At 35.5% G+C, this 72,089-nt stretch overlaps 2 pseudogenes; one reads left to right on the top strand and one right to left on the bottom strand.

Annotated features, from left to right (window-relative positions):
• Window positions 1-3,725: 3,725 nt before the first annotated feature.
• LOC143410659 (zinc finger CCHC domain-containing protein 2 pseudogene) lies at window positions 3,726-33,744 on the bottom strand (annotated as a pseudogene).
• Window positions 33,745-65,062: 31,318 nt separating this feature from the next.
• Window positions 65,063-66,293, top strand: LOC143410265 (mRNA decay activator protein ZFP36L1 pseudogene; annotated as a pseudogene).
• Window positions 66,294-72,089: the final 5,796 nt, after the last annotated feature.

Raw genomic sequence — 72,089 nt, forward strand, 5'->3', positions numbered from 1 at the left:
TGTGGTTGAACCTACCTGCATGTGATCACTTCTCCACAATTTAAAGTTGCAAACAAAAATAGTTTCTGATAAAGCTATTTATTTGCTTGATCAGTGGAGTCTACTGAGTTAAGAGTTGATAGAATGCAGCCTTCTAAAAGATTAAGAAACTAATTAGGTACTATAATATTGATCCCCTAAAATCAAACTTTTTAAAAAAATAAAAATATTAAAGAATACTTTTAAATTAAAATATTTAATTTTTGTAATGAAACAATTAAAATTATATTTGAATGCTGTTTATGTCTCTGTTTTGAAAACTTCTTGCAATTGGCTTTTTTTTCTTTTTTGTTATTTTCTGTTACTTTCTAGAGTAAAGCTAGTTTGTATCTGTTGTGGGAAATGGCTCCCAGATGACATCTCCCTGGGCCATCTCTCTGGCCAAGAACTCACCCCCACCAAGAGCAAGATCCAAAATTTATCCATTTCCACACCAAATCCCTGGAATCTGATTGCTACTTTACTATCATTATGTTTTAAAGTAAATGAAGATTTTTAAACAAGTATTAATTTTATGAATCTTTCAATTTAATTTGCTTTCAATTTAATTTTCTCACATTTTCACTTTATATAATAGAAGATGTTCATTATTTTACCATTTAAAGTTTTTGTCAAATATCAGAATCATTAATTTTGTTCATTTCAATTGTTTATTTCTTATTCTACATATTTTTCTTCTTTCCTCTCTGCATTTGATTTTCTTTCTTCCTACAGTTGTTCAGAAATCTTATTTTTAATGGAAATTAATAATCAATGCTTATGCATCATAGAATTAAAATATTTATTTTATGTAAAATTTAGCTATAAATCCCTTAAAATGAAATTAGTGTGGACATAAAGTTGGTTAAATTGCTACAGAAAACTGAAAGTTCCAGAATTACTTGTTTTAAAATACTTTTAGTTGTTCAGAAATATTAAAAATGACTCTATCTTAAATATTTTAACTTATCAATTATTAATTTAAAATTACTGATTTTTCCCTAGTTTTACTGTAGTGTTTTAATTTCAAACTTTTCATATGTTTGAAAGTATTTTAGAATGCATATGCTCTTGAATACATTTACATTTATATATCTTATGTTTATATAAATTATTCCTGCCTGCAATTTATTTTGTTCTTAGTTTTCACTTTTACATATGTTTACATTGTCAGCACCATGGATACCTCAAGAATGACTGTTGAAGTGTCTTTAGAGTCCCTCGAACTTATCCCCTAAGTGATGAGATACTAACTTTGTAATATTACAGTAATTCTCTGAAACTGAAAATCATGTACTCTTATATTTACTCTCTTACATTGGGTAAACATTTAATTTGTATGTTAAAGTAAGCAAATGAATCTACTTGCATGACAAATTTTGCAACCATTATACCCGAAAACAACCATCTTTGGCAGAAGTAATTCTGGACTCTCTTTAGCAGAAAGTAGGAAATAACCTTTATGAGACCAAGTACAACACTATATGATCAAGCTTTAAAAGTCATTTACACAGTTTCACACTTACGACTTGCCTCCAGCATTTGCAGAACACCTTATTTTACCAGCCTAATTATGCCTCATTGGTGGTACACTGGGAACCAGTGAAGCAGAAGAAATATTGAAAGAATTATTTGTGCAGAATACTTTCAAGACAGGGAGTGATGGCCTCATAGTGATGGCAATAATCAAAAGAATTATTAAATAAAAAAATGTTGTCATTGCATATCAGAGACTTTAAGGCATTAGCAAATACGATAGCACTGGAGGGAATCTTTTTTTTTTTTCATTTTTTTTATTGCTGTTAATTCAAGGAAAAAAGGTTGCATAAAATCCAATCTGTTCTAGAAATATAAGTGGCCTTTCCAGTACATAACATTTCAAATATCAAAGTATATGGTAAACATACAAATAACGAGAAGGTAACACACCTCCTATGTACAGTACAGTATTTTAAATCATAAAATACAAAAAGTACATAAAGCTCCATAAAGTACAACTGGCAAGTGATTCCCAACGTGCTCACAACACGTTGTGAGAGCATATCAACACTCTCACCTGAACAACCCAACTGCAGCTTAACAATTAATTTAATAATGTGGTCCAAAAATACCCAGATCAAATAAAATATATTTAATCAAAATAATTTCCTTTACTCGAACTTTTTTCTTTCTAAATTAAAGCTTTCATCTACCCCTTTATAACCCCTTCCCCGTAACTCCCACCCATGAAAGTTTCAAAATGTACATTGGTGCTATAAATATAAATGCTACTTATGAAGCATTAAATTAAGCTTCTTTTTTCTTCAAGTTTTTCTTTTGTCTAGCAATCTGTTAGGCTTCTGAACCAAGACCAAATATTTAAGTTCCTCTGCTGCATACCAACATTATTCCACACACAAAAATCTATCATTTCTGCTCTGTACTGAGGAATGGGAAAACAAAACCCCCCACCCTTAAACCTATGACTATACAGTGGTAGTTGTTCATTGCTGTTGAATGCAGCAGTCACCAAAAAATACACCCAATCTTCCAGATAACCTCAGTGCACTTTAGGAAATCAAAAATTACCTGGAAGCAATTTAGTACATAGATTGGCTTAAAAAAAATTTTTTTAAACAGCAGCATTAACTTAGTGACATGACACTGACATGATTAATACCATCTTAACACACTCAGAATTCAGTCTTTCACATTATAATCAAGCATAGTGGTAAACGTTTATAAAAGTGACTTTGCTACGAGAGACAGGTTAGGGAACAAATACCTGACTTTGTTTTTGTAGAAACCCATAGCTTCTGTTCGGATTGCAATAAGCCACACACATTTTAAACACAACGTAACACTGTAACAGTTGGTATAGCAAAAGAAGAAATCTTTACTCAAGTAGTGTCTTTGAGCAGGACATGGTGGTAGACGACAAGTAGAACTGGCTGTTGATTTTCATCACAAACACAAGCACACAGAGAATGATATTCACACCAGTGTGTTCACTTTGTGTCTCCCTGAAGCAACAGGCTAGAAAAGTATGATGAAAGGAGAGAGATGTTTTCTTTTTCTTTTTTTTTCTTTTTTTTTTTTTTTAAGAAAAAGCTTTCTGTCCATAGGTCATATCTTTCAGCTTCATATGGTTTGACTTCTTCCTCTTGCTCCCACTTATTTTCATGTTTATTTGGACAACAAGCACTGCATATATGTATTTGTGTGATGCTGTTTATTACATATATACATACTATCTTGGGAATTTAACTTCTCATGTAGGATTAAGGTGAGAAGTTTACCCTCCCTTTATATGCAGAGCAGTTTACAGAAATGTGGACAAGTACACTGCCAGGTACTCGTGCCGCAGGCCAGGGAAAGGGCAAGGGTGGCTGGCCAGAGCAGTGTAGTTTAGGATGAGAGTGAGAAAAGCTGGGGAAGAAGCAGTTTCTTTCTTTTTTTTTCAAAACCATATGACTGTCACCAGTGTTGTAAAAAAGGGTCAAATACACAGTTTTAAAGATTCAGTAAACATTGCACACAGCAAGTATTCAGTGTAAAAAAAAGCACGCATCAACATTTTCATATATATATATATATATATATATATATATATATATATATATATATATTTATTGGTTGTTCAAAACATTACAAAGCTCATGGCATATCATCTTCCATATATTTGATTCAAAATCCATAAATTTTCCTTTTGATAGTTTGTCTGAAGTTTAAGTTACATGTATCATACATATAAGCCTGTTGTTGAACCAGGAGACCAGAGGCTCAGAAGCATTGCATTCTTTCTTATTTTGGACATTGGTACAAGAGAAATAAAAACTCCCAACTGCATAGAAATCTAGGAAATGTATAGACAAAGAAACAAACAAGGAACCCTGATTCAGGGCTCTTAAAATGGTCTTGTCAAAAGTCACTGAAGACAATTCCTTTGGAAGCTTCAGTAGGAATTCCTGTAGTTCCTGGTGGGTTTTTGTTACTGTTGTGACTGAAAGATCAGACCAGTTTACTTTGAAAGTGTACTCCCAAAATTTGTCAGCCCTTTTTCTCTGGACTCCTTTCAACATTATCTTCTCGATGTGTACAGCTTCTCACTGAGCTCTATGAGGTGCCATGGTAAGTCCATCCTGAAGTATGGAAGTATGGGGGCTTGTTCTATCAAGCTAGTCTCATTACTTTGCAAGTAATCACCATGAGCAGTGTCATTCTGGACCCTGGAGCCGGCAAAGTTGCACGACTCCACCTCTGTTTCTTCTGGGGCCCCCGCGGAGCGCGGTGCGGAGCCTTTCCAGATGCTTCCTCAGGGTGACCCGCTGATGGAAGGAGAAAGCCGGGTGCAGCGAAGCCATAGTGAAGAGCAGCAGCAGTTCCTCCTGGGCCCTGAAGCCGAGCCCGCCTCCTGCCCCGGGCTCGGCGCCGCCGCCTTCCGGGCCGTCCTTCTCGGCATCCTGCTCGCCGTTGCCGTCCTCGCCACCCGTCTCGTCCTCCGCGGCACCCCGCGAACCCTCGCCTCGGGCCGCGTGCAGGCTCTTGAGCACCGAGTCCACCTGGGGCAGGAGGCGGTGAAGGCGGCCGGCAGCCTCCCGGTTTTCCGAGCCCAGCAACGCCAGGCAGACGATGAGGCGCGAGCGCACGGCTGGCTCTCGGAAGTCAGCCAGAGGCCCTGGGTCCAAGAGGCCGTTGGCCTTGGCCTCGGAATCGCGCATTAGTGGTAGTCCTTGCGCCCCAGGTCCTCCAGGCACAAGCCGAGGAAGCGCAGCTCCAGCGGGTTGCACAGGTCCAGCAGCCCGCACATGAACTCCAGGCACTGCGCCGAACCCAGCACCAACCCGAACCACTCCTACACTCATTCCTGCTCACGCAGCGCCGCCGCGGGTCCCCCGCCACCGCCCGGCATGCCCGACCCCGCCGCCGCCCCGTCAGCAACAGGCGGCCCGAGTCCCCGGGGCAGCGGCGGCTGCGGACGCTGGGGGCCCCTGGAGGGAATCTTTGAACATCATTATTTATTCTGAAAAATAAATGCAAGGAAGTAAATGAATACTTTGAAACAAGATATTGAGCAGATGTTACATGAGGCTGATGCTATGGCCCTGGTGTAAACAGGTTATAAATGGCATAAAGGTGTAAACGTCAAGAGTTTAATCTGAAAGTTTTATTCACATGTAATCTCCTATATATGAAAGATTACTCATAAATTTTAATTCCACAAAAATTGGTATGAGAATATGAATAAATAAATGGCTACAGCTTTGTGCAAAGATAAAGGATTAGCATGCCATATTTACTGTTATATACCAAGGTACACAAAAAACTGTCCAAAAGATACTTTTTTCCTCAAGAGTTTATCAGCTAATGGAAAAATGGATTTTGAGCACGTTTGACTATTCTTACTGTAGATTTGTTAAAGGTGAGTTATTCACTTCAAGAAATTGCTAACATACCTGACTTTTTTAGAGCACCTGAATGAACTTAATTGAAAACTGCAAAGCCCTGTCAAAAATATTACGTGCACAGAGTTTATGGATTTGAAGAAAAAAATTCTGCTTTTGAAAAAGGATTAAAATGACTCTTTGTGATACTTGGGTGGTATTATATTTTAAATCCTAAAGAAAAATAGTATTAAGACTATTAACAACACTACAAAGCCTTGAGGTAACATTTTATTTCAATGTTCTGAAACACTTATTATTGGGAAAAGTTTTGAAAATCATTTATATTTCTGTGAGGAATTTCAACATTACCTTTGTGAATGCAGGAAAAAGAAGGCATATGAGACTTATACATTTTCCTCTCATGGAACATTTTTATCCTTTGAAGAAAAAGTGATAAATATTATATTGCCCTTTGCTGACACCAACTTTTGTGAATAAAGCTTTCATTAATGGCAATCATCAAAAATCTGATGTTGCAAAAAAAAAAAAAAAAAACTTGTCACAAAAATGATATTTTATAAATGCAAGCTCAAATGTCTTATTAAAGATTTTTACAACAGTGTAGTTGGAAGTTTTATAGATAGTAAATAGTTTACATATGTCCTAAAACTCGATATTTCATTTTTCTTATCATAATTATATGTTATAAGGGAAATGTGATAATTTTTTTCATCAAGTTCCTTATAGGCATTTCCAAAGTGTCTCCAGGTTTAACCCATTTTGCATGTGTGAAAAGGATGTGGGAGGCCCTGGAATAGCAACAATTTTGGGGGGGGGGTTAGAGGGTGGGAGGATGTTTTTCAAATGGAAACATGGGAAGAGCCTAGAGTGGCAAAGGAAAATCTAAAGCAGATTTTAACATCACTTGATAGCCATTCTCCATTAGAATCAAGATGTAAAAAAGCATTAAAAATACAATGAAGACAGCTTCATCCACACTTTTCCCCTCCTGTGTTTTCAATAGATATCTAGTTCATTAATAATTATTGCTCTGTACCTATGGAAGGGGAAGTTCTGCTAACCTTGTGAATCTATTTTTATTTTCCCAATGCCTTCAAAGATAGCAATTAAGGTTAAAAAAAATATTTTAAAAAGTCAATGGCATATTTAGGGATGGAAATCCTTTACTGTATTCTAATTGTTTCTAAATATGTATGTTTTACCTGAGCAAAAATTAGAAACCATATGTGAGTATTTGCACATTTTCATTCATTTGGTTTATGTAGTGCTATTAACTGCTAATACATTTAATACATTGCTGGGAGCCATCAGCCAAGTAGGTATGACAATCTCCTTGCCAGCTTACTCCCATGCTGTCTAGTGGAAGGACTTCTGAAAGGTGACCTTGCTCAAGGACCAGGGCGGTTTAGCATAATAGGAGATTAGGGTGTTCCCCCTTTAGAATAGGGCAGTTTAGCATAATAGGAGATTAGGGTGTTCCCCCTTTAGAATAGGGCAGTTTAGCATAATAGGAGATTAGGGTGTTCCCCCTTTAGAATAGGGCGTATCCTGCTGCTGAGTTCCTCTTGAGTTCTTAGGGTCAGACAGTATATTTTGGGAGACAGAAGCCCATGCGGAGTGGATTTGGGCAGAGTAGTGGATTTGGGCAGAGAGTGGATTTGGGCAGAGAACGTGGATTCCCCCAGAACATGTTTGTAGACGGCCGGTGTGAGTTCAGGAATAAAGAATTGCTGTTTGAATCTACAAGCTGTGTGGAGACTTGTGATTTGTGCCCAGCCAGAGACTGCGGCAATACATAAGATCTATGGTTTCCTGTTAACACTTTATAAGGATATTATAGTTTTATGGTTAACATTAATTTGAGGTATTGCTTTAAGAGTAAACAGGTACTTTAAAATAATTATTTCCCTAGTGTTTAATTTAGTGTTAATCATGTTAACAAAGTTTTATGCAGGCAAGAGCACAGTAACTTCATATTATGCATGTAAACTATGTAATAGAGTAATAAAATTTTTGCTTAATATTATAGTGTCCTTAGCTAAAAACATTTAATTGTGTGTAGACTTATTTTAAATTTGATTAATTCTGTTAGCCAAGCTTGTTCTTTTAATTGTCCCCAGAAATGCATTTCCTTGGCTCCCATGTTACAAAACTCTGGAGTTTTTCCTGTGCCATATTTGCACACTTAAGCAAAATTAATGTTATAATGTAAAGAAGATTGTTCTGTCAGGGGAAAGATTTTAAGTCAAATTCATTATCTCCATACTTAGGATCTATCTACATAAGTTATTGATCAGATTGCATTGTCCAGCCAATATCAGCTTGAGGTGATTCACTGGAATCAGATTGAGACAGACTGAGCTATTGACAATTATCCATTCCTTTCACAAATCTAATAATAATAGCAAGTTGGGACTTCCTTTGCAAGGAAAGCATTGTTTTAAATAATTTCAGTTTTTAGATCACTTCATGTTTACAGAAAAACTGATGGAAAGTTATAGAATTTCATGTGTCTCCCTTCCTCCCCACAGGTTCCTTCTCATGTTATTAACATCTTGCACAATGTGGTGCAATTGTTACCACTGATAAACCAATGATACATTACTGCAAGTTCACAGTTGACAATAAGGTCCATTATGTGTTGTACAGTTCAGTGGGTTTTCTTAAAATATGATGTCATGTTTTCACCATTATTGGATCATACAGAATAGTGTCACTTCAAAGGGTGTATTTTAATTTAATTGCAGTCTAAGATAGATTTGTCAGTGCCCCCATATTTTAAAAAATGATAAAGCTTTTGTGTTTGGAAAAAAGAAAGTGGAAAATATTGTTCACGGTTTTTCATCATATCTGTAAAGAAGGTACTTTTAATAACAGAAACAAGTTGATTCCGGCAAATTATATATTTCTTTCTAGAAGAGCCAAAGATTCATGATATTTGCCTTACTTTCTTCATCTTCAAATTTCAACTTTGAATTTAATTATAATTATTAAACATGTCTCTTGCTTTAGTCAATTTTCACTTAATGTTTTTATCACAAAAATATCTTTGAAAGGCTATACACTAAATTTAATTTATCAATTATGAATATATATTACTGGTGTAAACAAGATTCTGTAATTTAGCAGTTTTCCCTCCTTATTTCCCCATTAACTTTCAAGTTTCTGTTAAAAATAAAATCCTCTTGCCAGTGGTGCACCTACCAGCTTGGGGGGCTGAGGAAGGAGGATCACAAGTAGGTGATAAGAAATTCAGTGAGACCCTGTCTCTAAATAAAATACAAAATAGAGCTCAGTGGTCGAGTGCCCCGGAGTTCAATTCCCACCCCACCCCCCGCAAAAAAAAGAAGAAAGAAAGGAAATCCTCTTGTGTATGTTTCAGAGCATGATCCTAGAGCAGAGGTAAATCTTGGAAAATTTGAGAAAATATTCCTAGCTACACCTAGATCATAGGTGAACATGACAACAGACAATAAAAGTTAACCAGTAGATAATGATGGAATTTACATTTTCCTGTTGGAATTAATAAGCATTCTAATTTGCATAGCTTGAAAATAATAATACATCACTAACAGTGATGAAGCAAGTAACTGAGTCAGGCACTGGAAATGGAATACTTCCCAACCTTTGGATGAAGTCAGGAGTAATATCTCACCTAAGGGAACTTTCTCAATTGAAAGTGGACTAATTTTAATTTTAAGTATTAATTCTTTGTACTGGCTGAATGTTCAAAGGGAAGTATATAATGCAATATACATATTCAAGCTTGACTAATACCCCCAAAACTTTGCTTATTTTAATATTAGATCAAATTAAAAATTAACATTTTTTTAGAACTCAGAAAAATTTAATAACAGATATATTAAACCAATCCATACTCGGTATAGGTTAGATAGAGATAATGTGAAACAACTAATTAACTTTAATTAACTGACCTTTATACAATTTCCTCCAAAATGCTTCTCCAGTGTCATACTCTCTAGGGTCCACCATTGCTCATTCATTGGATGTCTAGAGACCCTTTGTTTTAAAAATGTCACTTTTTTTTCCTGCTCTGCAAGTGCATTTTTCCCCAAAGCCCTCCTCTTTCCCTTACTATTATTGTGTACATCTGGAATATCTTCCCAAATTTATTATGTTGAAAGCATGATCTCCAATGTAGCAAGGATTAATCCAACAAGTGGATTAATCCATTGACAGATGAATAAATTACTGGGAGGAAGGACCTACTTGGAGTCACTTATTGTGCTTTATCTGTCCTTGACTACTTCCTCTGTCTGTGGCCTGGCTGTCAGAAGCTAAGCAGCCTTCCTTCACCATGACCTTCCACCATATACTGAATCCTCTGAAACCATAAGCTTTGGCTTATGACAAGATATATGAGTTGCTCTTCTCATATATATTGTGCATAGTGATGCAAAGAAAACTAAACACTCTCTGAAAGCACTGACACCTGAATCCAAAGAGTTAACTAGTGCTGAATCAAAAGAACAGACACCCATAGTAACCAAGAGTTAATTCTCCTCTTCTGTCTGCTCACATTCTCACTCCACCTGAAGGGGCTTCAGCTACTGCCCTCTATAGGACACTTCGGATATATTCCAATTTAATTACTTTTCATGCACTATTTACCATGGTGCTTTCTAAAGTCTAAATTTAGCATTTACCAGGCCTCTGTAATTTCTTTAATTTTTATTTTTTAGAGCCTTAGGTTTTAATACTCAAGAGTCATGATTTTACATTCTTTGGCACTTTCTTAAGGAAATGACTAGAAGTAGAAGAGCCATGGGCACAAATAGCTGCCCAAGTTTTCCTTCTCCATCTGTAGAACAAATAGTGATTTCCACTTCAGGAGGCTGTCAAGGTAAAAGTGTATATAACCTGATTTTAAGTGTGCTGCACAGTACCTAGAATTCAGCAAATACTCCTTCAATTTCTTGCACTATCAACAAATTAATACAAATTCAGATTATTTGAAGGACCTCTATTGTTTTCATCACTAAATGTTGCTATCGCACATTAAGTTTCCAATCTGTTTCTAGTTTTTTGAAAAGTTGTAAAATTTTAATGGATTATAGAAGGAGAGTTAATGTTGTCCCAATCACCATTAGGTGTCCTAGTAAACAAAAGAACCACTATCAAGAAACCAAAATGAGTCTATATTCTGCCATTCTAGTCAAGTGAAATCTTTAATAAAGAAGCATTACTGTAGTAATTATTGTGGACAAGAAGTGCAAAAAAAATAGTTAAAATGGAGAACTTATGGCACTCAAGTCAGGGAATATGCTGGCATCTTCTGAAGGACATCTTTGGGGACTCCTCCCCCGGAATGATGGCCTGGCTGTAGGACTGTGGTGTGGAAAAATGGGAAGTGTTACCCACAAGTTGATGAGTGTGGGATGTGGGTAGCAGTGAGGAAGGGAATGACTATGGAATCTCAGCAAGGTTCCAAAACAAAAAAAAAAAAACAATTTCAGTTTTTATTTGGTTTTCTTTAATAAAAGATAAGCAGTAAATGTCCTTGTTTCCTAGGAAATATCCCTTCTTTTTTAAAAAAAATTAAATCACATGGCATGGAAAAATTGAGTAATTCTATATTAATTAGGATACTTCTACTCTAAAGATAAACCTTATGGTTTAACATAATTTAGTTTGAAATATTATTTTATTTTCATTTTGAAATGACCAGGTTGAAGAAGGATGATATGTGTGGCATTATATGGAAAATAATATATTCAATAGTTAAAGTATTTTATTACTTCTATCAAGAATTTTATGTTTATGAAGGGAAATAAGCATCCATGTTATTTGGCTGTGGTTTTAGGTACATTGTAGTGAATTTATATTAATGAAAATAAAAGAGCTGATATCATTTTGTATAAGGGTAGGGGCAGTTTGTATAATTTTTTCTTAGATCATGAGAAACGTGAAAGGCATGTGGATATGGTTTGTGATATGTACCTGTTGATTGTTTTCCAAAGCATATCCTATGTAATTGGAGTCAGAATATAGCATCAGTCATTTATGGAATTGAAAAATTGCTTTTTCTTTTATGTTTTTACCTGCTAATCCCATAGAATTTTTCTTCAAAAAGAACGATTAAGGATTGTAAGGAAAATAATCTTCCTTAGAGAATATTTTTTTTATTATTTTATTTTGTCTTGAATATGTCCAATTCTTCATTCATAAAAACAGTTTAACTTTTGTTATTTGTTGAGACATCAGTGGATTGACATTCCATTTTAAAAATCAGTGATTTTCTTCAATCTTAAGTCATTACTTAAGATTGAGATAATTAAGATCCTGAAATTTTTTTGATCCTTCTATTCTTAAGGCATACTTTTTTTAAACTTTAAAATTTACTTTGAGGACATTTTTATTTTCATGTTTGGGGAAATTTTATAAAATTGCTGTTTAAGTGAACTATCACAAGTACCAGGAAGGATAGAAATTGCTAATTATTCACCTTTCAATAACCATGAAGTCTTGTACTTCTAGAGCATAAAGCACATTCAACATCAATAAAGAAAAAGAATCATAGCAGTATTATTTCTTGCTTTAAGCATTTCTTCAAAAATTATGCATTAAGATGATATGCAAGGAAATATACAGAATATCCAAGATAATTAAGGAAATTTGTCTTTATTGGCTCTATCAGTGGATATCAGGCATGGCTGTGAAACTGGTAGTAGAGCCAAGATAGCTTACATGAATTTGGAAAACATGGGGTTTGTTCTACCTTCAGTGACAATGAGATTAGGAGTGGAAGGCAACTTCCTTGAAATGCATCAAAGTGAACAGCAAGTGTAGCTGACACTGTGTACCCAGGGGACTGTGGAGAGGAGGGAAAGGCTTTGAAATGAGAGATGCCAGGCCACAAGCCGAAACTACTGTGATACAATCATCTCTTGGTATCTATAGAGGATTCATCCCAAGACTTCAGCATATAAAAAATCCAGGGATGCTCAAGTCCTAGACATAAAATAGCATAGAATCTTCATATAACCTATGCATCTCTTCCCACATATTTTAAATCGTCTAGATTTCTTATAATACCTCATACAATGTACATGTCCTGTTAGTAGTTTATCATCTTCTATAGGCAACAATGGTAAGAAGTTTGCATGAGTTCTATACATCAGATATATATATATATATATATATATATATATATATATATATATATATATATATATTTCAAATACTTTCAACCTGCATTTGAGGTTAGTTGAATAATCTGGGATGCAGAACCTACAGATGTGGAGAGTCAAACTGCATTCTATGAAAAGAAAATGTCGCAAATCATGTAAAACTAAAATTTGTGTTTCAAGGTACTGCATTTTATCATCTAACCTAAAATAGATTTAAGTATAAGTTGTCTTTGTATTTGTTGTGTAGTTAGACGTATATTTGCTATCTTTTACAGTGAAGTTTAGCAACTGCAATGGAAAAAGAAAAGTATAGTATGAAAGCAGCAAGCCTGCAGATTTCAAGGTGGATGAAGATTACATGGTCTATGCCATGAGAAGCTTTCCACTCTCTTCTGAGCATGCTAATTCCTAATATATGCCCAAGACAAAGAGACCCAAGAGAAGTGGCAAGTGGCAGTAAAACTAAGTCTCAAGCCAACCTCAATCCAGGAGTTGGCAAAGGTATAATATTGGAGCTGATATCTACAAAACAAAAATTAATACAGTTAACAAAATGTGTGTGTGTGTGTGTGTGTGTGTGTGTGTGTGTGTGGTACACACATTTTGCTTCATATCACATGAAATAGATGGCCAGTACTTGAATTTTTTTATCAACTGCAGTTAGTTTACCAGTATTTTTAATCTTCTAAAATACTTAGACATGTATATTTTAAGTGACCAGAAATTATATTTGAAAGATTTTTTTATACTTTGAAATTATAATTTAATTAAAATTAGAAGTAGTTTGTTTTGCATCTTAGAAGCTTTATAAGCTGTTAAATATAACCACAAAATAAACAATTTCTTTGCATATCATCACCAGTCAAATTTATTAGATGGGAAATACAGATTTACAGTAGTAACAGTAAAGCATGTCTGACAATGAGTGTTAGGATCTCTTTTGTCCCTTAATAATCAAATTGGGAGTGTGAATTATTTATACTACTGATATGACTTTTAGGAATTATATATACTCCCTCTGGTGGAAGCTGTTGTGAGCCCACATAAAATAAACGAAGAACATTTCCAAGAGAGTACTGTTCAATTCAGTTCAGAAACATTTATTGAGCACTTACTTTGTATAAGTCACTATATTAAGTACTTTGAACAAGATACAATAAATTCTTTAGTAAAGTTATGATAATATTATTTTCAGACTATTCTAGTTCTTTGATTAAATTAAAAACAGTTACTGAGGGAGCAAACCCATATATTCTAAAGTTCATGGTTTGATGAACTGTGACTATTACATTTTGCACATTTAATGTACTGTGAGAGACAAGAATACACACAATCAGTTCTGGTATTTAATTGTAAATGTGATATACACAGCCATAATCAAATGATAATGAATACATGTAAGAAAAATGTCATTTTTTTCTTGTGCTATTTGTTGAGATTTCATTATATTAAATTTTAATTAATCAATTAACTATTAAAGGTAATCATGTCATTTGCATAATGTAAAATAAGAACCTGGTGATTAATGGAGTAAAAAGACACTTTTATTGTTTTTGATGTTTTGTGTCCTAACAAACTAACTTGGGTATTTGCACTGAAGCAGGAAGGGCTAATGGCAAAAATGTCTACAGATATTGGGAGAAACAGAAGAAAATGTTGACATCTATCAGAGATTAATACCTAGTGTGCAAAGTGGGTCATTTGAAGCATCCATCATGGCTGACATAGATTTAGAATAATTACAGCATTAATTCTGTGGGATTTAATAGGGTCATAAATATTTGAGACATTCCTTAGCAGTATGTATTAAACTTACCTTGGAATTCAAATTATATTTTAGCACATCAAGATCTAAATTTAATGTACAGTATCACATTACCTGGTCTGTGGTTTAAACTAATGAGAAATATATAAAAAGGTAGTATTAACTTTTGCTCAGTACTAAGCTACTATCTAAGATGGTTTACAGAAACTGCAAATAGTTAACACACCTGAGCCCAATAATAAATTCAGTGAACAGTGCAATTCAGAAATTTTATGCTTTTTGTTTTTTATTATTTTAATAAGGGGATAAGGAAAGGGCCTCCAGAGTTATTTTCTGTTGATAATAAACTGTGGTTCCTACACTTTTAGGTACCCATTAATATTGATTTTCTTTCAGAAAATATTTTTCCTAGTACTCAGGAATATCTTGTTACATTTTAATGCAAATGAGTCCCATGAAATTGAAGAGATAGTATTTCCAAGACAATCCACCAAACACAGTGGATACCTACAAAGGCAAAAGAGAGACTGGGTCATTCCTCCCATCAACTTGCCAGAAAATTCCAGAGAACATTTTCCTCAAGAGCTTGTCAGGGTAAAATGGTGCAATTTTAATTATTCCCATGGCATGTGGGTTTTTTAATAAATCACTTATTTGGGTTGTATATTCTGTCCTTTGTACATTGTAATTCAGTATATCAATGATCAAAACCCCCAAACAAAGGTGCTATTTTTCTGTTAAAAAAGTTTTTGTGTTTTTTTACAAAGTAAAGTTTATGACATCTGTATGGAAAACATTTTTTTTTCTGTAGCTAGGTTTTCTATAACACTGTAGAAACCTATAATTGTTTTCCTTGGTTATCTCTTGCAATATTTGTAGGCAGTCCCCACTGTGGTCCTGGATGCTATGGATGTAATGCTTGTTCTGTATGTGAATACTAAGGCTACATGCATCTCCACCCACTCCTCAGCCACTCTCAGTACAGACCCTGGGGCTGCCTTGCTAGGAGCTGGGCTCTCTGTGGAGATCTCTGCCCTCCACAGACAGCTTTGGGGCCAAAGGAAAAAAAAAGGAAATCACTGCTAAAAATTCCAGCACCAAGTGCATTTGAAAATTTTTTAAAAGGGAAAAATTACCTCTGATACTATTATCAGAATCCCTAGGGCAGTGTAAAACCAAAGGCTTTCAAATCTGAAGTTACTTTTTTGTTGTTGTTTTGGTTACTCCAGATGCATACCTTCAGAGGAAGAAATTAAAAATACAGATTTTTTTGCATGTTGTATAAAATTATAAACCCATTATTCATGACAAAAGTATAATAAGACAAAAATCATTATATTTCCATTTGCTAAAATGTAAATGTTCTTATGAATGATTATTTGAGCATGCACACTCGTGTTTATTGAGAGATGTGGGTTTTTTAATAAACCACTTATTTGTGTTGTATATTCTGTCCTTTGAACATTGTAATTCAGTTTACCAATGAGCATAACCCCCAAACAAAGGTGTTATTTTTCTATTTTAGTAGAATATGAGAAAATAGAGAATGGTGCTTTAACTTTAAAAAAAAAAAAAACAACGAGATTTTAATAATTAATTTATTTTATTTACCCAACACATAAAAATCTATTATTATTTCCTCTAAATGGTATTGCCCAGTCATTGCTTTTTATGCCTCCCTGCCTTCTTCTCTGCCTATAGATTCTCTTCAGCCTCCAATGGCTACTCATACATTGACTTAATTTTCCTGGGAACCATTGTATTTGTAGGAGAAGAAAATGTGCTTATAGTGGCTCTACAGTTTGGGAGTATAAAAATATCTCTTGAGATCCTTTCTCATAAGCTCCTTATTAATAAAGAATTGTAGTATTAGTTGCCTTTTTAAAATGATATGGAAAGCTTTCTTGCAATGAAGAGTCTTTGTGCAAAGCAAGTAAAAATTATGGTGTCCAGGCTCCACCATGTTGGAGTTCTGTGAAAGCATATTTCACACTATGAATAGATAATTGTTTCTTATTGTAACTGATGAAAAAAGGTGAACAGCTTTTATTTCAATTAACTTGGACACCTGTTACTATGTTAAACAGTCTAACCCAGAGTTTCTGTCTAAAACTGACACTCCTAAATTTTGACTTTTTGCACTACTCCTAGTGAGCATTCTTTTAAAGGTGAACATTGCCCCCAGTCTTTCTGGGGATAAGTGGCATCTCTTTTTGAAGGTTGTTTCCAAGAAGCAGAGAGGAGAGGCAGGCACTGGGGATGTTTCAGTGGCATTCTGGAAAGAGAAGGAGCAAGTTTGTAACAGAACAAGGGAGGAAGTGTGGCATGTGCTATCTCTGATAATGAGCTCAGTTAGTCTCTCATTTAATACCATTGTTTTCTTGATCTTCAGATCAGGTCTTATAGGGATAAAAACCTTTCACCGTGGTACAGTGTCACTAGGCCCAGAGCTGACCAACCTCCAACTGGCATCTTTATTATCAACCCCATCTCAGGTCAGCTGTCAGTGACAAAGCCTCTGGATCATGAGCTGATAGCCTGATTTCGTGTAAGATTGCAACCAGCTGATAAATCTATGTGTTCGTACTCTTCTAAATGTGTGTGGAATTAGTGGTTGCCTCCTATGAATCTGAAATCCTGGATTCTGAGAGTTTCAACATCAGAAATGAAATTTGTAGCTTTTTGTCTTATTTTGATGATTCTAATGTCTTTATAAAATTTATTAGTGCTCTTGGTAAAAACAAAACAATGCCAGAAAAGGAAAATTGCTCCAAACTGCATTACTCTTTACATTTTATTCCTTGCCTTCAGTTATAAGGTTAAGGAAAGCTATAAGAGCAAATTATGAATGGGGTCAAAACCATTGAACATAAAATACATAGAGATCAAACCATTGTTCACGGATACATAGAAGTATAATCAAAGTGAATCCCATATTCTTATTTTCTGTTAAATATTCTTCTGGATTTTTTTTCTCTTTTTATTACTCAGAACCTTTTATCAATGAAAGATATTAATGCATTGTTTGTTCTACATGTTCTTTTTTGTTTGTTTGTTTGTTTGCTCCTAAAACCCTTAATGTTTATGCAACAATATAACATAGCTTTTAATATTGTAAAATTGATTTTTGAAAACATTTTATAATACCTTCTCATTTCCAGAGGTATTGATAAAGGTCTTCCCTCCTCCAAGATGCTTATCTCCCAATTTTTATCTGTTGGACTAACTTTTTACATTTAAAATTTTAACCTCTGTGGATTTATTTGAATAAAAGGAGAGAGAGCTACAGGCCCACTTTTCTTTTCCTTTGTGGCTAGCCTGTTTTCCCATGTATTGAATTTATTCCCACAGTAGTTTAAAACCTTCCTCCTACATAAGCATGTGCTTACAAAGTTTTTGTTTTGTTCACTTATGCAATTGTTGAACTCTTGGACTTGCTCAAAGCTTTAAAATTATAGGAATTTCTAAACTAAAGTAGATTCCTGTAGATCTAAACAGACAAATAAGCATATGAAAAATTGAAAATGTTTTAGGATAAATATTACTCTGTATTTTCTCTTCAAGATTTTGATTATTTTATCAGCCCATTCTTTTAAAACTCTTGAAGGAACAGTTTATTCTAATGTTGTTTATATTGTCCTAAAACACAGAGAAAGAAATACAACTTCAAATTTTTCACAAGGACTGCATAGCATTTCTAGGGAATGTGGATTAAGATAGCACAAAGTACAGCTGGGCACCGTGGAGCATGCCTGTAAACCCAAGGGCTCAGGAGGATGAAGCAGGAGGATCCAAAGGTCAAAGCTAGCATCAGCAACTTAGCAAGGCCCTAAGGAACTTGGCAAGATCCTGTCTTAAAATAAAAAATAAAAAAAGCTAGGGAAGTGGGAATGTGGGTCAGGGGTTAAGTGTCCCTGGATTCAGCCCCAGTACAAAAAAAAAAAAAAAAAAAAAAAAGATTGCATATAATAAAAGACTGTGGACTAGTCCGATTTGTGATTATAAAGATTGATACAAAAAAAATTTTCGATCTTTTTCTCTATGAATTCTCACTTTCTGATCTTCTGTTATTAAAATTCAGAAAATATATACATCCAGGTCCATTTTATAGTAAATTATTGTTCTTTCAGTGCTTGCTTCGTGTATATTAAAAGAGCAATACTCATAGCAAAATAGAGTTTATTATAGAATTATAAGTATTAAGAATGAGTAAGTTAGTGAGGCCCTGTCTCAAAATTAAAAAGGATGTGACTCAATTTTTAAGCACCCTCGATTTCAATCCCTGGTACCAAAAAAAAAGGATCAGTATTAATATTTTACATAATTATAAATGTAATTAAAGTTTAGTATTAAAAATCTGATAAGGAGAAAATAAGACAAGGGAAAATTATAACTATATAATATTGAAATTCAGTAATAAAATTTAGGTTGTTTTCTGTGTTTAATAACCTCTAAATAAAGAGATGCTGTGTTGATGTTTCTTTAACTTAAAGAACATATCTGATGGAAGCCAACAGCCAGTATCAGACTAGCATTCCAGTTAAAAAGAAACAGTTCATGCCAGGAGGAGTAGTGCAAGCCTGTAATCCCAACAGCTTGGGAGGCTGAAGCAGGAGGAATCAGAGTTCAAAGCAAGTCCCAGCAACATCTGGGTACTAAGCAACTCAATGAGACCCTGTCTCTAAATAAAATATAAAATAAGGCTGGGGATGTGGCTCAGTAGTCAAGTGTCACCCACCCAAAAAAGGAATGGAATGCCTCTCTTTGTGCAGAATTGATTGAAAGATTTTTGAAGATATTCTACCAAGAGTAGCTAATTGATTATACTTGCTTTTCAGAAAAAGACATACAGAAATATTTGAAAAATACCTACAAAACTATGAGCTAACCCTAAATACATATAATCACATATTTTAATATATGAGTTACTTTAAAACTGAAAAACAGTAAAAGCTTAGTATGAAAATTTCCTATGTACACTCACTTTCTATACTCCTGTTTCCTTGATCTTTACGAGCACTCTTTGGCGGTACCGTATCTATCCTTACCCTGATTCTTATCATATATAATCGTTCAACAAAAGGATTTTGGAGCTGGCAGAATTGACTTTGGATCCAGATTCTGTCAACAGACAGAGGATTGTGACCGCCACAAGTTACCTAGCATTTCTGAAGCTCAGAGCCCCCAATTAAAAATGTTGACAGTGTCTGGCTCACTCTTTTACATATTGATTTCAATCATTTAAATTGGATTAGCACAATGTCTAACATAAGGTAATGGATGGTTTTTTGCTACTTATCTACTGTAATTATTTGGAGTTAGGTTGACTACAATTTTTTTTTAAGAGAGAGAGAGAATTTTTTAATACTTATTTTTTAGTTTTCGGTGGACACAACATCTTTATTTTATTTTTTATGTGATGCTGACAATCAAATCCAGTGCCCTGCACATGCGAGGCAAGCACGCTACCACTTGAGCCATATCCCCAGCTCCTGACTACAATTTTTTAAATTAATTTTTATTGTTGGTTGTTCAAAACACTACATAGCTCTTGACATATCATATTTCACACTTTGAGTCAAGTGGGATATGAACTCCCATTTTTACCCCGTATACAGATTGCAGAATCACATCAGTTGCACATCCATTGATTTACATATTGCCACACTAGTGTCTGTTGTATTCTGCTGCCTTTCCTATCCTCTACTATCCCCCCTCCTACCCTCCCCTCTTCTCTTTCTATCCCCTCTACTGTAATTCATTTCTCCCCCTTATATTTTTTCCCCTTTCCCCTCACTTCCTCTTGTATGTAATTTTGTATACCCCTGAGGGTCTCCTTCCATTTCCATGCAATTTCCCTTCTCTCTCCCTTTCCCTCCCACCTCTCATCCCTGTTTAATGTTAATCTTCTTCTCATGCTCTTCTTCCCTACTCTGTTCTTAGTTACTCTCCTTATAACAAAGCAGACATTTGGCATTTGTTTTTAAGGGATTGGCTAGTTTCACTTAGCATAATCTGCTCTAATGCCATCCATTTCCCTGCAAATTCTATGATTTTGTCATTTTTTTAATGCAGAGTAATACTCCATTGTGTATAAATGCCACATTTTTTTATCCATTCGTCTATTGAAGGACATCTAGGTTGGTTCCACAGTCTTGCTATGGGAATTGTGCTGCTATGAACATGGATGTAGCAGTGTCCCTATAGTGTGCTCTTTTTAGGTCTTTAGGGAATAGACCAAGTAGGGGAATACCTGGGTCAAATGGTGGTTCCATTCCGAGGTTTCCAAGAAATCTCCATACTGCTTTCCAAATTGGCCACACCAATTTGCAGTCCCACCAGCAATGTACAAGTGAACCCTTTTCCCCACATCCTCACCAGCACTTGTTGTTGTTTGACTTCCTAATGGCTGCCAATCTTACTGGAGTGAGATGGTATCTTAGGGTGGTTTTGATTTGCATTTCTCTGACTGCTAGAGATGGTGAGCCTTTTTTCATGTACTTGTTTATTGATTGTATGTCCTCATCTGAGAAATGTCTGTTCAGGTCCTTGGCCCATTTGTTGATTGGGTTATTTGTTATCTTATTGTCTAATTTTTTTAGTTCTTTGTATATTCTGGATATTAGGGCTCTGTCTGAAGTGTGAGGAGTAAAGATTTGTTCCCAGGACGTAGGCTTCCTATTTAACTCTCTTATCGTTTCTTTTGCTGAGAAAAAACTTTTTAGTTTGAGTAAATCCCATTTGTTGATTCTAGTTATTAACTCTTGTGCTATGGGTGTCCTATTGAGGAATTTGGAGCCCGACCCCACAGTATGTAGATCATAGCCAACTTTTTCTTCTATCAGACGCTGTGTCTCTCATTTGATATCAAGTTCCTTGATCCACTTTGAGTTAACTTTTGTGCATGGCGAGAGAAAGGGATTCAGTTTCATTTTGTTGCATATGGATTTCCAGTTTTCCCAGCACCATTTGTTGAAGATGCTATCCTTCCTCCATTGCATGCTTTTAGTCCCTTTATCAAATATAAGATAGTTGTAATTTTGTAGATTGGTTTCTGTGTCCTCTTTTCTGTACCATTGGTCCACCCGCCTGTTTTGGTACCAGTACCATGCTGTTTTTGTTACTATTGCTCTGTAGTATAATTTGAAGTCTGGTATAGCTATACCGCCTGATTCAGACTTCCTGCTTAGCATTGTTTTTGCTATTCTGGGTCTTTTATTTTTCCATATGAATTTCATGATTGCTTTCTCTATTTCTACAAGAAATGCCATTGGGATTTTGATTGGCATTGCATTAAACCTATAGAGAACTTTTGGTAATATCGCCATTTTGATGATGTTAATTCTACCTATCCATGAACAGGGTATATTTTTCCATCTTCTAAGATCTTCTATATCTCTCTTTAGGGTTCTGTAGTTTTCATTGTATAAGTCTTTCACCTCTTTTGTTAGGTTGATTCCCAAGTATTTTATTTATTTTTTTTTGAGGATATTGTGAATGGAGTGGTTTTCCTCATTTCCATTTCAGAGGATTTGTGGCTGATATACAGGAATGCCTTTGGTTTATGCGTGTTGATTTTATATCCTGCCACTTTGCTGAATTCATTTATTAGCTCTAATACTTTCTTTGTAGACCCTTTTGGGTCTTCTAGGTATAGAATCATATCATCTGCAAATAGTGATAATTTGAGTTCTTCTTTTCCTATTTTTATGCCTTTAATTTCTTTCGTCTAATTGCTCTGGCCAGTGATTCGAGAACTATGTTGAACAGAAATGGTGAGAGAGGGCATCCCTGTCTTGTTCCAGATTTTAGAGGGAATGCCTTCAGTTTCTCTCCATTCAGAATGATGCTAGCCTGAGGCTTAGCATAGCTTTAGCTATTTTCCAATAGCTTCTGTCAGTCCATTCTTGCTATGTTAGTAGCATTGTGATTGTGTAATATGTGTTCTCATGGACAAATATGTTAAGTACATTTGTTTTTAATAACTTTTGCAATTGAGGTCACATGTAATAGATATTAATGGCAACCAAGTGGAGAATCCCATTGACATTGTCATCAATGTTATTGACATGAATGATAACAGACCTGAGTTCTGGCACCAGGTGTGGAATGGGACCATTCCTGAGGGATCAAACCTGGTAAGTTTGAAGATAAAAATTTGAAGATGGTTTCAGGAAATGCTATATAACCAGCACCATCATATAAGCAAGAAAAGGAGAAATCACATGAGGCTTTTAGTGTCATTTTCTTTCATTCGTATGCTTTTAGGTAACATAGGAAAAATTGTAGGATGAAAATGGAAAAAATATGCCTCTTACTGCCCACATGACAATTTTTTGGTAATAATATATTCACATGCTAATTTTCATTAATAGATTTGCTATGCAGATTTATAACTGAACTTCATATTGGTTAAATTACATACTTGATAAATTATTGGCAGCCTGCACAATGTCTAATGTGATAATTAAGTTATGCCAACACTCTCTACTACCAAATTTTTAAAATTCTTGGGCATTTCATCAGGTTTTTTGTGTTTTTTTTTTGGGGGGGGGAAGGGGGGTACTAGGGATTGAACCCAGGGGTGATTATCCCTTAACCACATCTCTAGCCCTTTTTATTTTGTATTTTGAGACAGAGTGTCTCTTAAATTACCTAGGGCTTCACTAAGTTTCTGAGGCTGGCTCTGAACTCCTGCCTCAGCCTCCCAAACTGCTGGGATTATAAGAGTGGCACATGTGCCATCTCTCTGACAATTATATTGTCAAAGGCTTTTGTGGGAAACTAAATTAAATATCATTGCCAAATAACGTATGCATAAACTTAAATATTTTTTTTTGATTTTTGAAAATTGCAAATAGGTTTAACTTTTTAAATTTTTATTTATTTTTTTAGTCATACATGACATTAGAATGCATTTTGACATATAGTACATTCATGGAATGTACATACATCAATCAAATTGTCTATTCTCTTCTGCTGCCATTCCTATCCTCCCTATTCCTCCCCTCCTTTCTCTCTATCCAATCTAATGTGACACACTTTTTAAAAAAATTTTTCTAATTACAACATCATATATGTATTCTGTATAACAATGAAGTTCTCCTTCCATCTTCTGTGTAACTCCTCTTCTCCCTATTTTTCCCTCCCACCTCTCTTCCCTATTTAGTGGTAGTCTTCTTCTCACGCTCTTTCTCCCTATCCCATTTTGAGTCACCCCCCCTTATATCAGAGAATTAAACAATTTTTAACATTGATATTTTTAAGAAGCTGCAAATATCATGTATGTGGTTAGATTTTTGGTATCCCTCTGGATAGCCTTATTTAGTACAAATTGATTTTGTCTTTTATTGGCACTTGCCCCTTAACCCTAAGGTTAATTTATTCACCAGATTTGAGTACTAATAACTGCATTAATTCTACTAACATTTAAAGACATAAGTTCAGAGAAGCATACTTCTGGCATATTTTGTTGAAAAGGCATACACTGATGAAGGCATTGAAATACCATGATATATCACAATCTGAGGACAAATAGTGATTGGGTAGGTTTCCACATGAGCTTTCTCAGGGTGGCAGTCTGAGCCTACTGTGTTCTTATGCACCTCTGTGTTTTTCTTTATCTGATTTCTTCTGCCAGGAAGTTTTTCCTTTGCCCCTGTCTTGGACCTTCCAATTCCCCACATTCTGATTCCAGTTCTGCTTGTACACTTTCCTGAAATGGCTCACTCTAATGAAACTTTTATGTCCTTTCTCTCTTCTATCCTGACCATTTTCTTACTGGTTCTCAAGGTCATTTTTTTCAACCATCCATAATCATCATCGTGTGAGTGAATTATCAAAGTACCAACTCATAGAGATTCGTGCTTCCTAGATTTCTGGCTGAGCCAGCTTTTACTGTAATGAGATATCTGATTATATATGTCAAAAAAACACATTATACTCACCACAATAAATACTATTGACAGGGATTTTAGAAGTTGGGATTTTTTGATGATTTATTTGCTTTAGGAGCATTCACTTGAATCGGATCGAAGAAAACACTGCTATTGTAATTAATTATATACACAAGATAGTGCTAGAAGCTGTATAATAAAGTAAAATGAGCCAATCAAGATTACTTTATTCACAACTCAGCTGCAAGCTTAACTTAGGAGTTAGGGATATGCCTGTGACATTGTACCTATTAACTCTGGCTGCCAGTGGAACCATTTTCTAGGAATGTTTTTTGAATTGAATTTGGATTTGCAGTAGTACTTTTAGATCGATGATATTTGGAATATGTATGTCTTTTCACCTCTTCCATTACTGTATGAAATACTATTCTTATATGCCAATAAACTCAGCATGGGTGCCATATTTTATATGAGATTACAGGGTATTTTTCAATATTCTCTCTTGAATGCCAGGTTGCTCACATAGCAAGTCGATTTAGCTCTCTTCACAATCCTAATATTTCTCTTTCATTCACACTGTCATTATAAGATTCAGAAATGGAGCGTCATTATATTTTCATCTGTAATGCTCCTATCACACTTAGCCTGGCTGTTTTATGGCAAGAGAGAGGCATGGAGAACTAAAGATAGTTTTTCTACAGTAGAGCAACCACGTTTAAAAATCAGAGACTGTATTTAGTTTAAAGGTTGAAAGCTTGAAGTTAGGGCATAATCATGGGTAAATCCATCTTCCAGTGGCCAGACAGAGGCCATTCACTGTCCTTTGGAGACACTAATGCAGAAATAAATTCCATACTACAGAACTGAGGATTAGATACAATATGCAAAATCATCTTTTCACATTGAAATTATTAAACACAACAGTGAGTTACTGGGGAAAATTATAGAAAACCTTCATTTTTGAAAAGTCACTTAACATAGAAAAAGCATCTATCTTGGATGGTTTATGGTAATTTCTGCCTGAGGCCAGGGATAAATCACTTTGACTTTTTGAGACCTCACACAGGCTTAAAATTCTTTTATTTCTATTAGAATTCACAGTTTCCTTTTTGTCAAAAATCATTTTAGTTGTCATTCTCCCAGGGTATATGACACCTTTAAGGGATGGAAGGCCCTAATCTCTGAAATGCTTACTGAGATTCAGCCTTTGATTTTTCTTTAATCTGTTGAGTTGAAAGAAAGAAAGAAAGAAAGAAATCATTTGTTTCTTAGTGTCTCCAAACCTAAAGCTGCACTACCACATTATCCAGTCTTCAGCTTTTTATCTCCATTGGACATATTACTAGGGGTGACTTTTCCTGGCATTTTCTTTCTTTCTCCAGCCTTGTGTCTTTATTCTTGTTGCCTGCCCTTTTTGCACAGATGGTCCATGACTGACTGCTTCACCACGATTGAATTCTGGCTCAGCCTGTTCCAGCCTATTTGACCTTCATTAGCCTCTAACCTCAGCTTCTGCATTTGTAAATGGAGATCACAACTCGAGGTGTATCATGGGGTGGCTCTGAAGATTGTGCAACGTGATGCAGGAAGCATTCAGCAGTGTCAAGTACATCTTAATGACATTTTCCCTGTTTCCACGCATGAAGACAGAATGTTTCTCATGGCAAAGAAGGAATGACACTTCCTGTTTTCCAAGCCTATTATTTTTTTAACTGTGCCCTCAACTCCTTGTTCTGCCCTGAAGGCACTGTTTTTTTTTTTCTTTTGTGGTGAATTCTTTATTTCATGTAACTAGTGTTTTCTCCTTGTCTTCTAGGTTGTGGTCTAATTGTCTTTACCATATACATCTACTAGCTAATACAAATCTGTTCAGATATTATGATTTTCTCAGTTTCACCATGCACATCTCCTGTATTCCTTCCTTCCTTCAAGCTTTGAGGACTGGTTGGGAAACTCCTATTAAAAATTCTTAAGAAGGAGATGGGGTTGTGGCTTCAATCCTCAGCACCACATAAAAGATAAAGAAACAAACAAACAAACAAACAAATAAAGGCTCTCTGTTCATCTACAACTAAAAAAAATATTTAAAAAAAAATTTAAGAAATTGACATCAATGGGGACTTGAAGAGCTAGGAAACTGAGGAGGTAAAGGTGCTTGTTTTTCATTATATACCTATTTATTCTTTTAAAATATCATACCATATGAATGTACCACCTTTTCTAAAAAATAGAGTTTTAAAACTGAACCATTAAAAAATAATAAAAAATAAAGACTCCCTGCATCACTTTTTCCTACCCTGAGTATAATTGCATAGTGTATTTGGTGCTGTGATTCATTCCAGTTGCTGTCACTTCATAACACCAATACCACAATCTGATTTTATTTACTATTTTATCCAAGTAAATACAGCATTGCCTGCCATATAATAGAAGTTCAGCAAATCTTTGTCAAGGGAATAACTGAATGTCTTTAACCTCCTCTTTCACTGATTTCAATCCAGATCAGTGTTTTTAAAATGTACTCCACACGTATAATGATTTTGGTTGATACAAGTAGAGGACCCTGTAGGAAGAAAAGCCCTCAAGTCTTTTAGATGCTACTCCATCAAGTACAGATACCAGAATCCAAACATCCAAAAATTTATTATGTTTATTCTTTACAGTTATATTTATGGCATGTGAAAGCAGTTTTTCATTCATGGTACTGCTATCATAAATAAATAAAGCTTTGAAAAAAATATGGATAAATAGGAAATGACTCATAGTATAGAATTATGAGGATATGGGAGAATTGGGAAGATGGTGGATGCATCACTGTGGTTTGAGAAATAGCTAGTTTGTGCTCTCAGTATGTTTTAATAAATAATCATAATTACCCATGTAAATAAGAAGATGATTTTACCCTAACCTGGAATGAGTTTTCTAAGGTAATACAAGGCTGAAGGTTTTTTCTCCATTCACTCATCCATCCACAAAGTCAAATCATCCATGACTTGTTTGCTGTCTGTAAGACACTGTGCTACATACTGATGAGACAAACAGAGCTCTGGGGATGGAAGTGTATAAGTATGTGCTCACAACACACACAAGCATGGTGGGGCAAGAACAGTATGAAATATGATAACAGCAATATAAACTAGAAAGCCTGATAGAGATGCATTGCAGTATCACACTCTTGAGGACTGGAGAGCTCCGCCTCAAGGATTTTCAGAAGTCACTAACAAAATGACTTTGAAGCTGCTTGTTTGGCAGGCTCAGAATGAAGGAAGGATATTCTGGCCAGGGTTTCTCAACCAGAGAACTATTGACATTTTTTGCTACATAATTCTTTGTTTTGGGGACATGTCCTATTGCATGTTCTGCATAATTTCTGGCCTTAATATATTAGAGGTCAGAATTATTCCTTAGTTGTGACAACAAAATTGTCCCCTGGCAGAACACAATAACCGTGGTTGAGAACCACTGGGTCTAGGCAGGAGAATTGCCAAGTGCAATAGCATGGGGTCATGACAGTGCATTTGAAGATAAATATAAAAAGCTCAAAGTGTGAGGTGTATGAATGACAGAGGATAGCTTTGGTAACATGAGTAAGTCACAGAGAGGAGAGGATTGATTAAAATCTTGATGAGTTGAGAATTTATCATATCACAAAAAGTAACAGAGAAAAAGTTTTGAAGCAGAATTCCCTATGTCCATTATAATACTGTGAAGGTGAGGGTCAATTTGTAAGGGAGTCTAAATGTTAGCCATTCAGAACCACATACCCCATGAGCGATTTAGGCAAGAAGCTCTGAATGGTTTTGTTACTTAAAATATAGGTTATCAAACCTTCCTTACTAAATATAAGACCCTTTTACAGTTAGACATTTGAAAATGTAGATTACATTATTTACCAACATAAGAGATGTATGTTAGAAATAACAATGTTCTCTTAAAACTTAAAAGATTTCCAGATGAGCTTGAAGCAATAGGGAATTTCAAGAATCAGTTACTGATCCCAATTATTTCAGCCTGTGCAAAATTGTATGTATTATGCCCATATAATTTTAAAGATATTCATGAAATAGTCAGGAAACTGCTCAATTTTCATATCTAATCTATTGGGAGGGTTTTTTCATCTTCTAAAAAAAATAAACTCCATTTTTTCTTTTTAATTGTTTTTTGAAAATGTTCATCTGTTTCTACAATCTAACAACTATCAAAAATTGGCATTTCAAAAGTCACAAAAATTTTTGTTTTCAATACTTTCAGTGGGGACACTGAACTGAATGCCCTGCAAAAAAATTATCTTAGTAACCATGAGAACATTGAACTAAAGCAATGCTCAGGACTGAGAAAGGAAACCATTGAGAGACAATGTACACTTCTTATGCATCCTCTCAAAGTGTTGTGGGTTCAGAAAAATTTAAATGGTTCAACCAGCACTATTCGTTTGTGGGTTTTTTAATTAATTCAGTAAAATGTGGTATTTTGTCTTTTAAAAGAAAAAAAAAACAACTAAAATAATGACTGGTAGAGGCTGGCATTTGGGAGGCAGAGACTTAAAATCTAATGTGTGTCTGTACCTCCCACTCCTTTCTTTTCCTTGCCCTTTCCTCTAACAACTAAATCAAAAGCTACAATTTGTATCTGTTCAGTCCAAGCTCCAAAAATCCCTTAGGAATGGACATTCATAACGGGAGCTATATTTAGAATCAGGGGAAACCGCACTTTGCAGTGATCATTGTTTTCTTTTGTTTTTTGGTTTTGTTTCCTATGAAGAAGTGAGTCTGGTTTGGAATGTTTTTAACATTTATGAAAATGATCTAAATATTTTTATCTGTGCCAACTTCTACAGAGATTCAAAATTATTTTAGACACTGTTTTTTTTTTTTTTTTGGCTAGGTTTTCCTAATATAAAACTTTGTCAGCCAGTACTTGTAGGCTTCTCAGACAATTAGAAGACTTGCTCTTAGATACATTACAGCTTGATTTGACTCCTTTCTAAAATAGTCAGTCTGGAATTTGAAAGAACTGAATGCTTGTCAGATAATAGTCATCTTCATGGAAATGTACCCATGTCTATACCCATTATAACTGTGTGCTCAAAACAGTGGACACAATGAGTATCATGTCCAAATACCCACCCATTCGGACCCTGCCTGCTGCCCTCTAGTGGCCATCAGGAAGTGCCACATGAATAAAGAAAAAAAAATCTAGACAATTTGCTTTTGGTAGAGAGGGACTGATCTTTCTATGCAGAAAAAGTGGAAAAGGATTTCATTACCTTCTAGGATTTATTTAGATATTTCACAAAGGCAATATCTGAATGAAAGTTCAAATAATGCGATGTTAAAGATATCTGTAAATCCTGTTTCCCTGAATGGCCAAGAGTCAATTCCATGGCTTACAAAAGTGGTTTTACTTAAAATGTTATTTCTCGAAGCTATTGTTCTCAGTTTATTGTGCTCTTACACAGTATTAAGAGTCTGTATTTCTATAGGATAAAGACTATTTCACTATATTTTATATATAAAATTTCTAATCAGCTCCTAACACATCCAAAAATCAAACTCATTTTCGTTGGAAAAAAAAAAAAGCAGACTTCAATTATTGGCATTTGCTACACACCACGTACCTTAAATATGATATTTAGTCAAATGTGGAGAACTAAGATGAGGAATACAGGTGTGTTTTAATGTTATGTATTCAAACTTCAATTTCTTGGTTCTGGATTTTGTATCAGTATATTATTAAAACATTTCTTTATGTTTCTTATTTAATGTTTATGGTTTAGCCCATCACAAGTTATTTTGCTATAAGAAGCAAAGCAGAGAATGGGGTCTGAAGTTTGATTGCACTAGCCACACATTTGGCAAATGTTGACAGATAAGCCTGAGGGCTCACCTGTATAATGAGGAAACCTGTCACCTACAAGGATGCTGAGAGGTATGAACACACCTAGATGGTAAAGCAGCTGCTCAGTCTACTCAATGCAGTAATTTGAACAACAGACAAAAGAATCTTGTTCCAAGAAGTTCTGGCTAACTTAGGGTTATCTGTACAAATGTATTATCCAAATTTGAGAACAATATTGAATTAGTTCATGAATATTGATCTCCATTTCTTTTTCTTTAGCTTTTAAAATGTGAGGCAAATAAAATACTGACAAATAACTCACTGTAGGAGGGGAGATTGTTGCAAGATGAACATGCTTCCCATCCCCTCAAGCATCATGGGGAAACTAGGATGTTCTGCTGCTGTGTACCTTTCCTTGACAATCCTCTGCTCCCTCTCACATGCCCTCCTTCCTTCATTCACCTGAAGCCTTGACCCCCTCTTCTGCAACCCTTGGCTGTTCAGATGCAGCTGCTTGTGTTTCCTCTCATGGTGACTGGGAGCAAGGGTGCAACCCAGCAGCCTGAGTGGCCCCCAGGATTTTGTATAAAGAAATAAAAAGTAGTCTTGCCCTGTGTTTTCATTCATCATCCAAATAATATATGCTCAGGACCTAAGAAAGCCTCTCCCTTAGAAAAGCTTACATTCCAGTCAAAAGTAAATTTTGAAAAAATAAATTCTATTTCAACTTGCAATTTCTATGAACATGAAAAATGCAGAGCAAAACAGAATGGGGGGTTTCTGAGAAGCTGGGTGGGAGGGGAAAGTTGCACAAACTCATGGGGGCCAATAGAGAATGTCAGGGGACACTGACATGGAATCAGACTTGGAGAAGGCTTAGTATAATTTTCTCAGGTAATGCTTTCCTGACTCTCACTGTCAACACAATCAAGGCCAGATTATGTGCCCATTGCAAAATATACTCTATCACAATTGTCTTTTTATACTGATCATACACCATGAAGTAAAGCAAGAGCTATATATATATATATATATATATATATATATATATATATATATATATATATATATCATTCTTTACCATTCAACCATCACCACTACCAATTTCCAGGATCTTTGTATCACTCCTAAAAGAAATTCCAGTCCCATTAGTCATCCCTCTCACTGTCTTCTACTCTCAGGCCCTAGCAACTACTAATTTACCTTTCATCTCTATGAATTTGCCTATTTTAAACAATTCTTATAAATTATATAAGATGTGACCCATTGTGTCACAGTACGGGAACAAAATAGGGGCTCCATAAATATTTGCTGAACCAATGGAGAAGCAGTATAGAAAGAAAGAATTTGTGGTCTAGGAAAAGATCACAAAATTTTAGAGGTAGGAGAAACTTTAAATGGCATCTAGTCCAAATATCTTAATTTTCTAGGTGAGAAAATTTAGATCTCCCAAAATTTTGGACTGACCCAGGGGTTGTCAGACATAGAGTGACAGAAGTGAGAATTAAAACACAAGGGGTTTGATTTACAATGTAGGAATTTTTGTAGACTCACTTCCCATAATAAAAGTTCCCTTTTTCTTTCACTTCATCTAATATGATGCATTGATCAATACCTCCTTAGGTATTGGGCTTGCTTACTTACTTGTGTCTAAACATGGTTTGGTCTCTTTCTGATGTTTCAGGATGAACTTGTTTCAAGAAAAAGAACCAAATTATTCCTCAATATAACCAGGCCCCTTCAACCTCTAGTATTTGGTTGCTACTATTGTTTCTTCCTTTAAGCAGGTGTTTTGTGGAGATCTCCTACTAAAGTACAAGCCCTGCTTAATTTTGAAAGCTCACAAGCTGACAGCTCCAGGAAGTATGAGTCTAGAGTTCACTCCTTCTCAGAGAATAGCTCTGAAATGTATTGTGTCCCCTTGTTCTGATTCATTATCTAAAAACTAAAAATATATTTCAAAACTAGGGACTTTAGGAACAGAACTCTATAATGCTTTCTGCTTATACATTTCTTTACATACTGGATCCACAAACATGTGAAACTCTACAGGGTATCCATATTATTCACTCTTGTTTGATATGTTTTCTCTGTGACGAAGATTGATGATCTTCTTGAGAATAAAGATTTCTGTGATTTTTTTTGGAAAAAAAAAAAAAGCCTTACGTCTTGACCTCCACCTCAAACTCTCTATTTTATAATCATGGCAAAATTACTATTTTACCCTTCAGTTTGTGAGTCCTATACAAAGATTAGCCAGCTGTTGTTTTTTTTAATTGAGAAGTAAACCATTTTTCGCCCTCCATTCCAAGTGAAGCAAAACCCACAATCTCTTAAGTTTGTCCAAAAAGTCATACTTAATAGACTAATGATTACTTTTTTAATACTAAGAATTTATATACATTTTCATCAAACTTCTAAAACCATAGTTCTTACAGGAAAATCTCCTATCAACTGAACAATAGCCAACAGATGAGTCTCACACTAATGAGATTTAAGCCCTTTCAGGGGCAACAACCAGTTTTTCCTTCCTTTTCACCAGGTGAGCACAGCCACTGGCACATTTTGGTGACTGGCCAGTGTTGAGGTCCAGGACACTGGCCATCTTGGCCTGTTGGGAGGACTGAAGTCTACATAAATTAAGGGGCAAACCCTCCATAAGGTGAGAGAGAAGTGCAGGCCATCCCTGGAGACTGGGGGCCACCTCATTCATTTCCTGGTCTGCACCAGGCAGTCATTACAGGGGGAACCTGCCAATGGCAGAGAGAACCTGATAGGTGGAAGAAGACCCCCAAAACTCCACAGGCGCCTCGGCCCAGGGCACAGCCTGTGGCTGCCTGGAGGCTAATGATGGCTGCAGGGTCCTAACCCAAGCCCCTCCCTGAAGTGCCTCCAAACTGAACCTTAAGCTTCTAGACAGCCAGATGCAGGGGTTTCAGCACGTTTTTATTTCCTTCTCTGTCTCCTTTCTGTAATGTTTGGAATTTTTCCTGGTGGAAATTCGGGGGGTCACCCATGGCCTCCCCTCTGAAGCCTGCTCAACCCTGCATTTCCGCTTGTCCTCGGAAAATTTAGGAACCTCCGGGAAAACTTTAAAATTGAACTTCCATTTTCAAGAAGAAGAAAATTTCAACATGAAGAGCTCTGGACTAACAGGGCCTAAGTGCCCTTTCTCTGGAGGCAAGGCCTAGGACAGTGCTCACCTCAGCCGTCAAAGCCTCCCTCTCACCCTGTTGCCCTGGTTCCTGAGCCTTTTCCAAAATTGCCTCTTAGTTCATGAATAATCAGCCCCGCCTTCCTAGGTGAGGCGATGCTTCCTCATGAAAAATAAACTGGACTTCTTGGGCCAGCGAAGCTTCCTGGTGAATAATCTGCCCAGCCTTCCTGGGTGGGCGATGCTTTCTCATGATCAATGTATTTTTTGCTCTGGGCTTTAAGGAAATGAGGCTGAGCTCAGTCTCATGAATAAGCAAAGCAGAAGAGAGTGGCAGATAACGCTCTCCTACCAGGCGGGGCCCCTCACAGCCTGCTCCAGCTCTCAGTACAGAGCCCTCCAGCAGCCATTGCTGCATCTCTCCCACCTTTCTGAAGGTCGCCTCGTGCTCCTGGGCTGGCGAGGCCCACACCAAGCTCCTGCCGACTCGGGAAGTTGGCGTCTCTGGCTGCTGCGCCTGGGTCGACGACAGCATCCTGGGGCTTCTTGAGGCAGTGCTGCCCTCTGAGGTGAGGCGCCAGCTGGGCGGGTGAGGTCCCTGGGGACCTTGGGTCTCCTAGGAAGGGCCGCTGAGCTGGGGTTCCAGAAAGACTGGAGGCCAGCGCAGTGCGGCATGGGCAGGGGCTGACTAGACCCTGGAGGGACCTGGGGTCCAAGAGAAGGACAAGTTAGGGATCCAAAGGGTAGAGCTCCACATTGTTCCAGGGTATCTCCCATCATTTCCCCGTGAGTGACCCTCTATGTGTAATTTTGAAAATGAAACAATCTTTACTTTGAGTCCTCTTACCCTGTCCCCGAGCTGAGCCCCTTCTTCAGAGGTTGCCCCTGGCTGCAGCAGAACCAGGGAAATCAAGAGGAAGAGGGTTACTATATATTTTCTTATTTTACATCTAAGATTATGTCTTCTATTACATAGGGCAAGATGGTATTTTAAAAAATGGTGTTGGAATAACATGAGCATGGAGAATAATAAAATCTTGTCCTTCATCCAAGTTATACACACACACAAAAAAAATGTTTTTTAGATTTATTCCACATCTATATTCAAAATCTAAAACAAATTTCCAAATGATAGATGTGCTAGAAAATATTGTACATCTTGCTTAGGAAAAAAAAATATGTTTCTGCCACTATTCTCTTTTTCTCCTTGAATATTGCTTGTATGGTTGCATGTCAGAGGCAAGCTCTTTTCTCAGATTGTCAAATTTTACAACTGTGCTTAATGTAGTTTATACTTTATCACTTGAAACTGTCAAAAATATTAATAAGCACTTCCATAAAAGTTACAGAGGTCACTGGCTTGATGCCAGGATTTTGAAAGAAAAAATAAGGAGAAGGTTAAAATAATTTCTTTCCTATATTTCCAAAGCTGTAAAAGGTTTTCACAAAGCCAAATTTTAGGTATCAAAAAATTCCGAGAAGATAAGATATTTTTAATCAAATTTTCAGCAATATAATCTCTATTTTCAAAAAAAGTGAATATCATGTATAATTTCAGGCAATGTGATTATCCTTCAGAATACTTAAATATGTACAACTTAGTCTGGTCTGAATTTAAGTGACAATAATAACTTATAATAAGTTATTATAATTAGTATCATTTATAAATTTTCATATTAACCATAATTTCTCCATTTTATTACTTTATTATTAGTCTTTACTGAATACTATGTATTATGTTACATACCCTATAGGCTTTATTTAATCTCCAGACCAACCAAGAACACATGCTAGCAAGATATGATAATGAAGTCTTTAAACAATTTCACATATTCAAAATGCAAACTGTTTAAAAAGCTATGTTCCTCTATTAATTTCTTTGTATATATATTTAATAACACTATAAAGCAGATGATCCCAAATCTAAATTCTGAAGTAAAACTAAATTTAACTATTTCTACATAAATTATTATTATTATTATTATTATTATTATTATTAATTACATGCCCATTTTTTAATTTTTAAAAATTTTAAATAATTGTTTGTATTTGAAAATATAAAGTGTTGTATTACATGAAAACTTAAGAGTTAGCATAAGGAAGCTATAAATAAGATTTCAAAATGAAAATTAAATCCACATAAAAATCCTGTCACTTTCCAGTATACCCCAAATATACACAATTTGTTAATAAATATCACAGGTAAAATGTTTTAAATATATTTTATGTTCTTTATTTTTTTTTTAAAGAGAGAGTGGGGGGGGAGAGAGAGAGAGAGAATTTTTTTTTAATATTTATTTTTTAGTTATCAGCAGACACAACATCTTTGTTTGTATGTGGTGCTGAGGATCGAACCCAGGCCACATGCATGCCTAGGCGAGCGCGCTACCGCTTGAGCCACATCCCCAGCCCCTATTTCATGTTCTTAATTTTCAGTTCCTTAACTGATTTATATGTCAACTACGTCTGTGATGTTCACTCTCTACATGTTGTTGACTCTGTCTTACTGATATATTTCAAAAACATTTTCCTTCCTAAGAGAGGATTAGAGAGATGATGCTGGGTCTCAGAGCAATATCTGAAGTAGAAAAAGGCTACAAATTGCCATAGTTTTGCTTTCTGTTTCTGACACTTTTGGCCCCAAGGTCTGTTTCATGGGAAGAAAATTTCCTGCCTTTATTTCTTATTAATATTTAATATGTGAAGATATTATCTGCTTGTTATAAATTGACTCCTTAACCTTCCTTAGTGGGATCATTTTAGTAAGTCAAGCAATATTCTATGCAAGTGTCATGATGGCTGTAAATATATCTAAAATGCTTCAGCACTTCAGAGAAAAGTATATGCAGTCTATAAACTCTGGATTATCCAAATCTCTTTTTCATATTTTTTGTTCAAGGAGAGGTAATCACAATTCACAGATTAATATTTAATTTATATCTTCCCCAAGTATATCTACTAATCAATGTCTTTAAAAAAAAATCTCGTGCACAGAGCCCTTTGCAAAAATCTAATAAAATAAGCATCTAAAGGGTGCTAGAAAGAAGTTTGTTATATAATAGAATGTCTAAGATTGATTTGTACCACATGTATTATATCTGTTTCTGCAAATATAAATCAGAACAAAGTAAAATGTTCCAGAAGAAAGCTCCTTTCTTATTGCCATAAAATAGCACCAGAGATTATCTTGGTCAGGTATTCAATATCAGAGAATATCTAGAGAAGATTCGATATATAAATTATAGCTTAATTTTTTAAATTTTCTGTGTATAAGAAGAACTCTGAGATGTCACTAGAAATTCCAAGAAACATCAAGTTATTTCAAGACAGAAAGTCAAGAGTTTAAAAGAGAAGAATGTGTAAGATGAAAAGACAGAAAGTCAAAAGTTTAAAAGAAAAGAATGTGTAAGATGAAAAGACAGAAAGTCAAGAGTTTAAAAGAAAAGAATGTGTAAGATGAAAAGACAGAAAGTCAAGAGTTTAAAAGAAAAGAATGTGTAAGATGTTGAGGCAAAAAATAAAAATTATTTTTGGAAAAGCAATATTGAGAGGAAGAAGCAGGAAAAGAGAAAGGTCAAAAGTATAGCCATAAGTAAAAAATAATAATTAAATAAGAGCACATATTATTATCTTTCTACAAATGAAAATAATGAGCACATACATTATTCTCAAATAAAATGTGAGAACTAAACATTTAATTTTTGTGCAGTAGGTCTTCAGCTTAATAGGAAAATTTTCCTTCTAACTAATTTACCTACTGTGAAGGTGATTGGATTCTGTGTATAAAATGATCTAATTCATTTAAAATAGTAGTTTTCATCAAGTGAATATATTTACTAGTCTCTTCTTTGTGTTTGCTAATCACTAGGTTTGACTTTTATATCTAGACTAAAAGTAGGCAGCCTCTTTCTGGACAGGGAGTCCTCAGGTTGTTACAGGCCATTTTGTACCATCCCCACTTTCCATTGCCTCCACATCAATTTAAAAACCTAATGATTTCTTAGCCAAAAATAATAAGTTTAAATATTTTAAAATTTAGAATACATTTGATTTTCAAAGTATTGCATTGTTACCCAGATAAAATTACCTTAAGAAATGAAGATGACATGCAACATTGTTTTCAATGAAATTTATTCTAGATACTATCAATCCTACAAGTGGCTTTATCTTATGCTTAAATAGGCACAAAATTAGTTGGAAGTTATCACAGTCAATTCAGAATATTTGACAATGAAAAATTATATAATGATAATGATACATTGATTTCAAGTCCTTTTGTTTAATTCTATTATTTCTCTGGCTGACCCACTGTTTCTCCTTGTTCCTGCCAAATTTTAATATTTCTATTATTTGTCTTAGACTTACCACAGTAGTGGTCTCACTTCAGGGGTCAAGTTTTGTTTTGGTATAAGTAAAGTCCAATTGCATCTAATCCCTTATACCATAAAACAGTACCTGAGATTATTTTGGTTAGGTATTCAATATCAGATAATATCTAGAGAAGATTCAATATAAGAAATATTGCTTAATTTCCTAATTTTCTGTGTACAAGAACTCTAAGATGTCACTGGACATTCCAAAAAACATCAAGGTATTTCTTTTCTTTTTTTTTTTTAAGAGAGAGTGGAGAGAGAGAGAGAGAGTGAGAATTTTTTTTTTAATATTCATTTTTTTAGTTTTTTGGAAGGCAACACATCCCTGTTTGTATGTGGCGCTGAGGATCGAACCCGGGCGGCACGCATGCCAGGCCAGCGCGCCACCGCTTGAGCCACATCCCCAGCCCCCATCAAGGTATTTCAACGCAGAAAATCAAGAGTTTAAAAGAAATGCATGTGTAAGTTGTTGAGGCAAAAAATAAAAAGATCCCTAAGGTCATTTTATATGAGTAACAAGGCAGTAATTTGAAAATCAAATATATTCTAAATTTTAACATACTTTAAATGACTATTTTGGGGTAAGAAGTCATTTTGTTCTTAAATTGAGATAGAGTCAATTGAAAGGGAGGATGATATGAAATGGCAGTGTCTATAACAACCTGAAGACTCCCATTCTGGAAAGAAGCTGCCTACTCTGCTGATTTTTGTGTTTCTAGCTCATCAAATAAAGGACACATGTTTCTGCTCAGGAATGGTTTTATGAAATTATAAATTAATTATGAACAAATAAATTAAAAGAATTGATATTTTTGTTTTCTTTTTTGTTTTAGTATGTAGGAGTATACAACATAGAATGATGTAAAATCCATGATAATGGATAATAATTATTCAGGAATTCAAATCCTAAACTTCTCATATATCACCTCTTTGCTATTGTGTGAATTACTGAATTTCTTTGTACTTCATTCCTCATATACAAAATATGGATTATAATATTTATAATGATAATTTGTAAGGGTACTTTAGATGATGTGACTTTATAATATTTGTTTTTATTTCTTTTCTCTCCCTTTAATAATAAACCTAATTTAGCATTATTTATTTCAATTTATATTAATGCATAAAACAAAACTAATTGAGTTCCAAATAATAATAGAATTCCCTATTGAGCTTTTACTTTTGGTTAGGCAATTATTTAATGCTTTTTATGAATAAAATCACTTTTAAACTTAGAGTAATTTATCAGTACAACTTTACTGTTATTATCTTCCTCTTGTAGAGAGAGAAAGCAAGATAATCAAGCTAAAAGCTCCATGTTTACAAATAGAAAGACACAAAGCTGAGACACAAAGCAGGTGTTCTAACCCTTTGTCTTTAAACTTGCACTTAAACCATCAGTTCACATTTAATTTCATTACAAAGTATATTTTTGTTGTTATTCAAGTTTTGAAACTGTTAGAGTCTTGAAAGAAAAAAAAATAAATGATCTGAATAAACTTGAAACTTTGATCCAATAATTCGAGTAACAACAGATGGAAATTACCCAAGAATTTGTTTTGTGCTAACATTTCCTTGAACAAAACCAGATTTTTATTATTGTTAATTGATTCATGAAAATAGTTTCATTAAAAAACAGTTTATACTGCCCATTAGTAATTGTACAAGGTGCTAGAATTAAGAACAAAATTCAGTACTTTCTCCCAGGAGACAGGATTCCTGTGGTGAATAGCTTGCATCATGACAACATAGGCCTTCATTCAAAACAGTTACTTGTTATATTTTTATGACATATTTTCCTATAGAAATTTTAGATAAGCATATCTTATAAAACTAAAAGCAGGTACTCTTTGCATCTTATTTACACATGTATTATGTTTGTAGTTAGAATATTTCTGTCTTAATAATATATTTAGAATTACTAATACTATTAGAAGTCTTTTATGAGGTGAGAGGGATACTGGTGATTAAACTCAGGAGCACTAGGCCACTGAGCCACATCCACAGAACTATTTTGTATTTTGTCTCAAGGAGTTGCTTAGCATCTCACCCTTGCCTAGGCTGGCTTTGAACTTTGAGATAGATTCTTCTATCTCAACCTCCTGAGCCACTGGGATTGCAGGTGTTTGCAAAAGTACCCAGCCTCTTTGAAGTCTTAATTTTATATTAGCAATACATGGCCATCAACTAGAAAATATTAAAATTAAATAGGATATAATTTATCTTTATATCAATAAAATATTTCAATGAAAATGTTTCCTGAAGTTGTGCACATTGTTTATACAATAATTTGCTTTGAAAGATAAAAAGATCTATTATTATGAAAACATAATGAATAATTTTACTTAGTTATAAAAATAGTTATTAAGCTATTTTCACAATGAACTAACAAGTATACAAATAAATATGTGAATTATTTGATTATTTTTATATCGATGTGTGTATATAAGTGAAAAAGTGAGAGGTATTTTTGTTTTCTTGTATTCACAAAAATAGCACATTTTTGTAAAATAAATAAAAGTGTTATATTTATTATAATATAAAACAATGCTCTGAGAACACAACCTGAATTGTAGGGTGTTGAAGTCTGGCTGGGCACAATTCACAAGCCACTTGTCAAGCAGGAACGAACTTTATTTTAGCACCCACACTGCACACTGCACACTGCACCATGCGAGCTCTCCAGGAATTCCGAGAGCTTAACCGCCACCTCTGGCACTTACGCGAGCACTCAACCGGAACCCTAACCGCCAACTCCACCCACACGAATTTTCTAGGAATTCCGTGAGAGCTCCTCTGGAACTGCGAGAACTCTGCAAACTTCACCCTGGCAAAACGCCAGGCACCATCCTGATCCAGCTGCGACCCTTAACATCCCAGGCTGCGGCTGTCAACATTAGGGTCTACTTACTTTCAAGGGTTGTTTAAAGGTGACCCATTTTCTGTAGCATGCGTTACTTTTGGGAGTGCTTTTGTGTGTTCAAGCACAAAGCCTCCTTGCTGAAGTCTTTTATTTTCTTACTTCAATCTATAGTAACTACTTTAAACAAATTTGAAAGTATAATATCACAAATGCTCGAAAAATAATTCTAAGAACTTAAACAGCTTCTTTTGCTTGTATTATGTGTCAATATTTTTCTTCCAAATTTAACTTAAAAATTCATATCTCTCAGTCTTATATCATAAAGTATATCATAAATATTATATTATTACATGATAATTTATACATTACATATTAATTTTCTGCTCAATAGTATAAAATTGAGTCTTCTTAATACTAAATTTAAATATATTAATGATAAATAGTAGCAGTAATTCAGTAAGTGGCATCTTATTTCTATATACAGGTGAGTTAAACTTTTTTTTTTCTAAAACTCTCATTATAAACACATTAAAGAAGGAATCATTCTCAGATTTACTTTTTTTATACTAGAGCTAATAGAACTCCCAAGAAACCACCAAAATCCTAATAGTTTCACTTTAAAGAAAAAAATAGAGTAAAAGATAAAGAAAAGCCTTCACACATCTTGAATTTCCATTGCTTTTTGTAAGTACATACCATAGGATGCCTGCAATTGATTTTGGAAAATTGCATTTATAAAGATCAGAGATTATAATTATTTTTAAACAAGGGATTCAGTATTATGAAAGCAAATACATTATTTTATATTGAAGGGACCTGAAATGATGAAAAAAACTTTAAAGTCTGATTCCTTTTTAGAAGATACTAAATTTCTTTGTTAGTAATATTATCTTAAATATCATTGAATCTATGTTTGAAGTATTTTGGTGCTTGTAACACATTTTTTTCTAAAACTGATGAATGCTTTGGATTTTACAGTTTTATTATATCCAAGATTAAAAAGGAAGTTTGTTTACTGATGGTAAACAAACACCTTTCTCTAGGTAGCTTTGGTTGCCTAATATGTTGTACATAGAATTTTTGAAACTAACCAGATTTCAATTTTATTTTATAATTTTATTGTATACTTTTAGATCATTAAACTTGAGTATACTCAACTTAAAATTGAATCTAAATCATGTCTCATTTCTCAATTATAACTGAACTGTAACATATGGGGCACTAGGCAGGATAGGATCATTTACGAGAAGATTCTTCTCCACTTGGTGTATGTTCCTTGAATAATCCCCAGAACTATGAATACTGCTTGATATCACTCCTATGGTCTAACCCTAAAATAAGGAGGTTATTTTTGTGTCCTAAACTAAGCATGTGAGATCTTCCAAAAGATAGGGTTTTTTTTTTCCAATTTAGAAATGGAATCAGAGACATGTCTCAGCTAACTTGAGGAAGGACAAACACCAAAGTGAGCTTCTGACTGGTGGAGCAACCACCAGGAGTTGAGGACAGATCACAGCTCACAGCTTGCAGTAAAAAGGAAACTCTACTCTCAGATAGAAAGGAAATGACTCAGTCAACAACCTGAATGAGCTTGGAAGCATCTTTTAAACTAAGAGCCTCATTGATAACTTGTTTTCAATCTTGTGAGACCTTGCATAAAGAATCCAGGTATGCTGGCTGGGACCTCTACCATCAGAAGTAATAGCTAATAAGTTGGTGTTGTCCTAAGTTTCTTAGTCTGAGTTTGTAATACAGCAATAGAATGCACAACAAAGCTGAACTCAAAATTAACATAACTTCATTTAAAAGAAAATTAAGTTTTTAGATTAAATTTACCATTTTCATTTCTTGGTTATGTGACATGATTTAAGGCATATTATTTGTTTCACTTTCCTGTTATTATCACTTTTCCTCTGTTTCTGGTTGAGAACTGATTGAGTATTAATAATCTCATCTCAATGAATCTATTGATATTGATGTTTGCTGCATTCGTCCCTTTGGCCATCATATGGGCAAGAAACTCAGGTTTGAACCAAACTTTCTAATAAAAAAGAACAGCCACTTGACTATTCATGCCAAATTATATATCTTCTAAGTAGAATATCCCCATGCTCCTTGCCTTCCACAATGAATAACACACAAAGGCACCTCTGGGTGACATAAGAGGAAAAGAAGCCTACACAAAAGGGGAAATTAAGAGTAAAAAAAATAAGAAAATTACAGAGGAAACAAATATGATAACATCTTGTTAGTTTCAGGGCATATTCTTGACTCTATACATGTAAGATCCCACCAATTTTTCTAAATATGAATTTGGTTTTGTTAGTCTAAAAAGAATCAGAGAAAACAAAACAAAACCTGCCAAATTTATGCCAAAACAAAGACAACCCAATTTTCTTTTTCCATAAAACAAACATTTTTGGAGCACTAGCCACATTCAAGATGCAAAATTTTAGGTAAACTCCATCAATAAGGCCCCAAGAGAATAATATGATTGTAGAATCTTTTGTTGTACATTAAAGTCAATAAAGAAATACAGTGAATCTTAGTATTACTACTATTTCATCCTTTATGCTGTTTAAAACAACTCTGTTTCTTATGTTAGGTCAAAATGAAGCGTCTGCTAACTGCATCTTGTGAAGGAGGGAATCCTAGGCTATGGCTCTAGTAAGTTGCAATTTTAGTGTTGAGGACAGAATCTTCATCATGTAAATATTTGCACGAAGGCAAATAAAATCTTATTTGTTTTGTATTGACAATTTTTGAATGGGCCTATGCTTTTTCCATTCAAATAATGAGTTGATTAAATTTAATCAAATTTATGGATTCCTTAAATTTTTAGGATCCCTACCAGCAATATCCAAGCCAGCCATTCTAAGCACTTTATTTAAACAAGGAATTTTGAAGATGAAAGCTTAGCTGCCACCTTATAATACTGAATGTATGCTTAATGAAGCAGGGCCATAGTTTGTAGTTTCTCCCCATCCTCTTTTCTAAATTTAGAATTGAATTCACACATATAACCTCTCATAGATCTAAACTTAAATCTTCTGCATGATCCTTTACAATATTACAATTTATTTGTTGCCCAAGCCAATCTCCTCTTATACTACTTCTTGAGGAAAAATGTTTCCACAGAAAACATTATTTTTCTTCAATTCCAAGTTTTTATTTTGCTTACATAAAAAATACAATGTTGTATTTTAGTATAAAACATTCTTCACTTATTGCGTTACAAAATGTTGAGTATTTCTCCTTCCATGATTTGTTTCTGCTTGCAGATATAATAAAGTGACCATTTATTTTATATCCTGAAGCCTTTTCTGAATATTTTGCACATCATTTGTTGGTTCTGAGAATACAATGGCCTCTAATGAAGTTTGAAATTTATTGGGATATTCATAATATAATGACAAGGAATTCTAGCAGTTAGCTCACATACCCATCAGTTCACAAAGCTGGAGGAACAAAGATGTACACTTGAGGCTTAGACTCTGTCATTCTTTTTCTAGATCTACTTCCATCATTTCTCTGGAACTGGCCATTCTAGATTATTGCATAATCCCTGAAATGGAGAGTAGGGCTATGTTGAATGCCAGCTGTCCCTCAATTTTATAACTGATGATTATATGCATATATCATTCCAAATTATATTTGTTATCAGATATAAAAATGACTATTAGGTACTATGAATTGATAAGGAGATATAGCCTTTAAAAAAAGAATAGTCTTGGGCTGGAGTTGTGAGTCTGTGGTATAGCACTTAACCTCGCTTCTGTGAGGTTCAATCCTCAGCACTACATAAAAGTAAATAAATAAAATAAAAGTATTGTGTCCATCTACAACTAAAAAAATATTAAAATAAAGAATAGTCTTCATGCACAATCTCTGTTATAGCATAAAATGAAGCCATTGAAAATGAAAGACACCCGAGAACATTGTTACAATTACTTCATTTCACTAATGAGGAAATTGAGAATTAAAAAGGCTAAGTAATTTTCCCAATATCATAGAATTAATTAATTATAGAAATAAGAATGGAAACTTCTGTCTGCAATTCTTTACATTATACTAAATGAAATTACCTGTCAGTACTTGGACTAGGTGGCCCATGAAGGGAGACTTATAATATTTAATGAATCAAAATACTATGTTACTATAAAAGTTAATGCATTTCAAAATAAAAGCAACTTAGTTTTCTGATGGTTTCAGATAAAATAAATTTCACTAAATGGATTTAATAATAATATCATATATAAATTCATTATAGCACTTATATAAGGAAAAGACAATACCACCAAATGGCATCAAGGACTGAGACTAAATCAATGCTGGGAGAAGAAAGGATGACACCAAGTTCAAGCCTCATTTGCAATACAGAAAAAACAACATGATAAAATTAGCAGATATAAACTTTAATATCAGAGTTGGGTATGTGTGAAGAAAAGAACATAAATCAAAAAACATAGATTTTTAATTCATTAATTATTATACTATTATTTCTCTTTGATTAATTTATCAAAACTCATGTGTTGTTTAACAAAAGTTGTCGTTTTAGACATTAGCATTCTTTTTCTTCTTAACAATGCTATTGAGGAAACCAAAGCTTTACATATTAAAAGTATGTATCCAAAAGACTGTAGTTTGCAGGTTTAGAGATTGAGAATTAAACTTTGAAGATGAAATTTATGCAAATAGAAGCCTTGATTTTTATTTTACTATATTTTATAAACTGAGATGCACAAGATATCAAATGACATAGATATATTGTTCCACCATGAGAAAATTATTGTTCTATCATTTTTTAATTTATTTTGTAACATGCTTTTGTCATCAAAGTATAAATGAAACCTCGACATTCAAAAGGGAAATTTGAGTCTGTCTCTTCTAACATTCCCATTGCATCTTATAGTATCTGATTCAAAATATGAGTTTAAGAGCAATTAAAATTAACATGTTTAAAACTCAGAATAAAAACCCCTTGAACAGTCCTTTCTGGTTTGATATTCCATCAGTTAACACTACACTATTTTCACAAGAAATATAAATTGTTCTCAGAAGAACTGTAGCATTTAAAACATATATTCCCAGAACATGTCTCCAAGAGTACCATATCCATTAAATGTCTTCCATAATGTCAGTGATAAATCTTTGTATTAAAGGCAGCATCAGTTAAAAACGTATTTATTTCGAACTGCTGATCTAGTCCATAGATCATGAGCTATGGAGTTTTCAGAAATATGCAGAGGTGAATTTATCAAGGTGTTTCTTAAAGAAGTAATCTCATCAGTAAATGAAGGCATAATATTTTAATCTATTTGTCATTTCTATGTAGCTTTAATGTAGACTATAATTTAAATGCATAGACTTTGGAACAAAACTGCTTAGGTTTTGCACTGTGACCTTGAAAAAAAAAAAACAGTAAACGTCTTGTGTATAATAATCAGAATAACTGTGACAAATGGGAGTACTAAAATGTATAGTAAAAGTTAAGGGTTTTGTACCATGCAAATAGTAAGCACTAGATGTTAGCCCCCTGTAACTGTGCCTACTTTTTTCTCCTGAATTTCAGTTGGAGATCATCTCCTCTTTTGCTATTTTTACTTAGTTCCAGTCATGCTTTATCTTCTGCCATCAGTTTTTTTCCTTTTGTTTAATTTTCTCCTCTTCATTTCTTGCCACATTTGATGATATGAATCAGTGTCTATGTCTAATATGAAAGTGACATATGGAATATGGAGAATACTGAGAAAATGATATCTTGATAACTGCAAAGGAAATTAGATCAATGGTATGTGTAAGTCTCATAGAGGGAAGAAACATTATGCTCTTTGGGCACTCTATGTGATTAACCTAGATGGAAAAGCAAGGGCTAGTCTACAATGCTTGATTTTTGTTATAGCCACCCAGAGTCATCCTATAACCAAGATGGTTTAATGGTATAAAATTAAATAATGATTGCTGATTCAGACTTCCGTTATAAATGAGTGTATGAGTTTTTACTGGCTGAAAATATTCATCAACTGGTAGGACTTTAATCTTTCTCTGTGTATAATTTATTGTTGCATTCAACCTGCAATGATGGCCTAAAAATGAACAAATGCCATTCATTTTATGATTCTATTCAGCTCTAAAAGAATATTTCAGGAAAAATGGAGTAATCTGATCATTTGCATCAATTCAATGCAAATGGATATTCTTATTATATAATTTCTCCAATTTTATAAATTAGAAAATAAACACCACGAGATGCTAAATTACATGCTCTACCTAAAATATTTAGAAGATGGGGAATAAAAATGCTGATTAAATTCCACACTGTTTTCCACTATTGTTACAGCTTTCAGTAAAATATTTCTTCAATTCATGAAATAATAAAAGATAGTGAGGTATGCTACATTCTATTGCACTGAGAATTTCTATTTGGGGCCATCCCTTTAACAATAGCATAGCCTTATGGGATCTGTTTGCAAAGATAAGTATTTCAAGTTCTCTCTCACATGCATAAACCAACTAACCAACCAAAACTGCAAGTTGAAGAGAGACTATTAGGCACTGGGAAGGAGGCACAGGCTGGGCAGAAAAGTAGGTGAAAGAGGGTAGAAAGAAAGCTGGACATAATCAACACACATTATATGTATGTATGGAAGTGTAAGAGTGAAACCCATTGCTTTGTATAATTAAAAATGCTAATTTAAAATTATGCAGATTTTGTACCCATGCTATAATACATCAGCATCCCATTGTCTTTCTGTAAGATCCCATCTGCATGCTTCATCAGGATTCCCTTGACCCCCCTACCTCCCTAAAACCCCATTACCCCTTCCTTTTCTTTAAAAGATGTTCTACATTACTGAGTGTTCTCCCTACTGCAGTGTTCTGAAGAAAGTCATCTTCTTAAATGTTCAGTGCCATATTTCTTTGATATTGGACAGTCGTAAGAGCACAGCTCATTTTGTAAAGCCTTTGATCTTTTATGGGGCTCCTTAGGATGATAACTGTGGAATATTAAATGACAACAGCAGTATAGGGGGAAAGAACCTCCTCACCTGTAGCTGGGTCCCTGGCTGAGGTTCTGTTAATTGAAGTCAGATGAACAAGAGAAAAGCATACAGAGTTATTCAATGAGTTTTAAGTTACATGGGGGGTGGTTTCAGAAAGAAATGAAGATTCAAAGAAACAGGGAAGCCTATACATTTTTATAGGCGATGTGTGATGGAGAAATGAACAGTCAGGGAGAAGTATGAGAGGATAAAAGTGTAATCGAACAGTAATAAACTGAATATATATAAATATCATATATATTATATATTGCATATATATTCATTTTTCTCTTCATTTTTATCTCATTTTTCCTTTTTTTTTCTTTTTTTTTCTCTTTTTTCCACAATCATTTTTTTTTTGCCTTGATTTGACTTTTGATGGGTAAGGTTTTACACATATTTGGGTTGGACTTTCTGTTTCATTGGGTTCATTTTTATTTCTCATACTAATTTTCCCTCCTCTATTCAACAACTTCACTTGTTCTTTCTCTCGTTATTTCTTTATTTTTTACTCTACCTTCCTTACAAACATCATTTGCTACCTCTTTCCTACTGTAACTTTGTTCACCTTTTGAATAGTTTAAAATTCCTTTTACCTACCTACCTCATTTTCCTTCCTCTTAATGAACTGTAATTTTGCTATCTCTAAAAATAATTTAATCCATATAATTATGGCCCACCATTCATGCTGCTTTTATTAGTATTGCACAGAGCATAGGTGACACCCACTGTTTAATAATAGATATAGTTGCTGGCTGTTTGCTGTTGTTAAATACTGACCCTGTCATTCCTCTTTATGTGGTAATTAGAGTGTACGTGCCATGTCAGGCTTGGGACATTTATTCTAATGCTGTATGTTGATCACTATGGTTGCAGCTGTTGCTCTTTTTGCCTTTTTCTTGGAGAGGGCTGGGAAGTGACTGGTGTCCTATGCATTCATAGGCTTCAGACTCTGTGCTTGAACTACACCCATAACTCAGCATAGTGACAGTTCACAGAAACCAACCCTGATGAAGCTTCAGCATGGTTTAGCACATAAACTAAGAGAGCCAAAATCCCCAAGCCATGTTTGTTGGGGACAGTTCCTGTGGCCTAGGGCTGTCCCCTGCCCAAGGAAAGATGGGGCTTGGTTTTGGGCCAAATCAGCCGCCTTTGGCGTAAACAAGTTTGTGCCTTTACCAGGAAGTCCACCCCATTGGCCGGTAGAAACCACAAGAGCTCGGGCCCAGTAAATGCTTCCTGTCTTTCCTATTATGTGTCCACAAGGTTGAGATGTGACCTTCTCTGTGATTGGCTCCTATGTCCTATATATACTACACACTTTCTTGGTACCGGGTTCCTCTTGTTGCGCCTTCAATAAAACCTGTCACAGTTCCGCCGGGTCCTTGTCTTTCTTTTGTTCGACTCTGCTGGTTGGAGTCAGCAATGTTTGTGCCCCAACAAGGCACAACTAGAGGGGGACATCAGGTCCCAATCTCAGTCATACTCCTATAGCAAAATAAGAGAAAGATTCCAAGAGGACATGCAGAAAACCCCACCATGTTAGAGCAGCTCTAAAAGAGTGAATTAGATCAGCAGGTCTTCAGCAGCAAACTTAGAAAAACTGGAAGTTAAAAGTAACATCTGAGTTACACTGAGCCTACAAGAAAAAGTTAAGAAGTACCAAAACACAGGATTCACTCTAAAAGAGAGAACTATAAGACAAAGGACATACTCTCAGAAGAGGAAGAGGAATCCATCTAAATAGATGCACAGCTTGAAACCTCTGAAAACACAAGAAAACAGGCAAAAAAGTCTCCCCCCAAAAGTTGTATTCCAAAAAAAGAACAGACAGATAGGGGAAGGGATGAAATGCAAGAAAAATGCTTTAAAAAACTAAATATTAAGCTGATTCATGATATAGAAAAAGATCTAAGAAATGAAATTAGAGCAATTATAGGAGGTGAAAGACCATTTTTTAAAAGAAACAGAGATTCTTAAAGAAACCAATCAGAATTCCTAGAAATAAAAGACAAAACACAGTGTGGGATTGTGGCTCAGTGGTAGAGCACTCTCCTAGCACAAGTGAGGCCCTGGGTTTGATCCTCAGTACCACATAAAAATAAATAAATAAATAAATAAATAAATAAATAAATAAATGTATTGTGTACAATTGCAACTAAAAAAAAAAATATTAAAAAAAAGAAAGACACAACACATAAAATGAAAAATGCACCTTAAAGTATCATCAACAGAAGCAGTTGCATAGAAAACAAAACCTCAGGCAGTGAAGACAGTGTATTTGATTTGGAACACTAGGAGACAGTAAAGAAAGAAAGAAAGATAGATAGATAGATAGATAGATAGATAGATAGATAGATAGGAAACAAACCATGATCAGAACATTCAAGGGCTCTGGGAAAAGATTGAGATCAAACTTAAGAATTATTGGGAAAGAAGATGGTATAAATAAATGGCTAATAAAGAACCTTTTTGGTGAAATAAGCAGAAATTTTCTAACAGCACTGATTTTAGGAACAAGATGGACCCCCCCCCCACCACACACACACACACACACACACACACACACACACACACACACAGACACCCACACACACACACACAGGAGGCATATAATCGTAATAAACTGTGAATTATAAAGACTTATTTTTGTAAATTCTTGCCCAGGACCCTGTATCAAAGATAAGAATGATTCTTTCCTCAAAATACAGACAGGGCACCTCTGTATTTAGGGTCTAATGTCCTGCTTCAGAGAAGAAGGGCAAGGGGAAGGTGACCTTTGGCTTCTACTATTTTCTCAAATGCCAAAATGTCCTATTTGAGGGTAGTAGATCCTGAACCTCATTACTAGAAATAAGTACAAGCTGATGTATTTCTGAAAGATATTTTTTACCCCATCCCCACTTAAAAGTGACTACCAAGGTTACTGTGGCAAGACTACATTTATAGTATTATAGTAGGCCAGGCATTGCCGGAACTAGAAACTGGGGTAATAGAACAGAGTGGAGACCCTCTTGTCACCCATAAGATAGCTGAAAATCAAGGCTGCTGGAAATGGTAACCAGTTTCCATTCAACCTTCTTTCAGAAAATTCTGTGAAAATATAGCAGATGAAGAACTGGATTTTTCAGATATAATTTTTTAATGGAAAGTTATGGAATCTTGATTAGAGCTTTGAAATTCAAACCAAAGATAAGGTTCAAAGGATGAAGATGAATTGGGGGTCTAGGGAGAAGTTCTAGGGCTGCTACAAAACATCAAAACATTTTGGGTGCAGAATGGGAAGAGCTTAAGTGATGAAATTGCAAATAATAATGGGTTGCTTTTTTTTAAGAATACCTTAAAATATGCAGGAAGTAGGCTAAGTAATTTACATTCATTATCTCACTAAATCCTTACAGTAACTCTAGGAGCTAAGTACTGTTATTATCCCCACTTAACATAAAAAGTAACACAGCCTCAGAGAGATTAATTAACTTGCCCATGGTCTTGTAGACAGTAAGTAGCTAGGGTGCCTGACTCAAAATCATGCTGTAATAATGTTTCCCTAAGTACTGTTGCTGCAGCTTCTTTCAGAATGGTATCCGATATGAACTAAAATGCGGGAAAAAGATTCAAAGTAAACATGGGATCAGACCTCTGGCAAAGTCAGGCAGTGGGAACTTCACTCTGAGGAAATGGGAGAACAAGTAACAATTGCCAGGGATGTAAAGCAAGAGGTTGGCATCTAGCAATGGACACCCCTGTCCCTTAGAGACTCACCAGTGGGTCCCCTCTAGGGCATCCAAATGAACAAGATTAGGTGAATACAACTTTGGGCTAAAGTTCTTCAGCCCAAAGAAAGAAAGAAAGTTGACTTTAAATAAGACAATCTTTAAAACATCTTTAGAAATCTGCATATCCAATACTTACACTATGCACTTGTGTGTGTGTGCATCTCTTACTACTGACAGTTATTGAGGAAAAAAAAATAGTGTGCTTTCAGATTATCTAGCAAAAACATCCTACCAGCTCTAAGGGACTTTGAGGGTATAGGAGGTTGGTTCACACTTCAGATTGTGCCAATTAAACATGATGACTACTGCAAACTAGTGGGTAACACAGTGAGATATTTAAAAACTTCAGTGACTGGATTACTGCCACTGCAGGAGACTTTTCTCTCCCCTGAAAAAATAAAATGTGGTGTCAAGAGAGACAAAGCATAAAATGCAGCAGTAATTTTTCTTTCACCAAGTTAAGAAGGTTGGTGTATTAAACTGTTATTTGGAAGCTTGAAAACTTTTAACAAGTGAATAGACTACCAAAGTGAAAAGAGAAATTATTGTTAGGGCTTTAGACTTAACATAATGTTTTCATAAGCAAATGTTTTCAGGTCCATTTTTAAATACCTTTATTTATTTATTTATTTATTTTAACGTGGTGCTGAGGATTTAACCCAGGGCCTCGCAGGTGCTAGGTGAGTGCAGTACTGCTGAGCCACACCCCCAGCCCTGTTTTCAGATCCTTAATGAATTCTACTAAAATTATTTATTATGTCACCTTTTTTTCTTCCGTCCCTGGCAGAAGAGAAGGAAAACAAAACACAAATGTGTACTCCACATTCCATAAAATCTAAAATGTCATAAGTGCAGGAAAACACTAATTTCAGAGATGAGAAATATAAAAAATTATGACTATTAGAATCAATAAAATACAGTACAATAATCATGGTCTGGAGTCTTCCTGATTGAGGATGCTCTCTCACCTTCTAACCACAGTTAGTAAGGCCCACCATTAATGTGTAAGAGACCCTGCTCAGGAGTGATGCAGGAAGAAACTTTCAAACACTGAAAAGAAATGAGCCTCATGTCAAATGCTCTTCAACATGGTGAGGACCATAGTGGTAAGTCAAATTGAGTAGACATCTGACAGATGAGCTTGACTTCGTTAATGTGTCTTTCTATATATGTGTGGTATTAATCCACCCCAAAATATAATGTCATGCCCCTGGAGGAAATAGCAGAAGCAAAACGGTCTCTGAGGTCAGGCACTGTGGCCCAGGCTCGCTGAGGCAGGAGGATCAAGAGTTCAAAGCCAGCCTTAGCAATGGTGAGGTGCTAAGCCACTGAGTGAGACCCTGTTTCTAAATAAAATACAAAATAGGCCTGGGGATGTGCCTCATGGATGAATACCCTGAGTTCAATCCCTGTCTCTTTGCCCACTCATCATAAAAAGTCTCTGATCTTCTCCTGTCCTCCTCTTCTGTACCAAGTCATATAAGAATTATCTGATCTTCCTCTGTAATGGGTCATAAGACTCTCATTCCAGAAGTGCCCTTCCTGTACCTGGAGATAAATGACGCAGATTGAATATAGGGGTCCCTTCTGAATTGGGAAGAACTTCCTTGGCCTAGAGTGAAAGCTAAGGGATCCCCATGATGGCCTGACCTGAAGCCCAGAAAGGTGAAAATGGAGATTGCGTCCTGTCCAGGTAGTCCAGCTGAGGCTAACTAAATCTGCATATGTATATTTCCTAGCTTCTTGTTTCATTTTGCCTTCTCTTTAGGCCAACTAAATTTACATATATAGATCACCTCATGCTGGGAGCCATCAGCCAAGTAGGTATGACAATCTCCTTGCCAGCTTACTCCCATGCTGTCTAGTGGAAGGACTTCTGAAAGGTGACCTTGCTCAAGGACCAGGGCAGGATCCGTGTTTAGGGTGTTCCCCCTTTAGAATAGGGCAGTTTAGCATAATAGGAGATTAGGGTGTTCCCCCTTTAGAATAGGGCGTATCCTGCTGCTGAATTCCTCTTGAGTTCTTAGGGTCAGACAGCATATTTTGGGAGACAGAAGCCCATGCGGAGTGGATTTGGGCAGAGTGTGGATTTGGGGAGAGTGAGGATTTGGGCAGAGAATGTGGATTTCCCCAGAACGTGTTTGTAGACAGCCGGTGTGAGTTAGAGAATAAAGAATTGCTGTTTGATTCTACAAGCTGTGTGGAGACTCGTGATTTGTGCCCAGCCAGAGACTGCGGCAACCTCACTTTGTTTATTTAAATTATAACTGCTTAGGCCAAGCTGCTTCACCCCAATTTAGTCAATGGCATAAACTTTCATTTAACTTTTTCATTTTCCATATGCCTATTTCTTATGCAGGAGGATGGCTGATACCAAACAGGGGGATCCAGGCCAGATCCCTGGGCTGGGCTCCTAGTAACAGAAGGAGCATTCTTATCTCTGAAGATATGGGGATGATATTGAAAAATCTTACCGAACAGGCTTTACTAAGTTCTACCCAGATCACGATCATTAGATCATACTTTCTCATCTTCCAATCATATTTCTCTACAATTATCCACTTCACCAAACTGAATACAAAAATATACAGACTTTCCTGTTTCTATGGATCTTTGTTTCTGAAGCCTCCTATGTCACATAAAACTTATATTAAATAAATGTGTATGGTTTGTCTTGTTAGTCCATCTCTTATAAAAGCTCATCAACTGTAAAGGAGAAATGTGAGAGAAATCTTTTCTCCCTCATAGAATATACCTAGATCCAAAGCATGTCAAAACATAATTTTCTTAAAATTTAATAATTCTTTCAAAGAAATAAAGTGTCAAAGGTTATTATAATTTATTAATGAAGGAATCAGGAAGATGGTGATCATGGTTCAAAGGGAATTAAAAAATCCAAGAACAAATAGGCACAGACAGTGCTGAAGGTAACCGGGAGCCAAGTGCTGTCAGAAGAGAATGACAGTTTAAAAGGTGCCTAATCCTTTGAAGAATCAAGGCAAAAACTCCCCACCCACTTGGGAAATGGCTTACTGAGAAGAACCACCCCATGAAGATGGCTTAGATAAGACTGTCCCTGATCCCTCTGAAGACTACTGGATTTGCAGACCACACCCTTGTTTACCTGTGGCAATGACAGAAAGAGACCCAGCTCCTTTTAACTCCAGCCAATTTCCAGTTCTGCCACAGTGGTTAAATAAGATGAGAACTCTTTCTAACCTGAAACTAGCTGAACTATAAGATCAAGGTTTCCTGTTTCCCTTCCTAAACTTTAATGGCAAAACCACCCCTGCTGTAAAATGCATTAAAGCTGAGAACTGTTAGGTCCACTGGATAAACCATCACCTTTAACATTATGAAATGACCTTTCTATCTCTGTTGTCAAAGGACAAATTGCACCAATATGCTTTAAAGAGTTTAATTGGCTTTATTTTCAATTCTAGAATTGAGCAACAAGCCTGGTGAGGAAGCTCGGTAGCAGAGTGTTTGCCTGCATGTGAGAGGCCCTGGGTTTTGTGCCCAGCATCAAAAAAAAAAAAAGGAAAAATTCCAAAAGCCAAATTCAGACACAGAATCAAGCAACACTTCACTTCATAAAATGTAGTAAATAGAATAAGTGTTCTAATGAGCTTAGCAGAAGAGGTTGGTTTTATAGACAGAGAGGGGCTTTAAAAAAAAACAGAAATGAAAGACAGAAAACAATTTTGGTCATTTGAAAGATAATTTTTCTGAGAGACAGAGGTAGTGAGACAATATGATAGAAAAATATCTAATTGATTAACATCAGGTTACTTGAGGTCACTCATTTTGTATAAGGATTAAATCGAGGATATTTCATTAAAACAGCTTAGCTTTTGTTGCATGACAGGAATGTTAGCATGGGTGACTCCATTTTGAGTTTTAATGTGGTCTATGGGGGTCTAGTGCAGGAGCCTACTCTGAAACAATGCCTCCCTCTCATTTTTATTTATGTTACTGTTATTTCTTGATTGAATTGATGAAATCAACTAACCATACAAGTTTTATGAAAGTACAAAGGATTTTAAAAGCTAAAATTATTTTGAAAAAGAACAAAGATTAATGTTAAAAAATAAACTGAGGGCCAAAGTAATTTGTTTGAGCAAAAACAGCACTACACCATAAGGGTCCAGAGATCTTCCTAAAGGGAGACCTTACTTGTATTATTTCAGTGAAAAGTTCCTAGTAAAGAACAATTTTTGTACAGCTTATATTGAGTATTCATAATAAGATGGGTTTCAGTTTGCTTACATAGAAACCTATAATGTTGGAGTCACCCAGTTTAATTGGATCCTGATTATTTTTTTAACAAAAACTTAATAAAGAACAATAATAATCAAGAAAGCATGGTTATTATTGTAAAGATTAGATCTATATCTATACCTACACCTAAGTCTTATATCTAGAAGAATAAAGAATCCAGAAACAGAGTCACTATTTCAGTTAATAATTTCAACATAAGTAGCAAGGTAATTTAACAAAGTATAGGCAGTCCCTCCCCCTCCCCTACCCCAAACAAATGATCCTGCTATAAGTGGCTGTCCTTAAGAAAAAGAAATAAACTTTAATTGTAATTACACTCTACCATTACACAAAATAAATTATAACTAGATCTAAGCAAAAAAAAAAAAAGCTAAACTGGTAAACCCTTAAAAAATTACATGATAAAATTTTACAACCTCAAATTAGACCAAAAAAAATTGTAGCACACATAATGCTTAAATAAAAAAAAAAAAAGAAAATTAAAATGATTTGGGTTTGATGAAAGTAAACAACTTTTAGAAGGCCTAGTTAAGAAAATAAGAAGGCAATTCAGACTAGGAGAAAATATTTGTAATACATTTTTCTCATATAGGACTTAAATCTGGAATAATAAATCAACTCTTCCAACTCAATAGTAAGATAAATCAATTAACAATGGGCAAAAATGTTATAATATCATTATACAAAATAAATCTTAAGCACAAGAAAATATGCCTATCATTGGCCATTAGGGGAATGTATATTCATATCCAAATGAAATGCCACACATAATTAGACTGTATGAAAATATAAGGCAAAATTACAAAGCAAACAACAGTAAAAAGCTTCTCAAAAGGATATAAGGTGCAGCATCCACTTATCAGAGAAAACATTGGGCCTTTGAAGGAACTTTGGATAGGACAAAGGAGTGTGGGGAGAGGAGAGAAAAGGGGGATAGGGAGGATGGTGGAATGAGACAGACATTATTACCCTAGGCACATATATGATTGCATAAATGGTGTGACTCTACATCATGTATAACCAGAGAAATGAGAAGTTGTGCTCCATCTGTGTATTGATGATTCCAAATTCATTCCACCATCATATACACCTAATCAGAATTTTAAAAAAAGACATAAGGAAGTAATAATGAAAACAGGATTTAAAGTGGGATTCCAGCTGTTGCCTGAAATGTGAATTTTGTCTCTTTAACACTTTGCCCCCAAGCATCTGGAAAGATCTAAACAACTGACTAGACAAAAACACTATTTTCAGAGGCTCAAGATGCATTATCAAGAAGTTGCCAGACTCTTATTTTATTGGCCCATCCCTTCTCCTTATTTTTTTATTGATCAATCAGATTCCTTTTCCACATTCAGTAGCCCATACAAGCTCCCACTTTCCTGCTTTCTTCACCACTAGTTAGGAGCTATCTGAACTTTTGCCTCCTGAACTGCAATTCCTAAGACTCCAATAAAGTCCTTTTTACTTTCACAGTATCTATGTTTGGATTCATTGACAACTGACAATATCAAGTGTTTGCAAGGATAGGCATGATTGGAAATTTCATATGTTGCTTGTGAAGCACTAATATAACCACTTTGGAGAATTTCTCATAAAATTAACTATAAATGCATCATGTGTCTCAATAATTCCACTATGGGGTATTTACTCAAGAGGAATGCAAACATATTCCAAAAGTATACTTATATATGAAACTCATTGAAGCTTTTTTCATAAGAACCACAAAGTAGAAACACCTTAAATGTCTATTGCCAGATGACTAGATAAACAAATTCTGGTCTAATCAGACAAAAGTAGTACCCAGCCAGCAATGAAAAGGAATAAAAGATATAATTTACAAGATTGAGAAAAGTCAAACATAAATAGGTGCAGGCTGCATAATTTTCTTCATACACAAATCTAGGAAAACAAATCAAAATTTAGTGAGAGAAAGTGCCTGATGTCAGGGGTAGTAGGCAGGAAGGAAGTTGAATGCAAAAGTGTGTGAAGGAAATTTTTGAAAGAATAGAACTATTCCATAGTTTCAGTTGCACCAATGTACATATTTAACAAATTTCAATGTATGGCATAAGTTAAAATGTGATTTGTTGTGCATGTGTGTATCTCTACACACACACACACACACACACACACACGCGCGTGCGCATATATATATATATATATATATATATATATATATATATATATATTAACTAAGTACAGGGCTTAGTTGTCAATATGTTCTTCATTTGTAACCTAGACTCACACAGTAGAATTGACTTCCAGAAAAGTGGTCTGGATAAAGTCAAAGTTTTGTTTTGTTTGTCTTGAATCGAAGACATTTTGGACTTCTTATAGGAACTTGTCCAACTTTTCTAAATATTTTTATTTTGAATTATTTGATCTGCTAAAATTATGTCCTGAGGTGGTTGACTAAGAATACCACCCATAAAATATGTGCTATCAGCTTTTATTGTGTTCATCACAGTAGGAGAAATGCATACCAGAGATAGATCCCCAGAGAAAGCCTCCCACCTAAACCTCCCTTTGGCCCTGCTTTCAATCCTTAAATTCCTGTGAGAAAACATTCTCAAAGGACTGCCCTGCAGGTAGCAGCAACCTGGTGGGCAAATATAATACTTCCATGTACAGACAAGATAACAAAGCAAAATCAAAAGGAGAGATTGACAGGTTCAACTAGTAAAAGATTTTCAATACTTTTAGCTGAATATTCACTGATAAAGCCTTTCTACCAATTACTTAGCCCACATTATACATTAAAAAACAAGAGTAGTCAGAAAAGCTACAGCTGAAAAAAGAAAAAAAGAACACTGCAGTGGAGGGTCACCATTGGAGACACTCAATTTAAGAACAAATTTGAAAATTTCCCCAGCAGACACCACACTTTACCAATAGAAGGCAAAAGTTCTACTGTCTCATTTAATCCTCATAACATTAACAAATTTGTTAACAGATACAAAGTTGATAGAGATCTGGTATAAAATCATAATGGAGCAAACACTATAGATGAGCAATTTAGAAATCTCTGCACATCTTCTAATCTAGTTAATATCTTCAAATCCTAGTTAGTTGGCTAAAGAGTCTCATTTTTTTCCCTTAAAATGTTTAGGTGGTTCTTGAATGCTCAAGTACTTATCAATATACCAAAATCCTATTCACATCATGGACCACTTGAAGAATTTCAAAGGAAATTCTGAAGAAATGTAATTTTTACTCAACCTATTGTTTTCTTTTTTTCATTATTAATCCCTGAAGAGCCCTTTTTTCCTAATAACCTCTTGAAATTTTAATAACATAGATATGCTGTATACTTTTTATGTCTTATGTGAATAAAAAGAGTAATTTTTATATTGTTCCTAAGCACTAATTATCACCTGCATGAGGGTTATATCATCTCCAACTGAGAAAATATGACCTAATTATGACCTCCACCTTAATTACATGCCTCCTCTGTTCATCTTCAGTGTCTGCCTTCAATAAAAGTCCACTTCCCAGAACCTTCTGGGGTTGGGCATATAGTAAAGTTGTGTTGGTGTTGTTGTTGTTTTTAACACTAATTCTTTTCAAACCTTTCCAGTGATACATATATGATAGTGCTTAGATACACTCTGAAAATGAAAACCACATATGGACATATTCCGTAAAGTAGGATATATAGCTGATCCTTGATACCTTCAAGAATTAAGTGAATGCAGAAAGAACAGCTCTTTAAACAAGTGGTTCTAAGACAGCTGAACATTCACAGGCAAAAGAATGAAACATGACTTTCATGCCATGTCATCTAAAAAAATTAACTCAAGATAGATTAAGGACCTAAGAATTAAAAGGAAACACAGGTATAAATTTTCCAGTGTATGAATTAGGTAATGTTTTCTTAAATACGATGCCAAAAGCACAAGGAAAAACACTCACTTTTATGGACTTTTATTTTTATTCATTTATATGTGATGCTGAGACTTTGAACTGAATGCCTCACACATGCTAGGCAAGTGCTCTACCACTGAGCTACAACCCCAACCCCAGCCCCACTTCTTCAAAATTTAACAGTTCATGTTTTAAAGGAAACCATAAAGAAACTGAATGACAATCTGAAATACTGAAGAAACTGCCCACAACTTGTGTCTGAGAGAGGACTTGTATCAAAATATATAAATAACTTTTACAATTCAATAATAGATAACCTAAAATTTAAACATGGATAAAACATCTAGACAGACATTGTCCGAGCACAATACACAAATGTCCAACAAGCACATGAAAAGATGTACAACATCACCATCACCCAACAGAGAAACGAACATCAACAGCATCATGAGATACTACCTCACACCCACAATGATAGTTCAAACTGAAAATACAGTTAACAGATATGCTTGCAATGAAAGGGAGATATTAGAACTCTCATACACTGCTGGTGGTAAATTCTGCCTCCTCTTTGAAAAATGTCCTAGCTGTTTTTCAAAAAATTACATGTAGAATTACCATATGACCCAGCAATTCCACCTCTAGGTATATGCTGAGATATAAAAACGTAGGCTCACATGAAAACTTGTACATGAATGTGCACAACTGAGGAGGCAAAGGGGGAAACACCCCCAAACACCTATCAACTGATACAAAGATAAGTAAATTAGTGAGGACTACAGTTGGCATTAGAAATTTGGACTATGAGTGAGTATGAGGTTTTTTTGGGGAGTAATGAAAATAGTATAAAGTAAATTATGATAATGTTTGTAGAGTCTATGAGTGTATGAAAAACCACTGAACTTTTAATGGGTGAATGATACAGTACATATATAATATCTCAATACAGCCATTTCCAAAATGGAAACAAAGACTAATATTTAATATCCCAGATTCTCTTTCTTGCTCCATATAGCCATGACACTGCCATGCCCCACCTTGGCCAGTGACTTCAGCTTTCCTCCAATAGGGGGCAAAATAGCAGGTTGCCAGGCTTGGAGTACCTAAATAACAAAGCAGGCTCCAGGAGGGACTTACAGGAAGATAAAACTGATAGGATGCTGGAAGTGTGTGAAAAACACACAGAGGTATTATAACAAATGATTAAGATTCTGGGATTGAGACAGGGATAAATAAAGCCAAACACATTGTAAAACAAGATAATTTTTATATCCAAAGACAACAAAATCAAAGTAAACTACCATCATAATTTCTGTCTTGCCTATCATTCAGCTTCATTTGACATTTAAATAGTACACTAACTTAGGGCTGGATGTATAGCTCAATGGTAAAGTGCCCACAAGGCCCTGGGTTCAATCCCACCACACACACACACACAAATTACACTGTAGTCTAATGTAAATATTTAATACTTTAATACTGATTTCATCTAATTTACAATAAAACTGCATTAGGATAGAGATGAGTCATAAGTGGCATGTGTACAATAGAGTATTAAGTCCTCTGTTTCCATAGTCAAAAATCAAGAAACAAAAAGCTTGAATTAAAACAACAACAAAAACAAAAATAAAAACCTTAGAACTATAAATACACTACAATGTATTTAGAGGTATGGAGCTAAATACTAAAATAATGCATTAAAAACAGTATCAGGAAGAGGGAAGGAGATATTGTAAGGGTTTTGCTTTATTTCTTATTTAAATAACAGACTTTATAGGACTATTTGATTTCATGCACACATACATGCACACAGTCAATGGGAAATGTTTGCAAATTGTAGAAAGTAATAAAAAAATTTGAAAACATAATAAAAGTAAGATGAAAAAGTAATGCTATTATAAAAATCTTATGTAAATTAGGTTCTCAGTAATATAAGAAATATTTAAGGAATATTGTTATAATAAGAAATGTTTTAAGTTACTCACCAGGTATAATATTTAACTTTGTTCTTTCAAAATATGTAAGTAAAATTCCCTCCTAAGATGCCCTATATTTATTGTGTGCCTCCCCACGCCTCTGACACAATGCCAATTACCCCTACAAAATCTGTCTGAAACATTAAAGGGTTTCATATTTAGTGCTTTCTACATTAAATATCATTAATCCCTCCATTCATTTACTCAGCAAATATGGAAGAACTTACTAATGGTCAATTCAGGAAAATTTTTTTTAAAAAAATAACATGTGACATAAGAATTGCTGTAACAAATTACTTTTCTGGCATTATTTTTTTTCTAAATTGTCAACTACTATAAACAGAGAAGTACCAAGCCATTTATCCAGGCTGTGTGATATTTAGCCCTAATCCTGTAAAAACCTGGACTTGATATTCCATGAAGCTATAATATGCACACATATTTGAAGGACATTTTTTTAAAGAAAGAGTGAGAGAGAGAGTGAGAGATTGGGAGAGAGAGAGAGAGAATTTTAATATTTATTTTTTAGTATTTGGTGGACACAACATCTTTGTCTGTGGTGCTGAGGATCGAACCCGGGCCTCACGCATGCCAGGTGAGCATGCTACCGCCTGAGCCACATCTCCAGCCCCATTGAAGGACATTTTTAAAAGCACTAATCTATAAATATTCTGATTCACTGCTCTCTCACACATACTAAAAATGACTTCACGCAATCACTAACCAGGAGGTAGGTTTTGTATCTCACTGAAAATGTCACTTAATAAATAACCTTTAAATTTAAATGCAAACTATGAATATCATTCATGGATGCCCAAACTTGTTCTTGAAGTCTAAATGGGCAAAGAAGTTAACTAAAAATATCTTTTCTGCCATTAGCACACTATTGTTTTAAACTCTTTGAAAATGAGTCAAAACCTCAAAGTTTTAGCAAGATGTTCTTACATTTAAAAATCTATATCCCTTTTGATTAAGGGTGTTAAATATGGTTTTGAGATAAGTAATTATTTTAACTTTTCATTCTCAGATTAAGTTCTACCAGTTTTAGGGGAAATCACTTTATATTTAATACTAACTAATATATTTTTTAAAAGTGGGGTCTTGCTCACAGCCATATTACCCTAGTGCATTGAATATATCTTTTGACATACACTAGGTGCTCAGATATTTTTAAGATTATCTGATACTGACTGCCATTTAGTCAATAAGCCTCCTTAATTAAAATAAATGCACATTGTTTACATTTCTAGTCTTCCAGGCACTTTACTATGATCACAGTAGGTATGGTAGATAGAAAAATGGTCATCAAAAGATGTCCATATCAGAACCTTTGAATGGCAAAGGATATTATGGTTGCAGATGAAATTAAGGTTGCTCATTAGCTCTCTTTACAATACAGAGATTAACCTGAACCCATATCAACACAAAGAGTCCTATCTCAACAGTCCCAGTAATCACCAGTGTCCTCAAAAAGTAGAAGAGGGAGGCTGAAGAGAAAGTCACAGTCACAAGAAGTGAAAGTGAATTCACTGCCCTTGCTGGCTTTTAAGACAGTAGAAACCACGAGTCAAGTTTCTAGAAAGTGTAAGGCAAATAAATGGACACCTTCCTGGAGCCTCCAGAAAGGAACACAAGCCCTATGGCATCCTGATTTTAGCTCAACGGAACCCAGTTCAGACTTCCAATCTCCAGACTGTTAAATAATGCATTTTATTGTTCAAGTCACTTTTTGTGCTAAACTGTTATGACATTACTATAAAACTAATACAGTAGATAATCAGCTACTTTCAAAATAACTAAAAGAGAACAGCTAAGTTTTCAAGAAATGTTCAGCTTTTCACCTCTTACATGAGACTTCAGTTGGTATATTCTGTTATTGGAATTTCACCATCTACTTGTTTGAAATGTAGAAATTTTTTTCATTGTTTTATACTTTGGTTCTAGAATCCCCTGCAACCCCATCCCCTGTCTCATGGAGTGAAGACTTGTTTCCCACCTAGTGGTACTATTTTGTGGGAACATTAGAGAAGTGGGACCTAGTTGGAGAAATTAGGTCACTGGTAGTGTGTCCTTGACAGGTAGATTTGGGACCAGTCTCTCTTTCCCTACCTCTTTCTGTTTCCTGGCCACCATGAGGTGAACAGCTATGTTCCACCACACACACCAATCAATGATATTCTTCCTCATAAAAGGTCTAAAGTAACAGGGTCAAATGACCATATATTGAGAACAGGAGCCAAAATAAAGGCTACTCCCTTGAGTCTTTCCTTAGGTATTGTTACAACAATGGACAACTGACTATACCATATAGTTTTTTGGCAGGTCAGGGAATATTTCTGTGAAGGAATCTTGTTGTTTTCTTAGTAAGCTGTGACCCAACACTCCTTGATACCTTCACAACATAGTAGTTTTTTTCTCATTGCTTTAGAAAGATCTTTTTATCTGAGTTATCTTTTATTTGTTCATAATTCTAAACATAAAACAGATTTCATAATTTTATGAGTACCAGTAATATCTTTTGATGTTAATTAATCTTTATCTCTTCATTCAACCAGCACTTACTGAGCTCTTAATATATACTAGCATTATGTCATGCATCTAGAATCTGAACATTGAATAATACCTGGTAACTGTCCTCCAGAAGTTCATGGCATAGAGAAGGAGAAAGACAGAAATGTGTTACAACAAAAATTTAGAAAAGGAATCCACAAAAGGTTATGGGAACTTGGAGGGGGAAATGATGAAATAATAAGAAAAAACTTATTGCAAATTATAAAAAAATACTGAGTTATGTATTTATGGGTGAATACCCTGACCTCGTAATTAGTTACTAACCTATGGGGTGGTTACAAGACACGTTTGAATGTCTATCCAGGCCCACAACCCTTCTCTGGAAATGACCCTCCACCAAGTTCACAGTAAACACCCAGAACTGAAATAACTAAGGGGTACCAATCAGTCTCTCAATCTAGAGAATCTGGAATTAGAATTCAAGGAAGGAGTTTTTCTGTATTGATGTAGTACACACAAATGACAGACTCAGTGGTCTAGGAGACTGTATCATGCAGGTATTTGGGGATCAAGGTATAAAGAAGTAGAGAAAGCTGAGAAAGAAAAAGAATACTAAAGCAGAGACTGAAAGCACCTAGTTCTTGCCTGACTTTTCTTGTGAGGTCCTGCCCCACTATTTTCTGTTGTAGAAAGGCATACCTGTGTCCTTAAAATAAAATTTATATTTTGGTTAGAGTCATTTTTAAGTTTTTTATTTTCTCTTTTTTTTTCTTGCACGGTGAAAGGATTCTATCTTCAAAAACTAGGTTCCATATTTTCAATAGCCCAGGCCTTTGCCTCACTGACCTCACATCCATGGGGATAGGGAAGCTGTTTCCCCTTTCAAGGAACAGGCAGCAGAAATCATAATAAATGTGCAAATATAAAAGTGTTGGACTATAAATTATCATATAAATGCACAACTTTGAAAACTGGTTATGAAATATTGTTCACAGAGTGACCTCTATTAAAAGCCAAATAAGGGGAGAGTCAGAAAGGCGAGGGGCGCCGGGAGCAGACGTGTGGGACTCCAGACCGGAAAGCCAGAGGCTGCGCCTTCCCTGCACCGGGACCTTCACGACACACCAGATCCTCGAGCGCCCCTGCCCCTGCGAGCTCCCACGATGACCACCACCCTCGTGTCTGCTACCATCTTCGACTTGAACGAAGTTTTATGCAAGGGTAACAAGATGCTCAACTACAGTACTCCCAGTGCAGGTGGCTGCCTGGACAGGAAGGCAGTGGGTACCCCTGCTGGTGGAGGCTTCCCTCAGAGGCACTCTGTCACCCTGCCCAGCTCCAAATTCCACCAGAACCAGCTCCTCAGCAGCCTCAAGGGTGAGCCGCTTCCGAGATCACTCTTTCTCTGAAGGGGGTGAGCGGCTGCTGCCCACCCAGAAGCAGCCCGGGAGTGGCCACGTCAACTCCAGCCGCTACAGGACGGAGCTGTGCCGCCCCTTTGAGGAGAACGGTGCCTGTAAGTACGGGGACACGGCATCCACAAGCTCCGCAGCCTGACCCGCCATCCCAAGTACCAGACGGAGCTGTGCCGTACCTTCTATACCATCGGCTTTTGCCCCTATGGGCCCCGCTGCCACTTCATCCACAACGCTGAGGAGCGCCGCGCTCTGGCCAGGCCGGGACCTCTCCGTTGACCGTTCCCGCCACCAGCATAGCTTTAGCTTTGCTGGGTTTCCCAGTGCCGCTGTCACCGCCGCTGCCACGGGGCTGCTGGACAGTCCCACGTCCATCACCCCACCCCCCATCCTGAGCGCCGATGACCTCCTGGGCTCACCTACCCTGCCCGATGGCACCAATAACCCCTTTGCCTTTTCCAGCCAGGAGCTGGCAAGCCTCTTTGCCCCTAGTATGGGGCTACCTGGGGGTGGCTCCCCCACCACCTTCCTCTTCCGGCCCATGTCTGAGTCCCCTCACATGTTTGACTCTCCTCCCAGCCCTCAGGATTCTCTCTCGGACCAGGAGGGCTACCTGAGCAGCTCCAGCAACAGCTACAATGGCTCAGACTCCCCCACCTTGGACAACTCAAGACGCCTGCCCATTTTCAGCAGACTTTCCATCTCAGATGACTAAACCAAGGTAGGGAGGGACCCCTCTGCCTCCACTCCCCTCTCCCCACACCCACACCCCAATACCCTCACCTCCCTACCCACCCCATTCCCCACAACCCCTACATTAACAAGGTTAAGCTCAACCCCTTCCCCCAGAACCTTGGAATGCTCCCCCTCCCTCTTTTTACCCTCCTAACATAAGGACAAGTCAATTTGTCAGTAGCTTCCTCTGGCTTGAAACCCCTCCCTCAATTTTATCGCCCACTCACCACGCATAACAGACAAGTCCCATATATGTTAGTAGATGCCTTTTTTTTTTTTTTTTTTTTGCCCCCGGCTTAAGCCTTAAGTGCCAAATCACAAAAGAAAAAGCAGTAACAGTTTACAGAAGCAACTTAGTGCCTTGTTATCTAACTTTGTCACTGTGACTACATTACCTCTTCAGCGCCAGGGGGCACCCGTGGGCCTCCCTGAGCCTCTGCCCATGGGAGGGGGAGGGGGGAGACCCAGAACCAGCAGCTCCCCCGACTGACGACACGACTGCACCTTCCCTTTCTTCAGTCTCCCATACACTTTCTCCTCTTCCAGTAGAAAGTTGCCCCCTCCCTTAGGAGAATTGTTGCTGGACTTGGGTTTTTGGGGAAACTTGTCTCCACATTGAAAATCTTTTTTTTTTTTTTTTCATCCCAACCTGAACCCCTGTTGACTAATCTTGCCTGGGTTTGTGTAGGTCTGCAGGAAGGAAGGCTGAAAAAGCAGATGAAGCTTTTGATATAAGTGGGACTTTTGTGACTTAATCTTTTTTTTTTAAAGTGGGGAGGAAGGGGAAGCTAGATGGACTATGAGAGACTTGATTTTGATGCTAAAGTTCCCCAGTTCATATGTGACATCTTTAAAAAAAAATAACAACAAAAAAAAAGAGAGAAAAGCTAAAAAAAAAAAATGTAAGGGGTGAGCAGTTAATGGTATTCATTCCACATACAATATCTGTGTAAAACAATTTCCTGTAGAAGTAGCTTTAATGGTTTTTGCTCTAGAATACCGTAGGTTGACCCTTAGAGCACTCATGCCATGCTTTTTTCCCTGGGTTTTAAACTTCATATAACTTTCAGAAATTGAAGAGCAAAAATTTTGCTTGTCACTGCACATCAATATAAAAAAGCTTATTTAACTTATCAAAACGTATTTATTGCCAAACTATGCTTTTATTTGTTAATTTTGTTCATATTTATCGGGATGAAAAAATCCATTGAATATATTCTTTTATGTTAAATTATGATCTTCATATTAATCTTAAAATTTTGTGACGTGTCTTTTTCCTTTTTTTCCACAGTTTTAATATATTATTCTTCAACATTTTTTGGTAACTTTACACTTTTTTTGGTTATTTTATTTTAAAAAAATGAAAAATTAATTTTAAAAAATGCAAAAAAACTGTGGGATTATTTATTTTAGAAATTCCCCCCATTGTGTTGGACTGCAAATTGAGTTTCTTTCTCTTTAGGCCTTTCACAGGTAGGACTGAGAATGTATGTAAAAGTTCTGTGACAGTATAGAAGGAAAACGACTTTATGTATAGCTTCTAAAAGGGAAAAAAAAAAAAGAGAGAGCAACCCTTTGACTTCCACGTGCCCATCTCAAGACATTCTGCTCGCAGATTTGAGGTTCTGGATTCCATGTTTGGAGTTTTCCAATGTTAGTGTAAACAGAACTGGCGCACACACACATTAAGTTGAATGTAATTATTATTCCTCTTGCTGGTCACTACTGTCACTTTCTATTTCTCTTTCTTTGTGTGAATTTATTTAAAAGAAAAAAAACTTTTTGTAACGACTATTTCCAGTTTAAAATCAATAAACCCCGTTTTTCAAGAAAAAAATAAATAAATAAAAGCCAAATAGAAGGATTTCTTCAGCAAAAAAAAAAAAAAAAATAGTAAGGAAAAACCTCAAATTAAAATGGGCCATGCTTCAAAGAAGTCTCTGTATTCAACTCAGAGATTAGTTCAGCTTTGGCCATTTCATAATGTGCAAGAGAGATAGAAAGGCAATAACAGCAGGAAGAGAAAGAACCAACCCAGAACTATGGTGTGACGGCACATTGGAAAGGATTTTATCATCTCCACAAAATGCCATATCTTGCTATTAAACCATGCTTCATTGAAGAGTCTACTAAAGATGATCTCCTTTCAATAGGAAATAGAAAGGACATTTGAGAGAGCATTCTTAAACTTGGGAAAGCAGGTTTTTCTACACAGAACAGTGAAAGAGGACTATGCCTAACCTATGGCAGATATTCTACTTGCTGTTTTTTACCAAGAATCTATGCAATGATACAGTTCACTGTTGCTGTTTAGGGGTTACTTTCTTATCTCCTCCTCTGAGGTCACTGATAGTTTATCTGCACAAAGAAAAAAAATAGTACCTTAGGTTGTATTAGTTCCTAAATAGCATTTTTGATAATGGGCTTGTTTATGACAAAGTTCGAAATGGACTAAACCAGAGATTAGATGTTACTTAAAAACAACTGCCCTTATTGATGTTGGAATCCCTGTCCCTGCATTATCAACTGCTCAGTAATTATCAAGGTTAAATGACACTTATGGTATATTTATACTCTCTTTTACTATAAAATTCACTTCATCACATCACTGCCACAAAACACTCCTACACTCAGCCACCCTGAAACTTTGTGGCTGAAATTGATCTTATCTCTTTCATTTGATTGAGATATTTATCATTCATTTCTGTACTTTGGATACAACACAATATCTCACAGAAAACTGAAACTCAAATGACATCTGTGGATGTAGAAAAGAGCAGTTGGGGATAGCTTCTACATAAATTCTGAATTCCTGTCCACAAAAATTATTAACCTGTGAGAATCCAAGTGTAGTATTAAGTACTTTATGTGATTTGTTTTTTTACATCTTCAAAACAACCCAGCGAGGAAACCGAGGCACAAACACTGGCACAAGATCATGAAGGCTACCAGTTAGTACAGCTGAGATCGGGACACAGGCAGCCCAACTTGAACTCAGCCTTGACACACTTTGGTGCTAACTCACATCTCCCAATCCACTCAAGAATGCTTCATATTGAGGGCACAGCCCATGGTTAGTTCTCTGAGGAATACAAAATGATACCTTGCTTCCAAAGAGCAAGAGTGGAGTGGCATTTATATAATTCTCCTCAACATGAGGCAGTATTTGACAAGTACTCCTAGAAATGAGGCTTAAGGTACAAACGACAAAAACAGAACTCAGCGGGGAGAATGGGAAAATCACAGAAGTGAAATAGAGACACATTGGCTGAGCCTTAAGCGACAGAGAAGATTTACAAAGGCTGAGATGGAGTCCAGATGATATTCAAGCAAAGTCATTACACATCAGGAAAGCCAGGGCTACCTGAGAAGCAGGATACCTGTGGGAAATGATAATGAATACCTTTCATTCAGACTCTACCAATTCTCCCAAAGTGAACTCAGTCAACCTTTTTATATACCTCAGGCTTCAATATCTCCAAAACTAATCAAAGAATATTCTGAGGTTCTAAACTTCAGTGAAGATAAGAACATCACTGAATGGCCACCTTTTCATTGATTGAATATGGGGGTCATAGAAAGAAAGAAATTAGAACTGTAATCCCTAACCTCAGTAGAAAGGGAGATAGACCTATACATCCATACAGATAATCTTCATGGCAAATGTTCAGCAGACACCTGGGTGGGCTGTCCTTCCACCTTTCCATGGGCAAACAGATATGGTAACTTTTAGAAAGAAATTCTAGAGCTCTATCCATGTATCACTAACAAAAGCCGACAACAGACAATGATGATGAATCAAATAGCCTCCCTTGAATTGGGCTTAAAGGAACTATCAAAGTAACCTGTGGGTAAGAGTAATCCAATTTGATTGTAACTGACTTTGCCTACATGTGGCTAATCTGCTCCCTGTTTTTCTAACAAGCTAAATAATCCATGAAGTAAAAACCATCCATATCAGACCAGGTTTCTTACTGCTAAGTCTGCTCCCTGTTTTTCTAACAAGCTAAAAAATCCATGAAGTAAAAACCATCCATATCAGACCAGGTTTCTTACTGCACTACACTCAAAATTCAAGATTTACATAAAGATTACATCTATGATAAAAAATAATTTGCTTAGACAGGAAATTTTATCACAGCCTCTCAGTTAGATGGAAAATGAAGATTTAGAGATTTGGGGATTTCTCTAATGTTCTACATAAGAGAATAGGGTAAGAGAAAGACTGCATATTTCTTTTAATTAATGTCCTAGTCTCTTTTAGAAGAAATTTTATTAAATTAGAAGTATAATTCTTCTGTTTAGAAGAAAGCCTCACTATTTTTTATGATGATTATACTGCTGGTGGAATTCTAGTCATTGTCAATAAACAAAAATGACAGTAATAACCATTTGGAGACAGCAATTAACATAACGGTACCTCCTAAGTTCTTAGTTTGTTTATTTAGTGTGAAAGCACTATTTCTGTTGGCAAGTGTGTAAAGGAGAGTTCAGACTTTTTGAAGGATGTGTTGAAAGAGCTTTCAGAAATATTTAAAATCAGAAAAAGACTAAGGTTCTGAAACATTTAGAGAAATTAATAAAAGTATCTCATCTTCACAGAGATTAAATATTTAAGAGGCACTTATATAACCTTTATTAGAGTAATTAATATTTTAAAAATACAAAACTATGAAAATTTATATTTTGGCAGTCCTAACAAGTCCTTGAGTTCTAGGTCCTTCCTCCCAAGGGTGTTCAGATTCGTTTTCTCCACTTTGAACACACTTCCGTGTTATTTCCTAACAATTCTATTCTCCTATCCTCCCTTCCACTTTCCATACAGCTTCAGCTCCTTACAAAAACTTTTCTTAGGCTGGTGCATTTTATAACATCAGATGACTCTGTCACACTGCTTGCCAGAGCTCTAATACAAACTTTCACATTTCATTCTTGGGGTAACATTTCTTTCCCTCACTAGATCAGAAAGTTCCTGAGGACTGGTAGGGAACCAGCAGGTTGACCACTAAATCCCCAACTCTAAAACTTAAGCACCATTTATATATCAACATCTCCATTTCAGTCACTCAATAAATAGCTGAGGAATGCATGGGTAAGCAATCCTGTACCTGAATACTTGACTAAGAATTTATCTTACAAATGGGGTAAGTGATTCACATACATTATGTGCACATATCAATGTAAACACTATACCTTCCTTTTCATACTTGAGAATACTGGTCATGAGATATGTTTGGAATGGTTGAATTTTATGGAAACAAAAATAAATCTGTGCCAAAAAATATATTTATGACACCACCCAACAAGGACAAGAAACAGGACCAGAATCAAGGCAGTAGCCCACCTATTTCAAATAATTTGATAAATAAATTATTTGAACAATGTGAATAACTTATTTGAAAATTGTTAAAACAGAGAAAATATAGCATCTGAGAGCCCACAACACTGAGTCGAGGAATTTGAGTCTGCTTAGTTCTGTAATAGACAAGTCTGTAAAAGATACTCATGGCCTCCATACCCCCTGGCTGGCTGTCCCACCCTGCCTAGTTCAGCCCACATATGGGACCAGGGAAGACACTCATGATGGTAAATTTATCACAGATGATTGAAACTGTGAGGGGCTTTAAAATTCCTTTTATTAGGAGGGGCTATAACTTTGCTTTAGGAAAACAAAATCTGTTTTTAATTTGCATTCTCAAACAGAATGATGTTAGAATAACAAAAAAATTCCCCATATTTATCTAATTATTAAAAATGATAGTAGCAAGGAAGAGAAAGTTCTTTATCCTTCATTTAACAGGGCAGGGATATTTGCCTTCTACTTAAATCCTCCTTATGGCTACATTTTAAGAATTCAAATTCACTGCCTTGTGACAATGAAAACAATTTTTTTGTCCCTTTGTAAAAGTTCTATAATTAGGCATATTTTAGCACTGTGTTCATTATTACTGACAGCAAGCAAAAACAACTTAGCTACCTGCTCTGAGAAAAAACTTGTTTCTGGAACAAATAAGTATAAAGCAACTAAAATAGCTTCTTT

Source organism: Callospermophilus lateralis, chromosome 11, assembly GCF_048772815.1.
Source record: "Callospermophilus lateralis isolate mCalLat2 chromosome 11, mCalLat2.hap1, whole genome shotgun sequence".
NCBI lineage: Eukaryota > Metazoa > Chordata > Mammalia > Rodentia > Sciuridae > Callospermophilus > Callospermophilus lateralis.